Below are 72089 nucleotides of genomic sequence, written 5' to 3'. Positions count from 1 at the left end.
ATAGAAGGGCCATTTAAGGTGCTTTTTCTGTTGATCAAAATTTTCTAGGAGGAGGGATCTTTGCTGAAGTCATAGTTTGATTAGCTTAGATTTAAGGTCAACAGATGGCAAGGTTTTATTAGGAGAATCGGTGGTATGAATCTCTGCAAGGATAGAGTCAACACGCTGCTTCGTCGGCTTCTTTTTCCTAGCCCCCATCTGAATAAGGAGGCCTCGCATAAAAGCTTTATGTGTGGCCTAAAGACTGGTGAGTTCATCCCAGGAGTCCTTATTAGTTACAAAAAAGTTCTCAATGTTAGTACAAAGAGAGTCCACATATTGGGTGGATTGAAAAATGCAGGTGTTTAGGTGTCAAAGGTAGGCAGAAGTCCATGGTGGGCAGTCCTCTATGGTAATGCATACCGGAGAGTTGTCCGACCATGTTTTAGGAAGGATAGAGGACGATGATACTTTCTGGAGGGGCCATTGATCTGTGAGAAAAAGGTCAATCCTTGAGAAGGAGTTGTGACAGGGAGAAAAGAAAGTGTAGTCACGCTCCTCTATCTGTTGACATATCCACTAGGAATGAGCCGAGCACCCCCCGGTTCGGTTCGCACCAGAACCTGCACCAGAACCTGCGAACCGACTGAAAATTTGTGCAAACCTTAGAACCCTGTTAAAAGTCTATGGGACTGGAACTTTCGAAATCAAAAGTGCTAATTTTAAAGGCTAATATGCAAGTTATTGTCCTTAAAAGGGTTTGGGGACCTGGGGCCTCCCCCAGGGGACATGTAACAATGCAAAAAAAGTTTTAAGAACAGCCATTTTTTGGGAGCAGCGATTTTAATGATGCTTAAAGTGAAAAAAGTGAAATATTCCTTTAAATATCGTACCTGGGGGTTGTCTATAGTATGCCTGTAAAGTGGCACATGTTTCCTGTGCTTAGAACAGTTCCTGCACAAAATTACATTTTAAAGGAATAAAGGTCATTTAAAACTGCTTGCAGCTTTAATGTAATGTCTGGTCCCAGCAATATGGATGAAAATCAGTGAGACAAACGGCATGGGTACCCCCCACCCTCCCCAGTCCATTAGTCCATAACCAGGGCCTTTGGGTCTTGTTTGGATATTAAGGGGAACCCCACACCCAAATTAAAAAAATGAAAGGCGTGGGGCCCCCAGGCCCTATATACTCTGAACAGCAGTATACAGGTGGTGCAAACAAGACAGGGACTGTAGGTTTGTTGTTAAGTAGAATCTGTTCAAAAATGTACCAGTTCAAAATTACAAAGTGTAGCTCCAGTCAAAGAATCTATTTTTAAGCTTTTTGGAAAACATTGGATAGGGTTATCATCCCTGTAACATTTTTTATGCTGTCTGTGCACCTCTTCAGAATATTTCACCTCACTTTCTGTCCCAATGACAAATGTTTTTTGAAAATGTGGGGTTTTTAGTGAAACAAGGATGATAAAGCATCAGCGGAGGGGAGACACGTTTTTCCCATATCAACTCTTACAGGAGAGAATTTCGCTTCCTAGTGGTAGATTTCATTTCACTTCCTATTGTCTCCTCCTGTTTGCAAGTAGGAGACATTTGTAAGTTGGATATTTGATAGTAGGGACCTGCCCTATATGCTCTGCAGAAATTTAGGCCTAATGTGTTGGTGTTGCCACAATGCTGTAAGCCCTCACAGTTACTCTTGGTGCGCGCTGGAACGCCTTGCTGTGAACTATTATATCAGGAATTGTAATTACATGCACCTGTTGAACAGTAGTAGAAAAATTGGGCCTTTGGTGGTGGTGGTGCTGGTTCCGCAACACTGTAAGTCCTCACAGTCACTCTTGGTGGGCACTGGAACGGGCCCTGCTGTGAAATATTATATCAAGAATTGTAATTACATGCACCTGTTGAACAGGGGCAGAACAATTGGGCCTTTGGTGGTGGTGGTGGTGTTGCTACAACACTGTAAGCCCTCAGTTACTCTTGGTGGGCGCAGGAATGGGCCCTGCTGTGAAATATTAGATCAAGAATTGTAATTACATGTCCCTGTTAGACACTGGTGCCACATCACTGCAATTTTTATGCCCCTGTTCAAGGCCCAACACCTCACAGAAACTCTAGTTGGAGTGCAGGAATGAGCCCTGCTGCAAAATATTGCATCACAAATTGTAATTACATGCCCCTGTAAAACAGGGGCTGAAAAACTGGGCCTTAGCCACTGGTGGCGGTGCTCAGAACCAAATATGTTCTTACAAGCTATCAGCATGATCATTGAGGAGGAAGAGCATAGTCACTCAGCATAAAATGATAGTCACTCAGCATCAGCATAGGCAGTCTTGAAGGGATGTGATATTTTTAAAAAAATTATTCGGTTACATCAGCATCAGGTGATTGGTAGCTGGTGATGATCCAAGACTTATTCTTTTTTATGAAGGTCAGTCGATCACCTGAATCGGTGGACAGGCGCACCTTGTGATCGGTTACAAAGCCTCCAGCAGCACTGAATATGCATTCCGAAAGAACACTGGATGCAGGACAGGCCAGTAGCTCAATTGCATACTGGGCAAGCTCTGGCCAGTGATCCATCCTAAAGACCCAGTAACCTAGAGTATTTTCGGTGGGAAAGGTGTCCAAGTCTGATCTTGCCCCGAGGTATTCCTGCACATGTAAATCAGACGCTGGCGATGGTTGCTGGAACCAATCATACCTTGGGGCTGCGGACTAAAAAACTGTCTGAACACATCGGTCAGACGGCCACCTTCTCCACCGTGACTGACCGAAGCCTCAGCAACACGTTGTCCATTACCAGAAATTTGTAACCTCCCAGTCTCTGGGAACACGTTGCACAAACATTTCTGCAAGGTGTCCCGAAGATGTTTCATCCTCTGCTCCCTCTGTGACAGCAAGATAAGGTCTGCAACCTTACCCTTGTAACATGGCTCAAGGAGGGTTGCCAGCCAATAATGATTCCTCTCCTTGACCTGACGAATACAAAGATCCTTCTGCAGGCTTTGCAGGATCAGGTAGGCTATGCAGCGTAGGTTAACTGAGGCATTCGATCCGAACTCCTCTGGGTCACTAAGGATGACATGATCCGCAGCCACCTCCACCCAGCCACGTACAAGTCCACGGGTTTCTTGGGACTGTAAATGATCCCTACAAGACTGCTGCTGATGCTGAGTGCCAGGCTCTCCCTCCATGCTGACACAATCCTCCTCCCTCCTCCTCTCCCTCCTCGTCCTCTTCCTGTGTGATTGGCAGGGCAGCCGGAACACTGTCTCGATAAAGGGGGCCTTGAGAGGTAAGGAAGTCCTCCCCTTCCTGCCTCTGTTCTGCCTCAAGTGCCCTGTCCATTATTCCACGCAGCATGTGCTCCAACAGGTGGACAAGAGGGACAGTGTCACTAATGCATGCACTGTCACTGCTCACCATCCTCGTGGCCTCCTCAAATGGTGACAGGACAGTGCATGCATCCCTGATCATGGCCCACTGGCGTGGGTAAAAAACCAAGCTCCCTTGACCCTGTCCTGGGGCCATAGTCGCACAGGTACTCATTGATGGCCCTCTGCTGCGTATTCCACCTGGTGGGCATGTCACAGATTAGGCGGTTCTTGGGCAGGTTCAATTCCTTTTGGAGGTCAGCAAGCTGAGCACTGGCATTATATGACCAGCAGAAATGCACACAGACTTTCCTGGCCTGCCTCAGGACATCCTGTAAGCCCTGGTACCTGCCCAAGAACCGCTGCACCACAAAGTTAAGGATGTGAGCCAAACAGGGCACATGGGTCAGTTTTCCCTGTCGGAGGGCGGAGAGGAGGTTGGTGCCATTGTCCCAAACCACCATTCCTGGCTTAAGCTGGCATGGCATCAACCACCTCTCAGTCTGCCCCTGCAGAGCTGACAGAATCTTTGCCCCAGTGTGGCTCCTGTCCCCCAAGCACACCAGCGCAACCACCGCATGGCATCTGTTTGCCTACGTACTTGCGTAGCCCCTTGAATACCTACGAAGCACCGCTGGTTCCGAGGACAAAACACAGGAAGAGGCCATGGAGGAAGACGAAGAGGAGGGGGTGGAGGAGAGAGGTGTGTCAGAATCACCAGTAGTAGCATTTTGGAGGCGTGGTGGCAGAACAACCTCCAACACTACTGCACCTTGTCCTGCATCCTCCCCAGCTGCCAGAAGAGTCACCCAATGCACCATTAAAGATGGGTAACATCTTTGTCCATGCCTGCTGGTAATATGCACCTTACCGCTGACCGCCCTGTCCAGCGAGGTCAAGACATTGCCCCCTTCCATGAGTTTGTGGAAAGTGCAGTTCCTCAGTGGCAGGTTCCCAAATGCCACTTTTTCGCACGGAAGGTGATTCCGGCTCTCTACCGGCATGTGGAAGGCAGAGTCTACCAATTGAAAAGACAGCAGTTGAAGTGTTAGCAATTTAGCCAAGCTAGCATTCAACCGCTGGGCATGTGGATGGCTGAGAGTGAACTTCTTTTGGCGGTGCAGCAGCTGGGGCAGGGAAATTTGCCTGGTACAATTGGATGTCGGTGTACTGCTAGCAGATTGCACGCAAGTACTTGACACACGTAATTCTACACCTTCTTTCCTCTCAGTGCAGGTTTCAGAGAGGAAAGAAGGTATAGTGCGGTTGGAGATCCCAGTTGATGAGAAGCAAGGAGAGGTCCGCTTTGTTCTTTGGTGTGGGTCTTTTAGGTACGCTTGCCAACGGACTGCATGGCAGGTCGACATATGTCTGTTCAAGCATGTAGTGCCTAAGCGGCTGATTTTTTGGTGATGTGAGATACACTTGAGAAATATGTTGCAAATAACAGCGGTGCGATCTGATGCACTCGTCTCAAAAAAGGCCCACACCAAATAACTTTTGGAATATTGCGCAGAGGCAGCTCCCTGCACATGTAGAGCTCTGCAGTGTGATGCAGTCGGTGTGCTGCCCTTAAGCTTGCCCCTGGAAGGCATCCTGTCTCGTTGGAGACCTGGCTCCTCCTCCTCCTCTCTCCTATCAGGCCTCCGGGTGGAGTCCTCATCATCCCCTCAGTGATCTACCTTGATTTTGTTGTGTGGGTGCAGTGCACAATCTTTTTACCCTGCCCTGAGCCCAGTGTCAGAGAAAATATAACTTTAATCTGTCTGTTAGGTTGGCGTCGGCAGGCATTTTATGCAAGCTCAGGGCACCAGCACTGCATATCTTACTGTGAGATACACCCTTTAGATACTGTTGCTCTATTCTGCTATTCTAAAAACACCCATTTAGGGCAAAAAATATATTTTATTTATTATATTTTTATATATTTTTTTTGATATATTTTTGCATATCTGCACGTGTGAGATACACACTTTAGATACTGTTCTTCTATTCTGCTATTCAAAAAATTAAAATTTAGGGCAAACATTTTTTTTTTGAAGAGCATTTATTCCATATCTGTACATGTGAGATACACCCTTTAGATACAGTTGCTCTATTCTTCTATTCTAAAAACACCCATTTAGGGCAGATAAAAATATTTTACAGTGTTTCCTGCATATCTGTACACGTGAGATACACACTTTAGATACTGTTCTTCTATTGTGCTATTCAAAAAAATAATAATTTAGGGCAAAAAAATTTTTTTTTGAATAGCATTTTCTGCATATCTGTACATGTGAGATACACCCTTTAGACTGTTGCTCTATTCTGCTATTCTAAAAACACCCATTTTGTGCCCAAAAAAACATTTTACAGTGTTTCCTGCATATCTGTACATGTGAGATACACACTTTAGATACTGTTCTTCTATTGTGCTATTCAAAGCGACGCAAGTGATTTCATGCTGCAGTGTCTCCGCAACGACCGCCGAGTTGCCCACATTCTAACTGGTGCTAATTACTGGGTGGCCACGCTGCTGGATCCCCATTACAGCCTGGCACACATGAACGATTACATGCTGCAGTGTCTCCGCAACAACTGCCGAGTTGCCCACATTTGGTGCTTATTACTGGGTGGCCATGTTGCTGGATCCCTGTTACTAGGACAATGTACCATCCTTAATTCCCTCACTGGAGCGTGATTGTAAGATGCGCGAGTACAAGCACGAGCTGATAGACGTGCTGCTGGTGGCATTCCCACTTGACAGCGGGGGCAGGGTGGAAGCACAAGGCGAAGGCAGAGGAGGAGGAAGAGGTCGCAAACGCAGCCGGGGCACCGCCAGCACCTCAGAAGGCAGGGTTAGCATGGTCAAAATGTGTAAAAGCTTTGTCAGCATGCCACAACAGCCAGCACCACCAGCTGAGATGGAACGTCTTAGTAGGAGGCAGCATTTTACCAACATGGTTGAGCAGTATGTGTGCACACGCCTACACGTACTGAATGACGGGTCTGCCCCCTTCAACTTCTGGGTCTCCAAATTGGGCACATGGCCTGAGCTTGCCCTTTATGCCTTGGAGGTGCTGGCCTGCCCTGCACCCAGTGTATTATCTGAACTTGCATTTAGCATGGCAGGGTGCGTTATCAAAGACAAGCGCAGCCGCCTGTCCAAAACCAATGTGGACAAGCTCACGTTCATTAAAATGAACCAGGCATGGATCTCACAGGACTTGTCCGTATCTTGTGCAGAATAGACATGTATACCAGTGTTCTGCCAAAAACTTTAAAAAATCTCCGAAGATGAATGGCGTCTGTGCAGTGAGTGCAGGTTCAAGCCCCACCATCCAAGTGGACATACGGTAGCACATAGTAACAGGGCCCCTCATGGGCTCGCTTCGCTTGTCACGCTTCGGGCACGGCCTCGCTTCACTCGCCACGCTTCGGGCATGGCCTCGCTTCGCTCGCCGCGCTTCGGGCACGGCCTCGCTTCGCTCGCCGCGCTTCGGGCACGGCCTCGCTTCGCTCGGCTATTTTTTATTCTAACTCTAGGTCCACTTAGATGATGGGGCTTGAACCTGGACTCACGGCGCAGGCGCCGTTCGTCTTTGGAGATTTTCGCAAGGGCAGTAAAGGGGCGGACACTATCTGATAGGGGACAGAATTCGACACATCACCGGGGTGTACCCTAATTTAAAAAAAAATTCCACCTACACCGCCACATTCACCGCCATATCCACTGCCAACTGCCACCTTAACCTCCTACTCTATATGGACCTCTCCTCCTAGGACAAGATTATTATTTTTAATTTTTTTTATTTCAAAGTATTTTATTTTGTATAACAAGAATAATACATTTGAAAGTGACATTCGGAATTTTGATTCAGTCAAAACATAGAAAGGTTACAGGCAGCGCAACAAGATGAATCAAGTGTAACACGTCAGAGATATAAAATGTAAATTCATTTTAGACAGACATGGTAGTGTTAGAGTGACGGGTTGGTATTCCTGTTAATGGTCGGAGGAACTTAACCACCGACCCCTAGGAGTGAATGGAAGGAGAGGGACGGAAATGACCATGTGTTTTTTTCCCTAAGATAGGAATCCGTGACTAGGCATTAGTGTTTGTCATCTGAAAACAGGCCATATTTGTGAACCTGAGAGCCACATTGAACTCCTTGTATATTGAAGTCCCGGCGAATGGAGATGGCGAGTGTCTCAATTGCTATTGCAAAGATTAGCGGAGATAAGGACAGCAGTGTCTGGTGCCTTTGGCTATATGTATTGGTTTGGAGTAGTGGCCTTGAAGCCTAATATAGGCTTTATGATTTGAATAAAGAATAAAGAGCTTGGATCAGGCCCATAAACTTGTCACCAAAGCTACAACGTTCAAGGATTGTAAAGATGTATGGCCAGGAGACCGAATCGAAGGCCTTTTGAAGGTCCAGTGATAAAAGCATGCCTAATTGTTACGGACCTCCTGGCCAGTTTGTCTGGAGGATGGAGACTATGTCTATGGCTCTTCTGATCTGATCAGGGCCCTGTCTGCCTGGGGTGAACCCCACTTGATCCTTATGAACATATCGGTTAATGAAGGAAGATAGACAATTTGCAAGGAGTTTGGTAAGGATTTTTAAGTTGCTATTGATGAGGGAGATGGGTCTATAATTATTGACTTCTTCCGTTTTTTTATCCAGTTTCGTTATTACTGCAATGTAGGCTGTCTTTAGGTGAGGATCAAGTGGGGTTCCCTGTGTCTTTGTGTTAAAAAATGTTGTCAAATGTAGAGTCAGGGTGATGGTAAATGTCTTGTAATAGGGGTTAGGGAGACCAACGAGGCCTTGAGCAGAAACAGATTTGAGATTCTTAATGACTTCCTGTACCTCTTCTTCTGAGAAGGGGGCCTCCAGCATATTATTTTTTATTTTTATGTATTTTATGTTATTTTAAGTTATTTCCCTATCCATATTTGTTTGCAGAGCATTTGCTATGCTCTTAACAACATGTTGCTGCCATTTGCAGCCCTCTAGCCCTTTCCATTACTTTTTTAGAGACATTTTAGTCCTCAAAAGTTAGGGTCCCCATTTACTTCAATGGGGTTCGAGTTCGGGGCCAAGTTCGGGTCCCGAACTCAAACTTTTTTACGAAGTTCGGCCGAACCCATCGAACCCGAACATCCAGGTGTCTGCTCAACTCTACTAGCTACAAACCCCTACATTTATTGAGTTACAATATGTATTTGTAAATTTTAGTATATAAAATATTCCAGTAATATAGGATATGCCATCCTTTCCTCCTATTTCTTCTCTCTCCTTTCCCACTTTTTTATATTATTTTTTTATATCATATTTTTATATTATATTTTTACATATTTAAAAAAAAATTCAAATTTTTAAACTTTTTTAAATTAATTTTTGATCATATAGTTGCAGCTTACAATTGTGCATAATTTCAATTCTAATTAAAAATTTTAGTTCAATCAATTAAATATATATTTCTATCTCTAAGATACACCATTTCATACCAACTGTCCTGAATCATTATATGATAGGACATATACATTCTCAATTCCTCATGAACATATAGAGTGGGTCCATCTATTTCATTAGTTATAAATTATATATTGCATTTTTTCATTTTTTATTTTATGATATATGTCCTTTTTTCTGGGTCTGTTATAGTTTTCGAAATGTATTTAATATGACAATGCGTGGTATTAGGAATTAGAAATTAAGTTGCGTTTGTGTATATATATATATATATATATATATATATATATATATATATATATATATATATATATATATATATATATATATATATATATATATATATATTGTGACAGAGCGAGGCTCTGTCCCTATGAAATTAAAGGTAAAGGAGACACAGAGTTTGCATATCTGCGGACTGCAGGACTACAGAGTGTAGAGTTTAAATGGAGAAAACTGCTCTGTCAGTTTTCTCCAGGTTTTGCTAGCTCCAGATGGGATTCTGTAGTTTGGAGATCCCTGAGAGTTATGGGTGGGACGGGATCTCCAACCCTGTGTCCGGGTCTTGAGGCTAGCGAGCAGGGTGTGTGCCCAGCTGCACACAGCCCATATAACGAGGGGATTTGTGTAGCATGGTGGTGTGTGAGCAGCTTGCTGCTTGAAGCTGTGCATGTCCAAAGCTGTGTGAAGGACTTGAAGCTGTGTGCGTCCAAGGAGTCGTGTGCTGTGTGTCGAAGGGTTGGAAGCTGTGTGCGTCCAAGCAGTTTGTTGGACGGGGCAAGTACCTATAGCAGCAGTACTGCTGAAGAGTAGCCAGGTGGGCTAGCATTTTCGTTCTGATTTTGCTGTATTTAATTTAAGCTTGGACCCCTGCGTGGGATTACTGGATGGACTAATATTTTGTTTTCTTCTAATAAACGTGGGCTACCAGGCCCTTAACCATACACGCCTGACTGATGTGGACTAAAAAATGCATCTACCAATTGAGCTAATCACCCCAATGTCGCAAGTGGTACTCGAATGCGGGCATGTAGACGGTGGAATCCGGGTCCTTGCTCCATGGTGAGTCGCATCAGGAACTACTGCTAGCTGTGTGTGGCAGCCAGGCGAACAGCATTGCGTATACGTTTATTTGATGGACTGTGTTGCATGCGGGTTGTGTACCTGTGAAGGAAGAATCAAACATCAGATTTTTTTTTTTTTCTTTCTTTCTCTGCTGAGAACTGTTACAAGCTGCTGTGTGCATGTGATTGCAAGGATGGGACGGTCAAAGCAAAAAAAGGAAGCAATCCTTGCTAAAGCCAGGGAGCGGCTATTGTGGCTAGAGGGTATTTCACCACATGCCCCAGCCACACCAGAGAATTTGTCTGAGTCTGACATCGCTGTGATCTGGGGTAAATTGATCATGTCACCCCGAGTTAAAGGAGAAGTGAAAGAGGATGTTGTTCCTGGCAGCCTGAGCCCAAAGGTGCCACAGCATGACGCAAGGAGGCCTCTGCGCTGCATTAGTTGTAGTGAGTGGGGACATGCTGTTGCCCATTGCCCCTTGTCACAGGAATGTTTGTGGAATAACCAAGCTGGATGGGAGGTTGATGAATTCTGGAGCTCATCTACTAATGATTGTGATCAGCTGTGTCCTCAGAAGTGGTATCCAATGGCAACGAGTGAGAGCCAGTCATGGAGGAGATGCCAAGAAGTGAGCTCAGCATGGCCTGAGAAGATGTCTCCACCTTGTAGGACCAGTAAAAAGGGGCCAGTGACATGTGAGACAGCGAATGAATGGTTCAAGCGGAATCGCAAAGAGTCGGGTGCACTGCAAGGGGCTGAGATCTTGGCCTCTGACTATGTGCAACCCATGCTGCCTACAGAGGAGGTGGGAGACTTCCTTGTAAGATTTGAAAAAGTTGCTGTAAAGAGAAAATGGCCTAGGGACCGGTGGCCAAAACTGCTGCAAACCTTATTGCGGATAGAGTTCCGGTCGGTTTACCATTTGATGGATGGGGACCAGGATGACTACAGCCAGTTTAAAGAGGAAATCCTTCTTAGAGGAGAGTTCCATCGTATCACGGGCCGCCAGCAATGCTCCAGGACGGGAGAAGTGTCGCCGGAAGACCTAGGATTTGGAAATCCAGAGAAACGTAAAGTTTTCTGTCATCACCGCTTAGGCAAAGGGGTCAGTCCCGAAAGGAGAGTACATCAGCCTGAATCCTGCATGAGTTATAGCCAACCAGCTTTGGAGCGCAAGTCTGCAGTTACCCCTATCAACAAGGATCTTGTGTTACCTACAGGGGGCGTCAGTGGGTTCAGAAAGGCTGCAGTTTTGCTCCATAGCCACATGGGGGAGTCAGTCTATAGAGACACCACACCAGTGAGACAACGCACTCAAGTGAAGGCTATGACATCAGCTGCAGGAACTGGTAAGACTGTTTCAGTTTATGATGCTGAACCCAGTGAAGTGGGAGTATGTCCAGTGGGGAGATCCGCAGTACAAATGGACATAGACTTTCTGCATTGTGCTACCCAGAGCAGTGGGGAGGCGCAGCGTAAAGCCCAACTAGATGCAGGGCTAAAGACTGAAAAGGACATGGGGACTCTGCATATGCCTGCTATGATCCAGCAGATGGCTGGGAAAATTGAGCTAGGGGTGACCAAAACAGTGCTGGTACCATGTTCCCTAGTGACAGCTGCTGCAGGGTTGCCCAGGGAAACTTCCAAGGAGCTTGCAGTGTTGGAGCAGAGAGTTTCCCAGGTCAGCTATGGAGCTGCCCAAATAGGCAAAAGTGCCCCTTTACAGAGAGCGGGTGCTGTGAAGAGTTGCTCAGAGGTTATGGTGGCTCATAGACAACCCACAAAAGCAGTAGCTATGTCAACACATAATGAGAATATTGATGGTCATGCTGACAATAGTGTTGGCCAATGTGATGTGATTGGTGATTATAATGCTGAAAAATGGGTTTCCTGTAATGTTACGACTGAGTCACACAGTGAGAGAGTGTGGGCGCAGCCCCACAACCCTACGTGTAGCCCAGTAGGCAAGGGGTTAATTCAGCCTGCAAAAGTTGAGGGTACAAAGCTGAATGTGTCTGTAGTGCCACCAGAAAAAGGTGTTCAAAATGGTGTGCTGCACCAAGCTTTAGGTGAAGCATCACCCCAATGCAACGTTGATAAAAGTGTGGTGTTACAAAATGATGTATATAGAAGTGAGGAATGTGCAGTTAAAGCTAATGAATCCCAGGTTTCTGTGCGGCTTTCTACAGCAGGTGATGCAACGCTGTGGAACACCCATGGTGGAACCACAATGGACTGGGACAGCTGGGCCAAACAATTGCTAGCCATGCTGGGTAAGGCTAACTTAAGTAACAAGGGTGTGGACACAACTGCTATGCCAGACAGGGGGATCGCAGAGCCGCTGGTGGTTGAGGGCGTCCTGGTCCCTGCAAAGGTTGCTGCCCTCCCCTCTGAAGAAACAGTTCAGGGCACTGGCATCGCAGATGTGTTGTCCACAGCCCCACAGCTAAATGATATTGAGTATCAAAGTGATAGTGTGACTTGTAATGACCTGCAGAGGCTCACCAACACTGGTGCAGAAGGGATAGGTGTGAGACATGTGTCTGACAGCTCTCCAGGGGAGCAACAAGCTGTGATGATGGGTACCTCCAAGGAGGATGAGGTCTCTTCAAATGTCTCACCCTCGCAACCTGCAGTAGCTGAGCCCCTCCATGTCTTGGACAGGGTAGAAGACTCTAGAAAGTTCTGGTGTTTAGACATGGGATGTTTAGAGATGACCGAAACCTTACTGGAAATGCTAGAGTTGGTAAAAATGAACTCGCTGTATACTTGGGTATCTCCACCGCAGTTGGACCAGGTGGTGCTGCGTAGCACCAATGGGTGGAGCCAGGTGGTACAGGCAGTGCTGGGAAACCATGACCAACAGTGGAATTGGTGGGACCAATGGTTAACCATTTGGCACAGGATCTCCAGATTCTCTGTGAGCGTACTTCTAGTTATTGATTGGTATGGAAGGCACGCAAGAGAACTGCTTGAGATATCAGAGGTCTCTCCGTCTGGGGCGGTGACTAGAAAAATCTCTGCTGGTGTGGTCCGAGGTGCGGCGGAGCAGTGGTCAGTAGAGGGCGCAGATACTGCCTTACCCGCTAGGCCTCATGAGAAGGAAGGGCCCAGAATGGACTCAGCAGTAGCAGAGATGCTTTCTGTCACTGGCCCAGGGGTACAAGTTAAGGTGCCCGGAGACACTATGGGAGAAAGTGTTAATGTTGGTTGCCATAACAATGTAATGTGTACACCTGGAAAAAATGGTTTATGCTTGGGTCAGGGTAGTTTGTTAGAACAGGTACCCATGGAGTGTTTGACAATGGGTGAGGTGGAGCTGTGCTATGGTCCCGTCGGACGTAGTCCCTCCTCAGGTCTTCTTCTAACAAACACTGAATTGGAAAGCACTGATGATATGGAAAGCTGTGATCTGTTAAGAGTTCGTTCTGTAAACAATGATTTGGTTGCAGTGGGTACCAAGAAAAACTGTTTTGAACCTGAAATACCGATGGTGAAGGGTAAAATGGGTATTTGTAAGTTGAAAGGAGGGCTCAAGGAAGGCAGAGTTCCCCCAAGAAAAGTGAATAAGCCCAGGGACCCCAAAAGAAGAGGAAGGCTGAGTATAGGACAATATAGGAACCTGTTAAGATCCAGGGGGGAATGTTCCTGGAAGCGCACCCGGAAAAAGGGTTGGGCCTACGTGGCTGACAGCCAGCACAGAGGTGTCCCAACCATCATGATGGGTGCTGGTGTTCCTCCCTCCGGATCGAAACAAAGGGGGGGGGATATGTGACAGAGCGAGGCTCTGTCCCTATGAAATTAGAGGTAAAGGAGACACAGAGTTTGCATATCTGCGGACTGCAGGACTACAGAGTGTAGAGTTTAAATGGAGAAAACTGCTCTGTCAGTTTTCTCCAGGTTTTGCTAGCTCCAGATGGGATTCTGTAGTTTGGAGATCCCTGAGAGTTATGGGTGGGATGGGATCTCCAACCCTGTGTCCGGGTCTTGAGGCTAGCGAGCAGGGTGTGTGCCCAGCTGCACACAGCCCATATAACGAGGGGATTTGTGTAGGATGGTGGTGTGTGAGCAGCTTGCTGCTTGAAGCTGTGCATGTCCAAAGCTGTGTGAAGGACTTGAAGCTGTGTGCGTCCAAGGAGCCGTGTGCTGTGTGTCGAAGGGTTGGAAGCTGTGTGCGTCCAAGCAGTTTGTTGGACGGGGCAAGTACCTATAGCAGCAGTACTGCTGAAGAGTAGCCAGGTGGGCTAGCATTTTCGTTCTGATTTTGCTGTATTTAATTTAAGCTTGGACCCCTGCGTGTGATTACTGGATGGACTAATATTTTGTTTTCTTCTAATAAACGTGGGCTACCAGGCCCTTAACCATACACGCCTGACTGATGTGGACTTAAAAATGCATCTACCAATTGAGCTAATCACCCCAATGTCACAATATATATATATATATATATATATATATATATATATATACATACACATATACATACTTTTCATTGTATCCTTAATATGTACATAATGCATCGTGACCACAAAAATATCTATTAGATATAATTTATGTTACGGTAATGACCTTTGGATAGACCGATCAGTGTACGATTTAATTAAAGTATGTCCAAAGTGGGAACACATCAGTTTTTCCCAATTTATTATTATCATTAGAATAGCCATGCCTCTTTGGGTAATGCCTTCAAAATCTCATTAAATATGGCGCCAGGTCAAGCATATAGTTGTCACATACCTGAAGAGAGACTGAAATGATGAGGTCGGCCTCTCTTGTATCTCTAGTCCAGGTCCTGCTGAGGGTGAGACAGAAGGAGCCGAAGGACCAGAGACACACAAATTCCTGCAGATGAAGACCAGAAGACTTGCAGCAGGAAGTTAAAGCCGGTCACAGGACTGTAGTTGCAGAGCAGGACGCAGCTGGTCGCAGGACCGTGGTGGCAGACACTCGGATAGTAGCGCTGAGCCGAGCAGGGCACAGAAGCAGGGTTGTCAGGAAAGCCGGGTTCATCAATGGGCGGGCAGCAGGGTACAGGCACATCAGGCTGAAGCAGGTCAGGGAGGAAGCCAAAGTTGTCAACAGGCAGGCACCAAGGTACTTGAGCATCAGGCAGAGACAGGTCAAGTGGGGAGCCAGGATCAAGAGCTAGGATCAGCCAGGATCAGGAGCTAGGAGTCCAGAAGCAAGGTCAACAGGAGCCAGGATCAGCAATGGGATCAAACAGAACAGCGCAGGTTTCAAGGCCACAGGATAAAGCTGAAGATCAGCACAGACTGGTGGCTGGGACCCCTTTAAGTAGGCTGCCTGGCGCATAAGCGCGCACGGGTGTCAGCCGCGAGCGTGTGCATGTGCTCCAGCACATGTCCACACGCCAGCGCGTGCCTGTGTGCAAATGCACGCCGGACGGTTTCTTTTCATTTCCTTACAATAGTTCTTAATGGACTTTGTTCTGAATAATTTTACCAAAAATGGCCACTGTAGTTTTAGATACCATGGCCATCTTGGACTTCTCCGGTCTTCTATATCTTATCAAACATGAAAAAGAGTAAATGTATCGACACATCAAGTGGTATGGTGGATACAAAATTGATGAATAAGCGTGCCACGTCTTGAATTAAAGTCGTATACAAATGAAAAAAAGGAGGGGCTATGGACTTTCTAGGCACAATTACAAAATCTGTTGTTAAAAAGATATAATTTTATTTACAGATATAACAATAAATTCATAGACATTTTTAAAAAGTCATAAACAAATCACAAATTCATCACAGGGGATGTTACCGCTCTGTTGCCATAGCCATAATGTAGTTAATAGTAGGAAGAAAAAATTCTCTTGAATATTAAACAGTCCAGGAACTGGTATATGGGCAAAATTGGGGAACATCAAGGATGATTAAATGCTGGTGCTATGCTCATGCTTGACATGTTTCGTGTATCTTTACGCTTCTTCTGGAGCTAATCATGACTAGGTTTAGACAAAAACAACACATTTTTTTTTCTGTGAATATTTTTTACACCAAAAAAAGTATGTACTTAACTCTATCCTTTCCGCCTCCAGCCCACTATATATCGTCTTCATTTTTTCTATATTATGTTACGTGTGCCCCCATGGTGCCCCTTATGAGCTGTCTCCTTTTTGCGCCACTGCGTCATTCAGCTCAGACTGTCCAGATTGCATTTTAATGTTTTAAATATATAATATACCTTGTAATATCCTTTTGTGTAAAAAAAATTCGCAAAACATGTCGAGCATGAATATAGCGCCAGCATTCAATCATCCTTGATGTTCCGCAATTTTGCCCATATACTAGTTCCTGGACTGTTCAATATTCAAGAGAATTTTTTCTTCCTACTAATAACTACACTATGGCTATGGTATCAGAGCAGTAACATCCTCTGTGATGAATTTGTGATTGTTTATGACTTTTTAAAAATGTCTATGAATTTAATGTTATATTTGTAAATACAATCATATCTTTTTAACAACAGTTTTTGTAATTGTACCTAGAAAGTCCATAGCCCCTCCTTTTTTTCATCTTATCAAACATGGTGCTGTGGCAAACACATAGAACCTAACGGACTCCGATTTGATTAATCTTACCAAAAATTAACCAATATTACATATCATAGGACATTGCAGACAGAAGTCCAAAATGGCTATCAAAAACGGCCACCGTAATTACACAGGTCACGATGCACTATAAATAGGAGGTGAGGTAAGTACGGATGCACGCTCCAGATGACGTCAGAGTGACGAAGCGCATAGGGTGGCATCATCACTTCCGGTCATCGGCAATAGTGTCAGCAATACATGCTTTATTGTTTGTGCCTAAATGTGAGTAAATTTCCACATCGTTTTACTGAAATAAAAGGTTTAATAGTATTACATTATTTTTATACTTTATTTAATTAACTTCATTCATATTTTGCATCGGGATCTTATGTTCACTATTTGTATGCACATATTTGCACATGATTGTATATCAAGTTTACTTTTATATTTATATACCACTATTAGTTGTTATTTTGGTATAGAGGCCTGTGAGCATATTTAATTATAGTACTTCAATTTTGAATCACTGAATTTTATTATTATATCACCATTATTCAATTATTAGTCAAGTTAGCATTATATCTATTAATGAACAGCGCCACATCTACTTTCTTTTTTCTTACCATTTACCCTACCAAGGTGGGAGTAATTAGTAGCGGCAGCAGTTCCCTTTGATTATCATTTTTTACACACTTTACTTTTCACACACTTCAATTTTTCTCTGCTGGTAATATTTTTTAATATATATTTTTTTTTCCTTTGCGCGTAATCATATATATCTAACTTACATATAGCCCTTATACATAAGGAAATGAAGGATCCAAAATGATGTGCTTCATATAGGCCAATAGCATTATTGAATATGGATGCTGTGGTAAAGGGTGCATCCAATGCAATCATTAAAATGCAAAAAAGTGATTCATATAAATGATATGTATACATTCAAAATCATGTATAAACGTGTATTAGTGAGTGGCTTCAATTTAAACATGTGCACAAATGTCTCAGAAAAAAATAATTAATATATTTATGATTGCTCAAACATATCATGAAAAGTTCAAAACAGCTCCAAAATTCTTTCTAGATGATTCCACTCCAACACCATATGAGAAATTAAATCCAGTGTTCCAAATAATATCCGTGACTTTTCTCCCAAAGTGACAACAAATTGCGCTCACCAGATGGCCCTGGCCAGCAAGTGACCATAAGACGTACCTTCTCAAATCCTGGAAACCATTCAACAATCTTTTTTCAATCAATCGTTCACATGTATAGTGAATAGGGATGAGCCGAACACCCCCCCGGTTCGGTTTGTACCAGAACTTTCGAATGGACCCCAAATTCGTACGAACGTTAGAACCCGCTCCTCCACCGCTGCTCCCCATTGAAATCAATGGGGCAGCGCTGTAATGCCGCCGCAAAACGCAGCTATTGTTTTAACCCTTTCGCGATCGCTAGCGGGGGGTAAAAGTGCCCCGCTAGCCCCCGAAATGTGCCGCAAATCCGCCGCAAATCCGGCGGTAAAACGCCACTAAAAATAGCGGCGTTTTACCGCCGATGCAAATTGTGTGGTGTGAAAGCGGTCTAAAATCGCAAGCAGTTTTAAATGACATATCTGGTTCCTGCAATATGGTTGAAAATCATTGAGAAAAATGGCATGGGTAGCCCTCCCTGCCCATTACCAGCCCCTTTGGGTCTTGTACGCATATTAAGGGGAGCCCCGTACCCATATTAAAAAAAGAAATACGTGTGGCCCCCAGGCCCTATATACTCAGAACAGCAGTATACAGGCAGTGCAAACAAGACAGGGACTGTGTAGGTTTGTTGTGTTAAGTTGAATCTGTTTAAAAATGTACCAGTTGAAAATTACAAAGTGTAGCTCCAGTCAAAAAAACTATTTTTAAGCTTTTTGGAAAACATAGAAAAGGGTTATCACCCCTGTATAATTTGTTTTGCCGTCCATCTTTTTTCATCTCACTTGCTGTTGTCTCCTTCCATTTGCAAGTAGGAGATGTTTGTAAGTTGGATGTTTAACAGTAGGGGCCTGCCCTATATGCTCTGCAGAAATGGCGGAACAAGGTGTTGGTTTTGCCACAACATTGTAAGCCCTCAAAGTGACTCTTGGTGGGCGCTGGAGCGCCCTGCTGTGAACGATTATTTCAACTATTGTAATTACATGCCATTGTTAAACAGTGGTAGAAAAATTGACCTTTGGTGGTTGTGGTGCCGGTGCCACAACACTATAAGTCCTCACAGTTACTCTGGGTGGGCACAGGAACGGGCCCTCCTGTGAAATATTATATCAAGAATTGTAATTACATGTCCCTGTTAAACAGGGTCAGAAAAATTGGGCCTTAGGCACTGGTGCTGGTGCCACGACACTGCAACCTCTCCCATATACTCTAGTTTTAGTGCAGGAATTAGCCCTGCTGCAAAAATTGTAATTAAATGCCCCTATTAAACAGGGGCAGAAAAAATGGGCCTTAGGCACTGGTGCTGGTGCCACGACACTGCAACCTCTCCCATATACTCTAGTTTTAGTGCAGGAATTAGCCCTGCTGCAAAGCATTGCATCAAAAATTGTAATTAAACGCCTCTGTTAAACAGGGGCAGAAAAATTGAGCTGATGGCATCACCCAGAACCAGAAATTTTCTTCCAACATATCAGCGGAGGAGGAAGAGGATAGACAATCAACATAACAGGACAGTCACTCAGCATCAGCATAGGCAGTCTTGAAGGGATGTGATATTTCAAAAAAAATTTATTGGTTACATCAGCTTCAGGTGCTTGGTAGCTGTGGGTGATCCAAGACTGATTCATCTTGATGAAGGTCAGTCGATCAACTGATTCGGTGGACAGGCGCACCCTGTGATCGGTAACAAAGCCACCAGCAGCACTGAAGGTGCATTCCGAAAGAACGCTGGATGCAGGACAGGCCAGTAGCTCAATTGCATACTGTGAAAGCTCTGGCCAGTGATCCATCCTCAAGACCCAGTAAGCCAGAGGATTTTTAGTGGGAAAGGTGTCCAAGTCTGACCTTGCCCCTAGGTATTCCTGAACCATGTAAATCAGACGCTGGCGATGCTTGCTGGAACCGATCATACCTTGGGGCTGCGGACTAAAAAATTGTCTGAAAGCATCGGTCAGACGGCCACCTTCTCCACCGCTCCTTCTGACCGATGCCTCAGCAACACGTTGTCCAGGACCAGGAGTTTGTAACCTCCCGGTCTCTGGGAACGCGTTGCACAGACCTTTCTGCAAGGCCTCCTGGAGATGTCTCATCCTCTGCTCCCTCTGCGATGGCAAGATAAGGTCGGCAACCTTACCCTTGTACCGTGGATCAAGGAGAGTGGCCAGCCAGTATTGGTCCCTTTCCTTGATCTGAAGAATACGAGGATCCTTCCGCAGGCTTTGCAGGATCAGGGAGGCCATGCAGCGTAGGTTAGCTGAGGCATGATCCGCAGCTACCTCCTCCCAGCCACATACAAGTCCACGGGTTTCTTGGGACTGTAAATCATCCCTACAAGACTGCTGCTACTGCTGATGCTGAGTGCCAGCCTCCACCTCCATGCTGACACAGTCATCCTCCTCCTCGTCCTCATCCTCTTCCTGTGTGATGGGTGGAACAGCAGGAACACTGTCTGGATAAAGGGGGCCTTGAGAGGCAAGGAAGTCCTCCTTTTCCTGCCTCTGTTCTGCCTCAAGTGCCCTGTCCATTATTCCACACAGCGTATGCTCCAAGAGGTGGACAAGAGCTACAGTGTCACTGATGCATGTACTGTCACTGCTCACCATCCTTGTGGCCTACTCAAACGGTGACAGGACAGTGCATGCATCCCTGATCATGCCCCACTGGCGTGGTGAGAAAAAACCGAGCTCCCCTGACCCTGTCCTGGTGCCGTAGTCGCACAGGCACTCATTGATGGCCCTCTGCTGCATGTGCAGCTGCTGCAGCATGGCCAACGTTGAGTTCTACCTGGTGGGCATTTCACATATAAGGCGGTTCTTGGGCAGGTTCAACTCCTTTTGGAGCTCAGCCAGCCAAACACAGGCATTAAATGATCAGCGGAAATGCACACAGACTTTCCTGGCCTGCTTCAGGACATCCTGTAAGCCCGGGTACCTGCCCAAGAACCACTGCACCACCAGGTTAAGGACGTGAGCCCCACAGGGCACATGGGTCAGTTGTCCCTGTCGGAGGGCGGAGAGTGGGTTGGTGCCATTGTCGCAAACCACCATTCCTGGCTTAAGCTAGTGTGGCGTCAACCACCTCTCGGCCTGCCCCTGCAGTGTGGCTCCTGTCCCCCAAACAAACCAGCGCAAGCACGGCATGGCATCGTTTTGCCTGCGTACTTGCGTAGGCCCCTGGAATGCCTACAGAGCACCGCTGGTTCTGAGGACAGAGCATTGGAAGAGGCCATGGAGGAAGAAGAAGAGGAGGGGGTGGAGGAGAGAGGTGTGTCACAACCAATAGTAGCATTTTGGAGGCGTGGTGGCGGAACAACCTCCAACACTACTGCACCTTGTCCTGCATCCTTCCCAGCTGCCAGAAGAGTGACCCAATGAGCCGTGAAAGACAGGTAACGTCCCTGTCCATACCTGCTGGACCATGAGTCAGCGGTAATATGCACCTTACCGCTGACTGCCCTGTCCAGCGAGGCAAGGACATTGCCTTCCACATGCCGGTAGAGAGCCGGAATCGCCTTCCGTAAGAAAAAGTGGCGTTTGGGGACCTGCCACTGAGGAACCGCACATTGTACAAACTCACGGAAGGGGGCCGAGTCTACCAACTGAAAAGGCAGCAGTTGAAGTGCTAGCAATTTATCCAAGCTAGCATTCAACCGCTGGGCATGTGGATGGCTGGGAGTGAACTTCTTTCGCCGGTCCAGCAGCTGGGGCAGGGACATTTGCCTGCTATAATCGGACGTGGGTGTACTGCTAGCAGAGTGCCCGGAAGCACTTGGCTGTGACACACCTAATTCTAAACCTTCATTCCTCTCAGAGCAGGTTTCAGAGAGCACTGAAGGTCTAGTGGGGTTGGAGATCCCAGCTGATGAGGAGCAAGGAGAGGTCCGCTTTGTTCTTTGGTGTGGGTCTTTGAGGTACGCTTGCCAACGAGCTGGATGGCAGGTCAACATATGTCTGGTCAAGCATGTGGTGCCCAAGCGGCTGATGTTTTGGCCACGCGAGATACGCTTGAGACATATGTTGCAAATAGCAGCCGTGCGATCTGATGCACTAGTCTCAAAAAAGGCCCACACCAAAGAACTTTTAGAATAACGCGCAGAGGCAGCGCCCTGCACAGGCGGAGCTCTGCGGTGTGATTCAGTCGGTGTGCTGCCCCTAAGCTGGCCCCCGGAGGGCATCCTGCCTCGTTGGACATGTGCCTCCTCCTCCTTCTCCTCCTCCTCCTCTCTCCTACCAGGCACCCAGGTGGAGTCAGTGCCCTCATCATCCCCTCCCTCTTCATCGCTGGAGCAAACCTGGCAATATGCTGCAGCTTGTGGAACATGACTGCCAGATTGCTGTCCTTCTTGAGCATCCCCTATCTCTGCATTCACGCTACTGCCTTCCTCTAGCTGAGTATCATCATCAGAGCCTACAAAACACTGGGCATCCTCCTGGAGCATGTACCCAACACTGTGCTCAAAGAGTTCAGGAGACTCCTCAGGAGGACGTGGTGGGTCTAGGGAAGGAGTCACTGATGATGACATTGAGAGGAGGGAAGACGATGCGTTGGCAGCTGCTTTGCTAGTACCCTGAGCCTGGGTGAGAGAGGATGAGGAGGATGAAGAGGGCTTGGTCATCCACTCTACCAAGTCGTTGGCATGTTGCGGCTCAACATGTCCAGCTGCCGAAAAGAAGGACAAGCGTGTCCCATGGCCACGTGCTGATGATGACGATGCACCGCGTCCACGACCAGCACTGTTGTCTCTAGACACAGAGCCTGCTTGCCCTCTTTTATCGTCTCGCGCCTGTCTGCCTCTCCTTGCTGGCCTTCCAGACATGGTAATGGCCTGAAGGGAGTTGGGAAAACCAGCAATTGGGTAGTGTATATTGTGCTGGAGGCACACACAACTTCCACTAACTCCTGCAGATGGCAGATGGCTCAAATAGAGAAGAGCTATGTAGGTGGATATAGCGGTGTATACTGGGTTCAGAGCACGCAGACAGCATGCACAATCTCCTAACACTGACTGCAAGCTCTATTATAAAAGATAGATATATCGCTAGCTATATAGGTGAATATAGCGGTGTATACTGCAGTCAGTGCACGCAGACAACAACCACTACAGAAGAGCAAGAACGAAAAATCGGCCGATAACGTTCGGTGTATACTGTGTTGAAGGTACACAGAACACCCACTAACTGCTACAGATGCCAACACACTACACAAGGCCGCCACGCTGGTGGCCTTATATAGTGTGGGGCGTGTACTACACAGCCTGAGCTTTGATTGGCCACAGGCATCCTGCCTGTGGCCAATCATGGCTCTCCTCACTGCCGGCGCTGTGATTTGCCAAGCATGTGGGGTCACAGTGCATGCTTGGCCAATCATGAGCCAGAAATGCGCTGCACCATTGCAGTGCATTGTGGGGCATGAGCGCCACTCGAATTTGGTGCGAACGGCCCATAACGTTCGTAATTCGCCGAACGGGCGAACAGCGGATGTTCGAGTCGAACGTATGTTCGACTCGAACACGAAGCTCATCCCTAATAGTGAACTTGGTCTAATAAACCTGAGAAAAGCCAGATGAAATCCTTGTTATCCATACCCCGCTCCAATCTCCCGCATCTGAAAATCAAGCTCCGTCAGAAAGAGCCAGGCAACCCCCCAGCAAAAGTGATGTAGAGTGCATGGCAGACCTAGCTTCTATAAACTTTATCAGAATAATAAAAAAACAAAGGGAGACATCTAATGGACAGACTTGGCAGGCCTAAAGACTATACCATTCTTTTTTATAATTGTTTGATGGCTTCCCATACTCCTTTGGTTTTCCTCTTTTTATTACTTTAACCACTTCAGCCCCGGACCTTTTTGCTGGCCAAAGACCAGACCACTTTTTGCGATTCGGCACTGCGTTGCTTTAACTGACAATTGCGCGGGCATGCGACGTGGCTCCCAATCAAAATTGACGTCCGTTCTTTCCCACAAATAGAGCTATCTTTTGATGGTATTTGATCACCCCTGCGGTATTTATTTTTTGCGCTATAAACAAAAATAGAGCGACAATTTTGAAAAAAACGCATTATTTTTTACTTTGTTATAATAAATATCCCCCAAAAATATATATAAAAAAAAATTTTTCCTCAGTTTAGGCCGATACGTATTCTTCTACATATTTTTGGTAAAAAAAATCGCAATAATCGGTCCGTGGGACCCGTGGGACCCGCCATCATACCCACGGGGGTCCCGACCAGCACGCAAGCGCGCCGGTGGCAGCGCGCTCGCGATGGCAGGGCGGCATTAAAGATTGGATGTACCTATACTCCAATATGCCTGCCTGTTCCATTCTGCCGACGTACATCGGCATGCGCTGGTCGGGAACTGGTTAAATTTTCCTTATGTCCTCTTGTACCATATTCTTAAAAACAACAATGAATTCATGACTAGAGTTGAGCGGATACCTGGATGTTCGGGTTCGAAAGGTTCTGCCGAACTTCGAAAAAAAGTTTGAGTTCGGGACCCGAACTTGACCCGAACTTTACCCCGAACCCCATTGAAGTCAATGGGGACCCGAACTTTTGAGGACTAAAATGGCTCTAAAAAAGTAATGGAAGGGGCTAGAGGGCTGCAAATGGCAACAGAATGTTAAGAGCATGGCAAGTACTTTGCAAATAAATGTGGATAGGGAAATAACTTAAAATATCATAAAATACATAACAATAAAAAATAATAATCTTGACCTAGGAGTACGAGGTCCATATGGAGTAGGAGGTTGAGGTGGCAGTGGATGTGGCAGTGTAGGTGGAAGCGGCGGTGGAGGAGGACGAGGTAGTCAACACTGGTTTTTGTTTTAAATTTTTTTTTTAAATTAGGGTACACCCCAAAAGAGTGAGAAAGATCAAACATACAACAATGGCTGGATAAGGCCGGTATAAGTCTAGTCTGCAAAAGGTACGGACAAGTCCTGTGGGATCCATGCCTAGTTCATTTTAATGAATGGGAGCTTGTCCACATTGGCTCTGGACAGGCGGCTGCGCTTGTCTGTGATAACGTCCCCTGCCGTGCTAAATACACGTTCAGATAATACACTGGCTGCAGGGAAGGCCAGCACCTCCAAGGCGTAAAGGGCAAGCTCAGGCCATGTGCCCAATTTAGAGACCCAGAAGTTGAAGGGGGCAGACCCATCATTCAGTACGTGTAGGCGTGTGCACACATACTGCTCCACCATGTTGGTGAAATGCTGCCTCCTGCTAACACTTTGCATATCAGCTGGTAATGCTGGTTCTTGTGGCATGCTGACAAAGCTTTTCCACATTTCGGCCATGCTAACCCGGCCTTCTGAGGTGCTGGCGGTGCCCCGGCTGCGTTGGCGACCTCTTCCTCCTCCTCTGCCTTCACCTTGTGCTTCCATTGTGCCCCCACTGTCAAGTGGGAATGCCACCAACAGCTCGTCTACCAGCGTGCGCTTGTACTCGCGCATCTTACGATCACGCTCCAGTGAGGGAATTAAGGACGGTATGTTGTCCTTGTAACAGGGATCCAGCAACGTGGCCACCCAGTAATAAGCACCAAATGTGGGCAATTCGGCGGTTGTTGCGGAGACACTGCAGCATGTAATCGTTCATGTGTGCCAGGCTGCCCAGAGGGCAACAAAATGGGAGTTGTATCGTCTGTGTCCTCTGTATCCCCCAGCCAAGCACCAGTGATGGCCATGAGCTGGTCTGGGTGCCACCCTGCTGTGAACATGGTTCCTCCTCCTCCATCTCCTCCTTGTCACCCTCCACCTCATCATCCTCCAGAACTGTGCCCTTGCTGGACAATTGTGTACCTGCCGTTTGTTGGTGCAGGAACCCGCCCTCTTGTGAATGACTGCCCTGAAAGCCTTTGAAATTATCCTTCTTCCTCCTCCTCCTGTGCCACATCCTCTTCCATCATCGCCCGAAGCGTTTTTTCAAGGAGGCATAGAACTGGGATAGTAACGCTGAGAACGGCGTCATCGGCACTGGCCATGTTGGTGGAGTACTCAAAACAATGCAACAAGGCACACAGGTCTCGCATGGAGGCCCAGTTATTGGTGGTGAAGTGGTGCTGTTCCGCAGAGTGACTCAAGCGTGCATGCTGCAGCTGAAACTCCACTATGGATCTGTGCGACCACGGCCTCTTCCTCTGAACTACACAGGTCACCTGCATGACATTGATTCCATGTGGGGTCGAGGACCTCATCATCCTCCACATCATCTTCCACCTAGTCTTCACCCCTGCCCTCCTTGTCGGTCCGCACAATTGCGAAAGCAGCAGCAGTTGGCACCTGTGTTTCGTCATCATCTGAGATGTGCTGTGATGGTCCTCCCATGTACTCATCTTCAAACATAAGTGGTTGGGCATCAGTGCGCTCAATCCCTTCCACTTCTGGGGCAGGGCTAGGTGGATGGCCCTGGGAAACTCTGCTAACAGAGTTATCAAAAAGCAGAAGAGTGTCACGGTCGGGAGTGAGGCCGAAATGCTGAGAGGGCTCCCCTTGCGGCCGAGCGCAGCACAACCCTGAAGTTGACACAGGGATGCAGTGCCCACAGTAGCACAGGTTGCCAGGTAGCAGCAGCAGAGGTCAAGTACTGGGTAAGTAAGTCCGGGTGGCAACTGTGCAAGGAAATCCGAGAGTAGGCAGCGGAAGTCCAGAGAATGGTCAAATACAGGCCGGGATCAGGTGCAGAGAGCAGATCAGGAACGTCGGGTACAAGCCAGGAGTCAGAGCCAGGAGGATAACAGGAACAGGTCAAGCAAGCCGGGTCGGTACACTGGAGGTCGGATAACAGGAAGCACGGGTTCAGGTTCAGGTTCACGGGAAAGCTGACGATAATCCAGCAATGCAAGACTGTCAGGCGGTCGTTTAAATGGGCGAGATGACCGGGTCACGTCGTGAACGCGTCGGAGCGATCGTACGTCTACGTCGAGTACGTTGTGTATTCGTGGCATCCCCGCGTACGCAGGCCCGGTTAGACGTAGCGTCGGTCGTTCGTCTAGAAACTACTCTGCGTTTACGTAGGCGCTGACGCGCGCTAACACGAACGTACCTCGTGAGATTGCGGCTATTTCCCTGACAGTGCCTCCCCCCAAGGGGCAGCCTCCGGATGCCCAACTGAGCCCATTTCTCAGGATACCGGCTGCGGAACCTGTGTAAAAGTTTAGGAGCATGTACATGATTGGCAGGCTCCCACGAGTTCTCCTCAGCAGAATACCCCTTCCATTTAATTAAAAACTGGATGGTCCTACCTCTCCGACGACAGTCGAGAATGGATTCGACTTCATACTCGGTTTCTTCACCAACCTGAACTGGAGGCAGGGGCACTTCTTCTCTTCCTGAAAATGGACTAAAGGTAACAGGTTTAAGGAGGGAGACATGAAATATAGGATGAATTTTAAATGATTCAGGCAGAACAAGTTCAAAGGCTACGGGATTAATCTCCCGTTTGATCTCAAAAGGACCCAGAAATTTAGGTCCCAGCTTCCGGGAGGGACAAGGTAGTTTTAGGTTTGCTGCTGAAAGCCACACCTTATCCCCTGTCTTGAAGGTGGGATTGACTCTCTTCCTCCTATCATACTGCTTCTTGTATTCCTCCTGGGCCCTTCTCATGGTGTCTTGAAGTACTTGATAGTTGGAGTGAATGAAATTTACTCTGTCCTGGACTGCCGGGAACGATGATTCAGGAATGGTGTTAGGCAGGAATGAAGGGTGAAATCCATAGTTTGCCCAGAAGGGTGACTGGTTGGTGGAGGCGTGCACAGAATTATTGTAAGCAAATTCTGCACACGGTAACAAGGAAACCCAATCATCCTGGGAGAAAGAGCAGAAGCATCGCAGGTATTGTTCCAAAGTTTGATTGGTCCTTTCGGTTTGTCCATTACTCTGTGGATGATAGGCAGAAGACAAACATATTTTAATTGAGAGCAATTTACATAGTTCTTTCCAAAATTTGGAGGTGAATTGTACCCCTCTGTCTGATACAATGCTATCAGGTACCCCGTGTAACCGGACAATTTCTCTTATAAAAGTCTTTGCCGTATCTAGGGCAGAGGGGGTCCCTTTTAGCGGCAAGAAATGCGCCATCTTGGATAGGCGGTCTACGACCACCAAGATGGCCGTAAACCCTTCAGAGGGAGGTAGTTCCACGATAAAATCCATGGAAATTTCCTTCCATGGTTTCTCCGGAACTGGCAGTGGCCTTAACAGACCCCAGGGTCTGGTGTTAGATCCCTTGCTGCGCTGGCAGATGGTGCAGGAATCTACGTAAACCTTACAGTCCGCCCTTAAAGTAGGCCACCATAGGGACCGCCGTACAAGGTCCGTCGTCTTCCGTACTCCAAAGTGGCCTGCAAGTTGGTGGTCATGGAAGGTCTTCAACACTAGTAACCTGGCTTGCTGGGGAACAAAAATCTTGTCCTGGCGCCATAGAAGCCCTCCTTGGCTTCTCAGGGAGGAAACTTCGGTCTCCGTACACTGCCTGGTAGCCAGTTCGATAGAAGACCTTAGGTCTGGTTGTATTAACAGGAAATTTTGGGGAGACAAAATTGTACTGGGTGGGGCTCCTTCTGGGGTATCAGGAAACATCCTAGATAAAGCATCCGCTTTGCTGTTCTTAGATCCTGGGCGGTAGGTGATATGAAAATTGAATCTTGAAAAGAACAAAGCCCATCGGGCTTGTCGGGGTCTTAAACGTTTGGCCGTACGGAGATACTCCAAGTTTTTATGGTCCGTAAAAATTAGAATGGGATGAGCGGCACCTTCCAGGAGGTACCTCCATTCTTCCAGAGCGGTTTTGATCGCAAGAAGTTCCCGGTCCCCTACATCATAGTTCTTCTCTGGAGGACTCATTTTCCGGGAGAAAAAGGCTACAGGATGTAGTAAAGCTTTGGGACCTTGACGTTGGGATAGGATCGCCCCGGTGGCCACCTCCGAGGCATCAACTTCTAGCACAAAGGGCAAGGCGGGATCTGGATGCTGCAGGATGGGTGCAGAGGTAAAAAGGATCTTGAGCTGGTCAAAGGCGGACTGAGCTGTTGGGGACCAGTGGAACTTGGTGTGCTGGCGAGTGGTCAGGGTGATGGGGGCTACAATGGTGGAGAAACCCCGTATGAATCTTCGGTAGAAGTTTGCGAACCCGATGAACCTCTGTACACCCTTTTTGTCAGAAGGAGCGGGCCAATCCAGGATAGATCTCACCTTCTGCGGGTCCATGGCAATTCCACCTGTGGAAATAATGAGTCCCAGGAAATGGATAGATTCTTTCTCAAAGTCACACTTCTCAGCTTTGGCATATAACCCGTGAGTTCTAAGAATACATAGCACTTTCTTAACATGTACCCTGTGAAGTTCTAGTGAGGTTGAAAAAATCAGAATGTCGTCAAGGTAGGCGACAACAAAGTGGTCAAGATGCTCCCGAAAGATATCATTGATGAAATGCTGAAAGGTTGCCGGGGCATTACATAGTCCAAAGGGCATGACCAAATATTCAAAGTGACCAAATCTTGTTCTGAAGGCGGTCTTCCACTCGTCCCCTTCCCGGATACGGACAAGATTATAAGCCCCACGTAGGTCGAGTTTCGTAAAGATACGTGAGGTATGGAACCTCTGGAGGAGTTCAGGGATAAGCGGAAGAGGATAGCGGTTTTTGAGGGTAATATTGTTTAATTCCCGATAGTCCACACATGGTCTTAGGGTCTTATCTTTTTTCTCCACAAAGAAGATACCTGCTCCGGCAGGGGATGAAGAGGGACGAATGAATCCTTTGGCCAGGTTTTCGTCAATGTATTGTCTGAGAGCCTCCAGTTCAGTCTCCGAAAGGGGGAATATCCGACCAAAAGGGATGGAGGCCCCAGGTAATAATTCAATGGGGCAGTCATAGGGGCGGTGTGGAGGTAGGATATCGGCTTTCCTCTTGTCAAACACGTCTCTGAATTCCTGGTAGACTGTTGGTATGTGAGGAGCCGGACTGGGTACAGGTTGGACAGTCAGACAACTGGGCAGGTTGCGGGGGACGGAATCTAGGCAGTGCTGCTGGCAATAGGCAGATGAGAAGGAAACCACCCTTGAGGGCCAATCGATCTGGGGGTTGTGAGCCTGTAACCAAGGGATCCCTAGGATAACGGGGAACATCGGGGAGCTCAGTACGTCAAATTTAAGGAATTCCTGGTGACCCGAATCGGTGAGCGTCAGGATGGGACTAGTTTCTTTGGTGACATGACCAGAACTAGGCAAGGAGCCATCGGCCAAATGGACGGTCAGTCTCTGTTCCTTGAGGTTCAATGGGAGAGCCAGACTCTGAGCCAAGGTTAAGTCCATGAAGCAACTACAGGCTCCAGAATCGATAATTGCTTGTAGAGGGACTCTGCTGCCTGCCACCATCAATGTGACTGGAAGAGTGATGTGAGCAGAAGCTGACTTTGCTATTTGAAGATGAGATGGGGTGCCTGGGACTGGTTTACTCGGCCTTGTGGGGCAGTTGTTAATGAAATGTCCCGACTTCCCACAGTAAAAACAAAGGTGTGCCTGACGGCGAAGAAGTCTCTCTTCGTAGGTTAAAGCGGGACGGGGAATGCCCCTCAGAACGGGGCCTACTGCTGGGTGAGCTGAAGGTGGGGCCTGGATGGAGCAAGTAGTCCGAGTGCGTTCAGCCTGACGTTCCCGTAAACGCCTGTCGAGCTGGATGGCGAGTAAGATGAGGTCCTCAAGAGTAGTGGGGATCTCCAACCTGGCCAACTCGTCCTTAAGGGCTTCGGACAACCCCATACGATACTGATGTTTCAGTGCTGCTTCGTTCCAGCCGGAGTCAGAACTCCAGGTTCGGAACTCTACCGAATAGTCCTCTGCAGGTCGCTCACCCTGGCGAAGGGCGTACAAAGTTGCTTCGGCTGTAGCTGTCCGGAAAGGATCATCGTACAAGCGAGCCATGGCTTCAAAGAACAGATCCAAAGTCTCTACATAAGGGCTGCATTGCTCCAACAGGCCATGGGCCCACGTCTGGGGATCGTTCCTCAGTAATGAAATGGTGAACCCCACCTTGGTTGCTTCTGAAGAAAAGGTCTGAGGTTGCAGGGAGAAATAGAGGAAACATGAGTTCTTGAAGGATCTGAATTTCCTTTGGTCCCCCAAGAAGCGTTCCGGGGCTGGGACTCGTGGTTCTGGGGCAGCTGAGATAGTAGAAACTTGACCAGAGAAGGTGGGTGGTTCTAGCGGGTGTTGCAGGCGTTCCTTCAGACAATGATATCTCTCTCGGAGCTCCTGAATAGCTGGAGTAAGGGCTGAAAGTTCTTGTAAAACGGCCTCCAACGGGGAGTCGCCTCTGTCGACCTCTGACATGGCTGGATTATACTGTCACGGTCGGGAGTGAGGCCGAAATGCTGAGAGGGCTCCCCTTGCGGCCAAGCGCAGCACAACCCTGAAGTTGACACAGGGATGCAGTGCCCACAGTAGCACAGATTGCCAGGTAGCAGCAGCAGAGGTCAAGTACTGGGTAAGTAAGTCCGGGTGGCAACTGTGCAAGGAAATCCGAGAGTAGGCAGCGGAAGTCCAGAGAATGGTCAAATACAGGCCGGGATCAGGTGCAGAGAGCAGATCAGGAACGTCGGGTACAAGCCAGGAGTCAGAGCCAGGAGGATAACAGGAACAGGTCAAGCAAGCCGGGTCGGTACACTGGAGGTCGGATAACAGGAAGCACGGGTTCAGGTTCAGGTTCACGGGAGAGCTGACGATAATCCAGCAATGCAAGACTGTCAGGCGGTCGTTTAAATGGGCGAGATGACCGGGTCACGTCGTGAACGCGTCGGAGCGATCGTACGTCTACGTCGAGTACGTTGTGTATTCATGGCATCCCCGCGTACGCATGCCCGGTTAGACGTAGCGTCGGTCGTTCGTCTAGAAACTACTCTGCGTTTACGTAGGCGCTGACGCGCGCTAACACGAACGTACCTCGTGAGATTGCGGCTATTTCCCTGACAAAGAGACTGCTGCATGATTTGGGGCTCAGACTGCTTGGATGATTTGCAAGGGGGTGATGTGAAAGACTGATGGACATCGGCTGCAGGTGCCAACTCTGAACTTTCAGCAGGAGACTGGGTGGGAGACAATGTGAAGGTATTGGAGGCACTGTCAGTAATCCAATCTACTATCGCCTGTACTTGTCCTGGCCTCAACATTTGTAGAGCCGCATTAGGCCCGACCAAATACCGATGTGGACTCTGTCACCTACTCGCACCTGAGGAAGGTGTTTCACTTGTGCGTGTAGATGGCACAGATCGACCAACGTATTGCATAGAGAAGCTCCGCAATACCTAATGGAGAAAATAAATCATTACACACCAAACCGCAGTCTTCGATCAGCCAACAAAAACCTCCTCCTCGTGCCCAAAGCCCGGTATAAATCCAAGGGGGATCGGAGATTCGCTGTCCAAGGGCCTCGGCTATGGAATGCTCTACCAATCAACATCCGCCTGGAAGAAAATCACCTGGCTTTTAGGAAAAAACTCAAGACCTTCCTCTTTTAGCAGATGATCAAAGCTCGCCACAGCGCCTAGAGGCGATTCAGTTCGCATTGTGCGCTATATAAGTATTTCATTCATTCATTCATTCAACGTCCTTTCCCTGCAACAGGAGCTCCACCAGCAGCACCACGACCGGGGCCACGTCCCTTATTTGACGTTCTCCTCATATTTCTCAAATTTAGGATATTGCCCTAAATGGGTGTTCTTTGAATAGTAGAATAGAACAACAGTATCTAAAGGGTGTATCTCACATGTACAGATATGCAGGAAACGCTGCAAATTTTTTTGCCCTAGATGTGTTTTTTTTTAATACCAGAATAGAGCAACAGTATCTAAAGGGTGTACCTCACACGTACAGATACAGACTAGGCCACAATTTAAGATTTTTCACTAGTGATGGACGAACTTCCGACGGGACGTACCGCGAACGCGGCCGATAGTTCGCGAACCGTAACGTTCGCGGCGGGCCCCATTGACTTCAATGGGAGGCAAACTTTGCAAACCTACAGGTCAAATTTGCAGCCACAAAATAATTACTAGCTGTGCAAACAAGGTCCCACCGCATGGCCAATGACATAACACATGTATGAGGTGAATCTGTGATCGACAACTACAAGCATTCTTTTTTTATATGTGAAATTGTGACAATTCAGGACTGTGGAGCACATGAAGGCAATGGAGGAGAGGGAAGGTCAGGGTAGGCAAAGAAGAGGGTGCAGGAGATGATCACCAGCAGCGTGATAGAGAGCACTGGCATCAGCAGCGTGACATACAGCAATGACACCTGCACCGTGATAGAGTGATCTGACACCAGCACCGTGATAGAGAGCACTGACATCAGCAGCGTGACATAAAGCACTGACACCAGCACCGTGATATACAGCACTGACACCAGCACCGTGATATACAGCACTGACACCAGCACCGTAATAGAGAGCACTGACATCAGCAGCGTGACATAAAGCACACACACCAGCACCATGATATACAGCACTGACACCAGCAACGTGATATACAGCACTGACACCTGCACCGTAAGCAGCGCCAGGAGGAAGTCAGCACAGCACAGGGATGGTGGGAGCCCCTCATAATGAGCATAGCACAGGGATGGTGGGGGCCCCTCAAAATATGTACAGCAGATGTACAGCCCCAGGAGGAAGTCAGCACAGGGATGGCGGGAGCCCCTCATAATAAGCAGCCCCAGGAGGATGTCAGCATAGCACAGGGATGGTGGGAGCCCCTCATAATGAGCATAGCACAGGGATGTTGGGAGCCCCTTATAATATGCACAGCAGAGGTACAGCCCCAGGAGGAGGTCAGCACAGCACAGGGATGGTGGGAGCCCCTCATAATAAGCAGCCCCAGGAGTATGACAGCATAGCACAGGGATGGTGGGAGCCCCTCATAATAAGCAGCCTCAGGAGGAAGTCAGCACAGCACAGGGATGGTGGGAGCCCCTCATAATGAGCATAGCACAGGGATGGTGGGAGCCCCTCATAATATGCACATCAGAGGTACAGCCCCAGGAGGAGGTCAGCACAGCACAGGGATGGTGGGAGCCCCTCATAATAAGCAGCCCCAGGAGGATGTCAGCATAGCACAGGGATGGTGGGAGCCCCTCATAATAAGCAGCCCCAGGAGGATGTCAGCATAGCACAGGGATGGTGGGAGCCCCTCATAATAAGCAGCCCCAGGAGGATGTCGGCATAGCACAGGGATGGTGGGAGCCCCTCATAATGAGCATAGCACAGGGATGGTGGGAGCACCTCAAAATATGCACAGCAGAGGTACAGCCCCAGGAGGAAGTCAGCACAGCACAGGGATGGTGGGAGCCCCTCATAATATGCACAGCAGAGGTACAGCCCCAGGAGGATGTCAGCACAGCACAGGGATGGTGGGAGCCCCTCATAATAAGCAGCTCCAGGAGGATGTCAGCACAGCACAGGGATGGTGGGAGCCCCTCATAATAAGCAGCCCCAGTAGAAATATGACACCGCTCAACCTCTTCCAACAGGAGGGTACGGGCATATAGTGCGGTGTGCCCTTTTTGGACAAGGAAGTGAGCCAAATGAAGAAAGAAGGTCTGTGTGCTCGATTAAAAAAATTGTTTATAGACATATACATGGTCTACTGGTCACATGTGTTGAATTCCTCCGAGATCCATGCCTCATTCATTTTTTAGAAATGTGAGGTAGTTAACACTGTCGTGAGCTAGGCGAGTGCGCTTATCGGTCACGATCCCCCCTGCTGTGCTGAACGTCCTTTCGGACAGGACACTGGACGAGGGGCAAGCCAACAGTTCGATTGCAAATTGGGCAAGCTCTGGCCAGAGGTCAAGCCTGCCCACTCAGTAGTCCAGGGGTTCATCACTCCTCAGAGCGTCCACATCGGCCGTTAACCCGATGTAGTCGGACACCTGACGGTCTAGGTGTTCCCTGATGCTGGATCCAGATGACACCTGTCGATGGGTCGGCTGAAAGAATGACCTCATATCCGAAGTCACCAACACATCTTCATCCCGGCCTCTTCTTGCAGGCGCTGTTGGATTGGTACCCGCAACTCCTTCTCTGGGAGTGGGAATTGCTCCTCTGCCAGCGCACGCAAAAGCAGAATGCAGCATTTCTCGAAGCAAGGCCTGGAAGTGCTACATTCTGACAGCCCTATGTGACGGGGGTAACATTTCCGCCATTTTGTGTTTGTAGCGGGGGTCTAAGTACGTTGCCACCCAGTACTGGTCCTTGACCCCTATGCTTTTTATACGGGCGTCCCTATTAAAACACTGGAGCATGAAGGCCTCCATTTGCATTAAACTGGAAGCGATGTGGTGGCCTGGCTCCTGCTCATCATCCAGGATAATGTCGTCCTCTTCATTCTCCTCTCCCCATCCACGCACAACAACAGGGATCCCAGAAAGGTTTAAAGCATGCTCTTCTTGCTCCTCCTCATCCGCCCCGGCACCATCCTCCTCTGACTCCTCTTCAGACTCCTGTTGTTCACTTGTCTCAGATAGAGTAGCCCCCCCTCGGAATTCATCCAGCATTGCGACTTCCTCATCTTCCCGCTCCTGCTCCTCTACAGCTTGATCAATGACAGGACGCAATGCACGCTCCATAAAGAAGGCATAAGGTACCATGTCACTGATGGCGCCATGGCTGCGACTGACCAGTTTGGTGATCTCCTCAAATGGCCGCAGAAGTCTGCATGCGTCGCGCATGAGCAGCCACTGACGCGGTGAAAAAAAACCCAGCTCCCCAGAACCTGTTCTGCCGCAGAGTTCATACAGGTAGACGTTAACTGTATGTTTCTGCTGGAGCAGCCTATCAAGCATATAGAAGGTTGAGTTCCATCGCGTCGGGCAATCGCAAATAAGACGTCTGACCGGCAGATTGTGTCACCGCTGAATGTCAGCAAGGTGAGCCATGGCCGTGTAAGATTTTCTGAAATGGGCCGAAATTTTCCTTGCCTGTCCTTGATGTCCTGGACCCCAGGGTATTTGACAACGAATCGCTGCACGACCAAGTTTAAGACGTGTGCCATGCATGGCGCGTGCGTAATTTTGCCCTGTTTCAATGCGCTAAGCAGATTGGAACCGTTGTCTCTCACCACTTTACCAACTGTCAAATTGAGCGGTGTCAGCCACTGATCTGCCTGTGAACGCAAAGCTGAAAGGAGTGCTGGGCCAGTGTGGCTCTTGGCTTCCAGGCACAACAGACACAGCACGGCATGGCAACGTCTCACCTGGCATGTCGAATAGGTTCTGGGGAGCTTGGGCAGCGCAGCGGGAGAGACGCTAGCAGCAGAAAAGGAGGAGTCAGCCGAGGAGGAGAGGGGGGAGGTTGGAGTAGGAGGAGGAGGAGAAGAAGAGCCAGGCCTGCATGCAATCCGTGGCGGTAAAACCAAATCTACACGGGTGCCACGGGTTGCATGCTTGACGGCCGTCAGAAGGTTCACCCAGTGGGCAGTAAAAGTGATATACCTTCCCTACCCGTGTTTGCTAGACCACGTGTCTGTGGTCAGATGTATCTTGGCACCGACACTGTGTGCCAGAGATACATTCACTTGCCGCTGAACATGGCCATATAGCTCTGGGATGCCCTTCTCTAAGAAATACTTCCTTCCTGAGACCTTCCATTGTGGTGTTCCAATGGCCACAAATTTTTGAAAAGGCCTCCGAGTCCACCAGTTTATATGGCAGTAGTTGGCGGGTTATCAGTTCTGACAAGCCAGCCATCAACCGTTGGGCAAGAGGGTTATCCGGCCTTATCATTTTTTTACGCTCGAACATTAGGCCCACGGAAGCCTGCCTTTTTGCAGAAAAACGTGAGCTTGGCGTGATGGAAGGTGGAGTGGAGGACAATTGTGAGGAGAGAGGAGAAGGAGAAGTAGAAGACGAGGCTGGACGGTGAGAGCCTGGAGTGTGACTTTGTGTGTTCCGTTGCTCCCACTGGGCTCGGTGATGGCTGCTCATGTGCCTTCTTAAGGCGGTCGTCCCTAGGTGAGTGTTGGGCTTACCGCGACTAATGCGTTGACTGCAAAGATTGCAGATGGCAAAGCTATTGTCAGCAGCGGACACGTTAAAAAAAGCCCACACTGCGGAGCCATGTGCCGACGTCCTGGGAGCGCCAGATGTGACCGTACATGGTCAATGACTCGCTCCTGATACATTAGCAGTCTGCTTTGTCCCTCCTGTGCAATGTAAGTTATTCCTGCTTCTCCTCCCTATCTGCTGGTCCATATCTCCCTCTGAACTCCCCTCCTTTTCCTCTCTTGTGGGCACCCACGTGACATCACTAGACACGTCATCATCGATGTCACCTTCCCCACCGCTATACGAAGAGATCTCGGAGTAGGCAGCAACACCGGGACCAACCTCCTCCTTGGGCTGATCTGGGTACTGTCGTCAGACTGCTGAGTGGCGGTTGTTGCTACCTCCTCTTCCTGATCCAATGCCAAGAGTGGCTGCGCATCAGAAATGTCAGCAGCAGTCAGCAGTAGTGCACCTCAACCCTATATATTTTGGACCTATACCAGTCCTTAAGGAATAGCAGACTGTACCTCACTCAACCCTATGTACTGTAGTACACTATACCTTACCAGTCCTTATAAGGACCTTTGTGGAACTAGTAGGTTGTGAATGATTAGCAGACTGTACCTCAGTCCCTATACTGATAAAGGACTACTGCAGCAGAAGGGCAGCAGTCAGCAGTAGTGCACCTCAACCCTATATATTGTGGACCTATACCAGTCCTTAAGGAATAGCAAACTGTACCTCACTCAACCCTATGTATTGTAGTACACTATATCTTACCAGTCCTTATAAGGACCTTTGTGGAACTAGTAGGTTGTGAATGATTAGCAGACTGTGCCTCAGTCCCTATACTGATAAAGGGCTACTGCAGCAGAAGGGCAGCAGTCAAGTATAATATTCTTTCTATATTTGGAAGAAAGAATATTATACGTGTACAAGCCTATTACCATGCCAGTCCTGAAAAGAACCTTTGTGGACCTAATAGTAACAGCTACTGATTAAACTGACTGTCCCTCACTGCCACACACAGCTTCCTGCCTGTCCCTATTTAAACTGACAAAACACAGGCTGCTGGAACAATAACTTGAATAGCACTCAAAACTATATCCTGTACTACTTTACCATACCAGTCCTGAAAAGGACTTTTGTGGACCTAATAGTAACAGCTAATAATTAAACTGACTGTCCCTGCTGCACACAGCGTCCTGTCCCTCTCTCTACACTGACAAAAGACAGGCTGCTGCAACAATCACTAGCACAGCAGTGCCTCAAACCTATATCCTGAACTACACCTAACACCTATACCATACCATTCCTGAAAAGAACTTTTGTGGACCTAATAGCTAGCGATTTGGGTCACTGCAGTCTCTCCCTGCTCCACACAGCAACCTCTCCCTATAGTGACAATAGTGACAAATGAAAGAATGTAAAATGGCTGCCGGATCAGGTCTATTTATAAGTTAGGGGGAATGTCCAAGTGTCCATGTGCTGTAATGTCTCAATTGGCTGTCCTATACCCCATGATGGATGTGTCATCATAGGTCAAAGTTCTTTTACACAGTAAACACGGAAGTCCGCCGGGCAAACGGCGGCAATAGTCCGCCGATTGGGCGGACCGCGAACAGCCGAAATTTCCCCGCAAAACGACTGGCGGGCAAACCGTTCGGCCATCCCTATTTTTCACCTAAATGTGATTTTTTGAATAGCAAAATAGAGCAACAGTATCTAAAGTGTGTATCTCAAACATACAGATATGCAGGAAACGCTGCAAATTTTTTTGCCCTAGATGTGTTTTTTTTGAATACCAGAATAGAGCAACAGTATCTAAAGGGTGTATCTCACAGTAACATATGCAGTGCTGGTGCACTGAGCTTGCATAAAATGCCTATGGACGCCAACCTAACAGACGGATAAAAGTTATCTTTTCTCTGACACTGGGCTCAGGGCAAGGTAAAAAGATTGTGCACTGCACCCACACAAGAAAATCAAGGTAGATCGCTGAGTAATTTGAGTTCTGAATCCTATCTAATTCTCTCCCTCAAAGCAGCAGCAGCAGCAACCTTTCCCTACACTACCTAAAGCAGAGTGACGTGCTGTGCTATGTACCTCTAGCTTATATAGAGGTTGAGTCACATGCTGCACTGGCCAATCACAGCCATGCCATTAGTAGGCATGGCTGTGATGGCTTCTAAGGGCACACGAGTTAAACGAACACCAAACTCAAACTTACAGTAAATTGTTTTGGTTGGGGTCCGGGTACCAAAAACCCAAAAGTCCAGTACGAACCCGAACTTTACAGTTCGGGTTTGCTCAACCCTATTTATGACTATAAAGCTTGGGGTTGAAAGTGGACTTGTTTTTAATCCACTGTGTTCAAACATAGTTCGTTCAACCTGGACTTCCTTTGGTTTTGCCTCCAAGAAAACAAAATGTATGTTTAGCTTTCTGGGAAAAAAAATTCTGCATTAATCATTGTATCAAATGTATTCAAAAACTTGGCTAGTGCAAAACTTGGACCCTCATGGAGAATAGTCAAATCATCCCCTGTGAACAACTCCTCTGCCAAATTAAATATGCTTGATTCTAACTGTCTCTTTTTCTTTGTTTATCTGCTTCCTCTGCAGCATCTTTTTCTGTTCCTGTGTCCTGTTTTTGGGATAAGTCACCTTGAACGGTTCCCTCCAATCCCTCCATTTCCCCAAATGCTGACAATATTGGTTTTCATATCCTTGTGGTGGAGGTTTAGGATACCATCTCCCTCTATTTCATCCCCTGAATGTTCTATCCCTATAGGGTCTCCTGTGTGGGGTGCCATTGTATCTGTAATAGGTGGGAGGAGGTGGTTTTCTATAGGCAGGACTATCTCTATAATGATCGCCATCATCCCCAGAGTAGACATAATTGCCACCCTGTCCACTCAGTGGATAGTTGCCCTACCCTCCCTGTTGACCCTATGCCCCTGGTGAATTGTCCATTAATGGAAAAAATCTGTTATCTGTTGGAATCGCATACTGCGGTGGACCTGAATTTGGATTTTTGTTGCCTCCCCTATGGGCCCGGCTTTTCCAGGGGTGTCTGGTCTGGGAACCTGTAAATTGTTTTGCTTGCAGCAAATTTGGTGGCAGCCTGCACATTCATTGATATTTTAAATTTATTATATTAACACTTTGATATTTTGCGCACATTTTGTGATAATAGGTATGGATATTTTTTACTTTTTTCAACAACAGACATTTAAATATAGAAGATATTTTTCAGGTACAAAATTAAAATTATGTTAACTTAGGCTGGATTCACACCTATGCATTTTTAGTGCTTTTCGCATTTTGCAGATTTGCACAACAGAACGTGTTCCATAGGAAACCATGGTAAATGGACTGTAGTACAAATCTGCAAAATGCAAAAAGCACTAAAAATGCATAGGTGTGAATCCAGCCTTAGACCAGGTTTTCAGTCAATTAAAGTATGACATGGAGAAACAAATCAGCTCCCGGTGGGATATTATCACACTTGAATTTTATATAAAGGAAAATATCACCCCAAGAAGTTTTAGATGGGATATAGGCCCTAATGATGGTTTGGAAGATTCCAAATTGATGCAGGAATAGAGTTATTTTTTTAATAAATGTGAGAAACGTCTCATGGAGATCATTGTCTGCAAGAGGAAGTTCACTAATTTTATATATTTTTTTTTTATCTGTTGCAACTTATATTAATAAAAGTTATGTGAAAGCTCCTGCGAGAGTGGATAAAGTTGAAGATTGAAAGTACATGTTGTAATATATATTTTTTCATTGGAAGATTAATGAAGAGATTAAAAAAAAAAAATGCTAATACCTTTATTCAAATTTATCTAGAATTGTATTAATACTTCTATTGAAATAGAGCAGTTGGATTATGATCATGCGAGTTCTTGGCACTGAATTGAAATGTAAATAAAAGAACAAAAACATTTGTGTCAGTGTAATGTTAGCAATACAGTGTGATAATAGCACGTAGGGCTTTTTAGGTTATCTTCTCATATATGTATGCTGTATGTGGCCAATAGAAATAAAATGCATTGCAGTCCTGGATGTGCATGTTGACATCACATGCTTATTAAAGTGAGGGGAGACTATCCTCATTATGATTTTTTTTTCATTAGTTTAGTTCTAATCATTTAGAATCATTATATGTTTACATTATTATTAAACTTTCTACGTGTATTTGTTTGTCAATTCCAATCAACGGTATATCTCATGAGAACGACTAATTAATGGCAGTGATATTTCCTTCAAATTGATTACATTTCATAACCTCCTTGAATTAATAAATAGAAAATGTGAATTGTACATTGTAAGCATATACTAATTAGAGATGAATAATAAAAAAATGTTGTGAGATTTGCTAAACTCACAAAGATGCATCTGTTATGGTTATACTTTCATTTTTATATACAGTAATAAAATGTGCAACATATAATTTTCCACCTCTGTTTAAAAAAATTGTCAGCAAGGAGGCAGCAGGAGTTGTCCTGATACCACACATGTCTTGATATGTTGATGTGTTTAACATCATTGTGCATGTCCAGGCAACATGAGATGGGTTACTATTTAATACTTTAAGAATTACTATTTGTCGCATGAAACACAAAGGTAAGGGATTTGGCCTCTATGTTTTATAACGCTCACATCAAAATACCCAAAGTTTTCTTTTGTCACATTTTCTATGCACTTCCTCTGATGAAATCTATATTAGTAATACTGTTTTAAAAATATTTTTTCTATGTACAATTTGTAATCTTCTCTGACTCTATCGGCTAACCCACATTATCTACAAAAACATTAATATGAAAGTGAACAAGCATGTAAAAATGTGAAATTACAATAATAATACAAAATATGTGCAAACTGTAAATGCTTTATTACTTCTTTTTAACCACTTCAGAGGATTTGGCTGCTGAATAACCAGCCAATTTTTTGCGATTCAGCACTGCGTCGCTTTAACTGATATTTGCGCAGTCATGCAACGCTGCACCCAAACAAAATTGACGTAATTTTTTTCCCCACAAATAGAGCTTTCTTTTGGTGGTATTTGATTGCCTATGCGGTATTTATTTTTTTGTGCTATAAACAAAAAATCTATATTTTTTACTTTTTTAATACATATCCCCCAAAAATATATTAAAAAAAAAAATTCCACAGTTTAGGCCCATATGTATTCTTCTACATATTTTTGGTAAAAAAATGCAATAAGCAGATATTGATTGGTTTGCGCAGAATTTATAGTGTCTACAAAATAAGGGATAGTGCTATAAAAATGCATTGATTACTGTGTACATGACAATGGCAGTTAAGGGGGTTAACCACTAGGGGGCGGTGAAGGGGTTAAGTGTGCCCTAGGGAGTGATTCTAACTGTGAGGGGGCTGGACTTCAACACAAAGGACAGTGATCACTGCTCTCAATGACAAAGAGCTGTGATCACTGTCCTGTCACTAGGCAGAATGGGGAAATGCTTTGTTTACGAAAGCATCTCCCTGTTCTTCCTCTCCGTGACACGATTGAGGAGACCCGGTGGACATCGAGTCCGCAGGACCCATGGTCACGGAGATAACGGCAGGCCCGCGAGACTGCTTCTTAAAGGGGATGTACCCGTATGCCTCTTTTGCCCACCAGTGCCATTTTGCCAACGTGCATCGGCATGCGCTGGTCGGCAAGTGGTTAAGGAAACAAGTTATTGTGATTATATTATCTTAGCGGTATACATAATAATTATCAAAAGAAGATGCGGGGGACTTCCAAGATGGGCGCGTAAGCCGGGAGCTCCGCACTGTCCGAGCCAGCAAGCAGCCCTAGCCTCGGATCAAGGCCAGCAGGACACCCGGAGATAGAGGGAACCAACCGGGGAGCATCCACACAGCCCCCCTATGCCAGGTAGCTGGGGCCTGGTACCGCAATTTACAGCCGAGTGAACCCAGGCCGAGTCCAAGATGTCGACTGCGTCTCAGCCAAGAGACACACACACAGCGTGACAAGCTGATTGCAGGCAAGTCATTGCCCCAACCACCTTAGCCTACACACCCCAGGCAAACCCCAGCATCTTCCACAGTGTGACCCCATCACCAGCATCTACTGAATCACTCTTAGCCCTTGTACACACGGTCAGAGAATCCGTCGGAATGTGTCCTATCGGACCGTGTCGTCGGATAATCCGACTGTGTGTGGTATGCATCGGACTGATTCCGTCGGACCCAATTTTCCAACATGTTGGAAATATTTCCCGACCAACTGGGCCGATCGGACATACTCCGATCATGTGTAGAGAATTTTGATCGGACCAAGTGCCACGCATGCTCAGATCAAATTCCTACATCAAAGCTATTGGCTACTAGCCTGAATGTAGTCCCATCGTAACGAAATTATGTCATCACGTTCTGAAAGATCTGATTTTTCCCCAACTTTGTCCGACCGTGTGTATGCAACAGTTTCGGACAAGATCCGACGGACAAAATCCGACGGGCAAAATCCGATGGATTTAGTTGTGGAAATCTCCGACCGTGTGTACAGGGGCTTAGAGCGGTCGATGGATAAATACATGCTTTCCCCCCTGTGCAATACCCCTGTGCTTTAGGCTGCCATGGCCTTTCCAGGGAGCCCAGGCCCTGACATACCACAGAATACAGGAGACTTTTTCCTCAAACTGTCTGAATTACTAGAAAGGGGATTATCTCACACTGCCAACAAAATCACAAGCGACATTCATTCTGATTTCCAAAATGTAGGTTCCAGGATGGAAGCCATTGAACATAAACTCGACATTACAGTGTCCAGGGCTAACCAGAATACTGATCACATCCATGTTGTCCAAGAGCAATTAGAAGTAACTCTAAACAGGATTGACGACCGCGAAAATCATTAGAGAAGAGAAAATTTCAGGGTCAGAGATATCCCAGAATCTAACACAGATATTCCCAAAGTGATCCAAGAGCTCATAAAAACTCTAGTTCCTGCCATAAACCCGAATAAACTGGAATTAGAGAGAACACACAGGTCACTAGGGCCCCCCAGAAAAGATGGGTCACCAAGAGATGTAATAGTGAAACCACACTACTACAGCGTGAAGGAGGAAATCATGAAAATCTAACAACAACAATCCCGCATATCCTTCATGGACCAGGACATACAGATTTTTGCGGACATCTCTCCCATGACTATCCAGAGGCGCAGAGCCCTCAAACCCCTGCTGCAGATTCTTCCACTTAAGGCAATAAAATACTGGTGGGCCTTCCCCTTTCGCCCTGAAATTCACACACAAAGGCAAGACCTTCTCATTTGCTACCTTCCCTGAGGGTGAACAAATACTTCTCTACCTTAAGCTTATCTCACAAGACCCCGCAATGGACACTTTAAACCTGCAAGCAGGATCCTCCAAACGGCCAACACCCACCAGCTCCATCTCCCCCGCATGGAAAACAAGTAAAAGCAAAAGGGTGAAGGAACCCACACTTACTTGAAGTTGCTCAATGCACTGTTTTTTTTTGTGGTAACCTACCCAGGGAGTCAACCTAGGTGTCCCCCCCCCCCCCCTGAATGGGGAACCCTTCTAGATTTTACCACCGCTCTGTTTCCAGGTGCACGATTTTTCTTCACCTGGAAGCAGCAGCGGACTTCTACTTAACAAGGTCTTGGTTCAAGAGGATTCTTCCCTATTTCGCAAACTTTCCGAGAGGGAAAACACTTCAGAGTTCAAAGATACCAGACTGGCTATTATACAACTGACCTCAAGAAACAGAACCCAGATTCGCTGGCTCAGAAAGGAGAAGAACCCAGATGGTTTCCTTCCTGTATACGAGAAGACTCTAGGCCCTACTTTCTATTGTGTTTGCTAAATGCAAAGCTATCAATAACACTTTTTTAACTCCCCTTCCTACTCCCTTACCCCTACCCTCTTCCCCTCCCCCTACCTCTCCCCAATAAGATTCCAAGGACTAAGTTCTCAATGTCCTGCTGGCTATGATTCAATATTTTTACAATGTTACAGTTTTCCTAATATTTAGTTGTATGTCTTCAGTAGTTTTTGTTTAATCCAGGGTTAGCTCTGGCTGGGGCAGCAGCCATGTTCCCCCCATTCATCTCTCGATCATGGGATTACCATCTTCGGGGATGGACCAGTAGTCCCTTTTGTGGACTACCATTTCTTATTGAATAGTATTGAGGGGGAGAAAGTTTCCTTCTCCCCCCCTCACCGCAGGCCTCAGTCAGGCCCCTTTGTTTTCTTCTTCTCCCTACTTTCTTCCCTCCTCCCTAACCTCTTCTCTCCAGTTGCCTTTTTTTCAGTTGCAGCATCTACATGCCATCACTCCAGGTCCTGGGTCCAGATCCATTACTAACTCCAGAACATCTCATCAGATTCCAGGAGGGGTAAGTGAAGTTGATATAGATATGTTTCCTCCCTCCAATAACCATGCCTAGTAAAAATACGCTCCTCCAGACAATTAAAATAGGGTCCCACAATGTACAATGTCTTAACTCAGCAATAAAGAGAAGAAAAGTCATTCAGTCATATCAATCTCAAAAAATTGCAGTTGTTTTATTACAGGAAACACATTTTCCAATATGATACACCCTTACTTTTATCCACGCCCACTATCCCCAATTTTTCTTAGCAAACGCAGAGGACAAGACCAAAGGGGTAGCGATCCTCTTCGCAAAAACTTCTAAGTTAAAAGCCACACAGGTCCACAGGGATAATGCGGGAAGATTCATATTGGTAAAAGGTACAATAGATGGCCACCTGTACTCATTTATATCTTACTACACCCCAAACAAAGGCCAAGGGAAATTTGTTGTATCCTTGTTCCAAACCTTGGGGCCTCTATTAGAAGGAACAGTGATATTTGGAGAAGACTCCAATATCGCTTTCAACCAGAGCCTCAATAAATGTAAACCACCTACAGTACAACTCACCTGCCCCACAAGAATTAGCTCCAAAATAGTGAAACTAATTTACCAACAGGGTCTTACTGATATCTGGTGAGAACTCAACCCGATGAATAGGGACTACACACATTTCTCATATCCCCACCAATCTTATTCTAGAATTGACCAAATTTTTATTTCCTCATGCCATATACCAGCTGTAACTAAAGCCTACATTAAAGAAACAGCCCTTTTGAACCATTCTATGGTCATAATCACAATACAAGAACATCTAGCCAGACCCCCCTACCACATTGGAGATTGAAAGAAACCCTACTTAATGACCCCATCCAAGTCACAATTCTTGGGAAAGCACTGAAGGAATATTTCCTACTAAACGATGTAGAGGGAATCTCGGCTGAGACATTATGGGCGGCCCACAAAGCTACTATCTGTGGGAAGCTAATCCAAATTACTTCTCAAATAAAGAAAGAAAAAGCCTTGGATATACTGAAACTAGAGAGAGAATTCTCTGCTCTATCCAAACAACACAAAAAAGACCCGACAGAGGTGCAAATTGCTCAACTAGATGCTGCCCGTTTAGCTCTAAACCTGGCATTCACTGTCAATGCCGAGAGTTCCTTGCGTTGGACTGGAGCGAGATTCTACCAACATTCAGATAAAATGAGTACTATGTTAGTATCTGGACTTTCCGCCAAAATCCACACCTTTACACTCCCCAAAATAAGACAACCTGATGGCACCTCGACCCAAAATACCCAACATATACTCCAAAATTTCCGGGAATTTTACTCCAATATTTACCTAAAGGGTAAGACAGCAGACAAATCAACTATAAACGCCTTGTAGATCTTATGGATGCCCCCTTTTCTTACTTTCAAAACATTTTTATTTTCATAACAAAAGGAAGATGACACAGGCCAGCATGGTCAACAGATGACTAAATACAGCACGTATACAAAGCAGAGTAAAACAATTTCTCAATACAACTTTATTAACAATTGTGCTGAATCCACCCACCTAAGGCTACAGGAGTAACACTAAAACTGCCTTAGCTAGTGCTCATTCAAGGGAGCTTCTGCCGAGATACCGGGTCAAGGCAACTCTGAGGTAACAAAAAAAATAGACAAGAAAACAAATTAAAACCAAAAAAGGGTTTTCCGAGAATCTATAAGAGCACTAGTTAAGGTAGAAGCGAGATTCCGTAGTGCCTGCTGTAAATCACTGTCGGCGGGGCAAAGGAAGAGCCGCGGTGGCCCCTGAGTCACTCAGCACCCCTTACGGGATCAAGCTGTGCCGAGTGAGGGACTCGACCAGGGAACTCCCCTGCTCCCGAGAGACCACCCCTCCCGCCCCTATTATCGCCCTTAGGCTCCCTCCTGTCATATCCGCTTCCACTTATGTGTAACTTGAGGTCAACTGTCAGCCACCTGGGCCATGAATGAAAGGAAAGAAGAGATAGGAAAGAAGAAGGGGTAGAGAGAGTGGGAGAGGGAAGGGTGAGGGACCCAGTAGAGTCAAACCAAAAGGAAATAGGACCGTGCTATCTGCCCGATAACCATCGTTCTTGACCAAACTGCAAGTGCTGGATGCCCCCTTTTCAACAGAAGTCCTAAAGGTGATAAAAAATCTGAAAGGAGGCTTGGCTCTGTTGTGATTAAAATGGTATTTCTATATACCTGACAAAGACCAGCTAGGTATAATTACGGCAATTACCACACTCACAAAACCGCTCAGCACTGCAGTACTGAGGCGACAGCTTTGTTCTGAACACAAGAAGAAATGAATCAAAGTTGATGTTCAAAGCTTATCTGGTTTAATTGTGGGTGGGTCTACAACTTATATACGCTATTATTAGCCAATCATTGCATAGAACATGGGTGTGGTTAATACAGAGGAGTACATTACATATCATTAATTATGCCATCTGCTTTCATGACTCATAGTCATGAGTCCTGCTTCCCCATGTCCCTATGTCATATCTGGGGTGGCCCAGACATATTGAGACACAATTTCTTTATTCAGACAGTACAGAATAAAACTGCTTATGCAAGCTATATTTTCTTATATGTATGCTTTATAGGAAACTGCTACAGTCTGTAAATACCGAACTTTAAACTAACTAGCAGATTAACCCAAGTTAATCTTATATGATAAAGATGGAGTCACTCCGGTTCAGCCATACCACAACAGGCTCCTGGTCCTGACGGATTCCCCAATCTCTATTACAAAACCTTTGCCGACACACTATCCCCTCACCTTACTACATTTTTCAACTCTAAAAGAAACGGAGATCCCATAGACACCCACCTCAACACGGCTTTTATCTTGGTAATTCCCAAACCAGACAAAGACCCTGAAAGAGTAGAAAATTATAGACCCATATCCCTCATTAATAATGACCTAAAAATACACAAAAAATGACTGGCAAACAGAATGAATTCATTCATTAACCAATATGTACACAAAGATCAAGTAGGATTTATACCAGGAAGGTAGGGCCCGGATCAGGTAAGGAGAGCAATAGACCTCACCTCTATACTTCAATCACGTTGGGAAGGGGGAACCCCCCAGGAAGGTCTCCTGTTGTCATTGGACCTGCAGAAGGCCTTTGACTCCCTCTCCTGGCCCTACCTGTTCTCTGCCCTAAAACACTGGGGATTCGGGGAACATTTTATGGGGACACTGAGATCCCTTTTCTCTGGTCTGGAAGCTAGGGTCAGAGTACAGGGATATTATTCCTCACCCATTAAAATCGCTAGGGGGACCAGGCAAGGCTGCCCCCTGTCCCCTATAATCTTCTCCCTGGCGATCAAAACTCTATTGTTTCATTGAATTCGGCACTAGTGGACCAGCTGAAACTCTAATTTAAATTCGAGTGGGGCGATTCTTCGATTTGCTACCGAGGGATAAATCGCATCCCCAAGATAGATTTATTTGGGGGAAAAAAGGATACAGACTAGCCAGACACACTCTCTATGGCCCAAAAACAAGAGGTGGACTAGGTCTTCCTGACCTCTTTAAATATTACCAAGCTGCCAGATTAGCCCAACTCTCAACAGTATATTTCAGACATGAGGAACTGGACTGGATTAACATAAAGAGACAAACGGTTCCTACATAGACTTTAGACTACTTACTTTGGGGCCCCAGTAAATCCAGGCCCCCAATTCTATCACCTACTCTCTCCATCTCCATTAAACTTTGGGACGACATAATACACCTCCCATCACTGACATCCACGACATGCCCACTGGCTCACATATTTCATAACCTCCTATTCAGACCTGGTATGGACATCAAATCATTCCAATGGTGGTTGGATAAGGGAATGTATTGTATTGGACACTTCTTCTCCGCTTCGGGCCCAATCTCGTTGAAACACTGCATTCAAAAACGGGAGCTGCCCGATTTAAAAAAATTTAGATTCCACCAAATTTCCCATTTCCTGCACTCCATATGGAAAAACAAACCTACTTCTCTGGAGTTTGCACAATATGAGCGCTGGTGTGGACAGGCATTGGAGCATAGAGGAGGTATATCTATAATATACACTTCACTTTCAGAACCTACCTCCAAATTACCATACATGGAAGCATGGGAAAGAGATCTGCAGGAAACCTGGGACCTGAAAGAATGGCATACGATGGGAACGAGAGCGTATAAAGGTATATTGAATATCGCCTTGATAGAAGCAAGCCTGAAAGTGTTAACTAGATGGTACTTAGTACCCACTAGATGATCAAAAATGTTTCCCTCTACCTCACCGTTATGTTTTGGAGAATGCCAAGCTCAAGGTTTTGTGTTCCACATTTGGTGGGAATGTCAGAGAATCAGAGGATTTTGGAACAAAATGTTTAATCTCATCAGGAGAGTCACAGGCCTCACTATGCCTAAATCCCCCCAAATAGCGTTACTGAATGTTCACATTCCCAAGATCTCCAGAAACTCTCACAAACTGATATCTTTTATGCTTTTGGGAGCTAAAATTGTAATAGTAAAGGCCTGGCCACGTCCAACAATATCCCTCTTGGCTGCCAAGAGGAAGATCTCGTGGATAATGTCACAGGAAAAGATGGTCAGCATGATTATGGACACCTCTAAAAGATCTGAAGCAATTTGAGAACCCTGGGCTAGGCACATGGGGATCTCTCTCATCCCTGGAGTTAGGGCATAATAGAATAACTTTCCTATTCAAAGCAATAAGGCAACCTCCTTCTATACCCTCTTCTCTCTTCACCCTTTCTCTTTTCTCCTTTTCTACAATCAAGTACATTTTAATTTTAAGATGGCAGGTTTACCTATTCCAGTAAAGGTTCAACTGGGGCTTATGTTTACATAATTGTCTCACTTGCAGGAATTAGTTAACTTTATCTTCAACCCTGCAGAGCACTTCTTTCTCCCTTTGACCTCCAAGTAGAACTTCAAAGCTTGCTCACCTTGGGGAGCCCACACCTTCAGGGGAACTACTGCTTTCCTCTGGAGATGAGAACTCTCCCAATTTTGTAAGAGCACTCAGGCTAAAGCTAGACTCTCTCAGTACCTGACACAGTCTGAACCCGGTAGGGGTGTTAGGACCGAAGCTTGACAAAAGTGAACTTACCTGTTGTATCTCAGGATAGCTAATACTCAGGCTGAGTTAGTAATCTTGTTACTTTCAATTGTTGATCGATGCTCTATTTCACGGTTGTATATTTTTGTTATTCATATGATATGCCCTAGAGTGAAATGGTGACAATAAGTTCTATTGTACTGCTTTTCAATAAAATAATTTAAAAACTCAAAATAAATAAATAAATAATTATCAAAAGATAATGGAGAAAACATACAAAACAGAAATTCAAGAGATAAAAGTAATTACCTGCATCATTTCCTTTTCCAGATTTTTCATTCTTATATCCATATGTTCTATTTTTTCCTGTGTCTCTAGAGTAAAGAAAAAAATGCAGGAGCAAGAAAATGAGCTAAAGCAAGCAGTAAATATCATGGATGAGCAGGAAAATAGGAGCAGAAGGAATAATATAAGAATAAGAGGATTAAAGGAAAGTGTGGCTACAGAAGAATTACCAGAAGTAATACAGAAGATAATCAAATATATAATACAGGATCCATCTAAAACAGAAATAATAATTGACAGAGTACACAGAGCTATGGGGCCAAGAAAAGCAGATTTAAGCAAGCCCAGAGATGTAATTTGTAAACTTCACTATGTCTGCAGTCCGGAAAAATAACCATATAGAGTATGAAGGGTCAAGATTAGGATTTTTTCAAGATCTGACCAAGCTTACGTTGGACAGAAGAAGAGCACTAAAGCCCCTAGTGGAACAATTAATAAAGAAGAATATACAATATAGATGGAAATTACCTTTCCAACTACAGGTTCAGTATGAAGGTCAAACTGTAATTTTTAGGGACTTGGATGATCTAGCGGACTTTCAGAAGACCCTGCAGCTTTCAGAAGTAAAAATACTGGATTGGCCTAAAGAACTTAAGAGAAATGATAAAAAATCTTAAAGAAATGAAGAGAATAGACTGAAGAGTGGGGGATAGTGGGGTAGTAGGGAGGGGTGGGGGGTGGTAATGGTGGGAGATGGGTGGGGAAAGGGAGAGAAGGGGAGAAAAGGTAAAAGAGGAGGTAAAATATTGTAACACATCACAAGATGAATCATGTGAAACATGTCATACAACTAATATTCAAACTCAAAGGAAAAATTATTTTAAAATAAAGGAATTTAAAAATCTACTGAAAAAAATATCAATTAATTGATATATTGAGGGCTCAGCATCAAACGGAACAAAATTATACATACTATTCTAATATTCACAATTCTTATCACAGACTAAATTACTTCTTTGTGAATCAGCCTGGTCTGATGATGAAACCAAAAACAGAGATTGGGGGGTTTTTATGGTCGGACCATGCCCCAATATTTGTAGAACTTAAAATAAATGAAATAAAGGAATGGAGTATGGAGGTTAAATGATAATCTAATCAAAGATAAAAAATGTGAAATGGAGATTCAATAAACCATAAAGGAGTTCCTAATAATCCATGAAGGAGATGAAACCTCACCCCCAATTCAATGGGAATCACTAAAATGTGTTCTGAGGGGAATATTCATCAAGCACAGATCAAGAATAAAGAAAGAAAAGGCACAAAGACAATTTCAACTGGAATTAGAGATTGAAAAACTAGTAAGGATACATAAGCAGAGTATGAACTCAGCTGATAGAATATTAAAAGGAGAAACAAATGGAGATGCAATTGGTGCTTGATGAAGAATCCCTTTGGATAAGAGACAAAATTAGAGCACAGTGGTATAAATTTGGAAATAAATCCGGAAAAATATTAGCTAGAGCATTAAAAAAACAGCTGCCTCTGAGTCATATAGAAAAAATATTAAAATCAAATGGGGAAATGACATATGACCCAGCAGAAATATCATAAACTTTTCATACTTATTATTCTAAATTATACAATATAAAAGAGCAGCAGGAATATAGGGAAAAAGGGAGAAGAAATATGAAAATATGTAAAGAAAACGGCCATACCCAAATTCCCAAAAGAAAATGTAGAGGATTTGGAGGAAGAAATTTCAATGCAAGAGATACAACAAGCAATTACTGAGTTAGCTCTAGGGAAAAGTCCAGGCCCAGATGGGTATACCACTAGATTTTATAAAACATTTAACAACTTAATTATACCTATACTTAAAAAAAAACATATAATTCTATATCGGAAATGAAGCCATTTGCTTTACAAAACACAGAGGCCCATATTGTATTAATACCAAAACCTGAAAAAGATCACTCATTATGTAAGAACTATAGACCTATATCTCTGACAAATATAGATATAACAATATATTCAAAAATGATATCTAAACGAATAACAGCAATTATATCAGAACATATAAACCTGGAACAGACAGGATTTATGAAAGGGAGAGAAACAAAGGATAATATCATTAAAACATGTACGCTGATGAAATACGATCAGTGAACTGCCGTCCTAGCATGCCTACTGGCTATAGATGCTGAGAAGGCATCTGATAGGGTAGGATGGCAGTTCTTAGAGGAAGTATTAAAGCAAACAGGAATGGGGCCAAAAATGTTAGGACGGATTGTCACACTATATAAAAATTCAAGAGCTAAAGTGAGAACAAATGGAATATTATCAGAGTATATAAAAATCTAAAATGGAACTCGACAAGGTTGCCCCTTATCCCCATTACTATATGTATTAGTAATGGAACATCTTATGGAAGCTATAAGAGAAAATAAGGATATTAAAGAGATAGAGGTTAAAGGTAAGGAATATAAAATGGCTGCATATGCATACGATCTTTTACTATATGTAACTAATCCTATAATAACAATACCAAATTGAATAAAAGAATTGGATAGATTTGGGGAACTGAGTAACTTTAACCACTTCGGACCCAGGCCAATTCTGACATTTCTCTCCTACATGTAAAATTCCTAATTTTTTTGCTAGAAAATTACATAGAACCCCCAAACATTATATATGTTTTTTTAGCGAAGACACTAGAGAATACAATGGCGGTCATTGCAACTTTTTACCTTGCACGGTATTTGCGCAGCAATTTTTCGAACGCGTTTTTTTCTGAAAAAAACTGTTTTATGCTTAAAAAAAAAACAGTAAAGTTAGCCCAACTTTTTTGCATAATGTGAAAGAAGAGGATACACAGAGTAAATAGATACCCAACATGTCACGCTTCAAAATTGCACGCGCTCGTGGAATGGCGCCAAACTTTGTTATTTAAAAATCCCCATAGGCAACGCTTTCAATTTTTTTACTGGTTACATATTTTGGGTTACAGAGGAGGTCTAGGACTATAATTATTGCTCTCGCTCTAACGTTCGCGTCGATACCTCACATGTGTGGTTTGAACACCGTTTTCATATGTGGGCGGGACTTACGTATGCGTTCACTTCTGTGTGCGAGCTCACGGGGACAGGGGACAATCAAGCGGTGGAACAGCCACTGTGATCGTTCTTATGGTGTAGGGAATCGCCGGCTGAAAACGGAAATATCTGAATGATGTCTGTGCCCTCAGGCATCATTTAGATATAACCACCGAAACCCCATGACGTCAATAGACGTAGTGCGGGTCTCAAGTGGTTAAAGTAAATTATGATAAATCTGAGCTGATGAGCATTACGCTAGAAGAAAATATACAAAAAACTCATTTAAATGGAAACAATATGCGCTTAAATACTTGGGAATTTATATTCCAAAAGATTTAAAACATTTACAAGATATGAATCACAATGTGGCAGTATATAAGATAAAAATCATCTTAGAAAAATATGATAAAATAACATATTCATGGTTAGGAAAAATAAATATTGTAAAGATGGAGATACTACCAATTATGTTGTACATTTTTCAAAACAGTACCTATTATACCATCAAATAAGCTCATGAGGGAACTGAGAGGAATAGTGGAAAGTTTTATATGGTCACATAAGGTTCCTAGAGTAGGTAGAGAAATATTAATCAGAACAAAAAAAATTGAGGATTAGCATTACCTGATTTTTTTTAAATACCAACAAGCAGCCTCACTAATGAGAATAATAGATTGGCAGCATAATGTGAAAAATAAACAATGGGTTAAGTTAGAAGAAGATATGATAGGGGCGAAATTAAAATATCTACTGTGGATAAAACCTAATTTAAGACCAAAAGAGAAGGAGTTACCTATCTTTGTAAAAACCACATTAAAAACCTGAGATTGTATAATAAAAAAAGGAAACCTATCTTCTATGATAGGACCTATGACTCCACTATTTGCTAATCCCGATTTTGAGCCAGCCTTGAAAGTCACAAAATACTTAAAATGGAATATGACTGAGCATGAACGGTTAATACAAATTTTGGTTGATGGGAAAGTGCCAATGTTCCAGGAATTGGGACATGAGTGTAAAAATAAATGGCTTCAATATTGCCAGCTGAGAACATTTATTGACCCAATTGTGACGATAATTAATAGGCAAATAACCAAATTTTAACAAATAGTAATACATAAAGATAAAGCGAATAAAAAAATATCCAACATTTATAATTTATTACTCCCTTCTGGAGATATTAAGGAAATAATAGGAGTAAAAAAATGGGAGGGAGAAACAGTTAAAATACTGCTGGAGAAAGAATGGGAAGAAATATTCGGTAGAATACATAAATTATCGATAGCAACCAAATATCAAGAAAATAATTATAAGATTGCAATAAGATGGTATAGGAGTCCAGTGGTAATAAATATAATAAATAAAGGGAACTCTGAAAATTGCTGGAGATATAAGGTAGAAAGGGGAACCATAGAACATATATGGTATAGCTGTAGTAAGATAAGAGGATTCTGGGATAAGATAATGGAAATATACCAGAAGGTGACAAGAATAGGGTTAAAACCAGATGTAAATATTGTGTTATTCTCCCGACACCAAAAACATTAAAACAGAAGGAGATTGAGTTTTTGCGTCATATGACTACAGTAGCAAAGGTAGTAATAGTAGGTAAATGGAAAATAAATGGTCCAACAGTAATGGAATGGGTGTGTGAGATGAGTGAAGTATACTATATGGAGAAAAAAATAAGAGAAGAAGGTTATGTAGAAAATCAGATTTAAATTTTTTGGAAAAGATGAGAGGAGTTCTGCACCTCAGGGAAATTGAAAGAATATATTTAAAGGGGAGGAGAAGGGGGAGGGAGGGGAGTGTTTAGATTTTCTTTTCTTTTTTTTTTAGGTGATTGTTGGATAAATGTTAATATGTTGTGAGACTTACCCATTGGATAAATGTTAATGTAATGTATGTTTTAAAATATAAATAAAAATAAATTTGAAACAAAAGATAATGTTATAGTAGATTGAATGAAAAGATACACAGTAATTTTGAAATATCTACAGCAAAAAAGTATAGTATCATAACAATATTAGATAGTTTAGGTGTCATGTAACAAGCCTACAATGTTTCTATTGGTCACTGGGGTAATTTAAGTCATGCACCCCCTAGAACTTTCATATGACCAAGAAACTAAAGCCGCGTACACACGGGCGGACTGTCTGGCCAACTTAGTCTGCCGAAACACATTTCAGCGCACAGTCCACTCGTGTGTGGGCTTCAGCGGACTTTTTCAGCGTGCAGTCTGGCGGACTAAGTATTTCGGAATTTCCGTAATACTGTCCGTCGGACTCGCATTCCGTGTATGCCAGTCCGCCGTACTTTTGAAATGAGCGGACTTTTCCCGCCCAGAAAAGTCCGCTCATTTCGAGCGGGTATCCAGGTAGGCGGGGCCCATGAAGGAGACGTTGCTGGCCCCACCGCCTGGTATGGACTTAAAGGGGAACCCAACGCCGAAAAAAATCGGCGTGGGGGTCCCCCCCAAGTCCACAACAGACCCTTATCCGAGCACGCTACCCGGCCGGCCAGGAAAGGGGGGCGAGCGAGCGCCCCCCCTCCTGAGCCGTACCAGGCCGCGTGCCCTCAACATGGGGGGTGCCTTGGGGAAGGGGGAGCCGCGCGGCCCCCCCACCCCAAAGCACCTTGTCCCCATGTTGATGAGGACAAGGGCCTCTTCCTGACAACCCTGGCCGTTGGTTGTCGGGGTCTGCAGGCGGGGGGCTTATCGGAACCCGGGAGCCCCCTTTAATAAGGGGGCCCCCGGATACCGGCCCCCCACCCTATGTGAATGAGTATGAGGTACAATGTACCCCTACCCATTCACCTGTAAAATAAAAGTACAAAAAAAACACAACACACGAGATAAAATACTTTATTGCACAGCTCCGGGGGTCTTCCGTCTTACCTGTAGGTCAAAGTGGTTTGTAAGGGTTTAAAACCACTTTAATGTCTAAACTGCTGGCAACAAAAGTGAGTACACTTCCAAATGAAAATGTCCAAACCAGGCCCAAAGTGTCAATATTTTGTGTGGCCACCATTATTGTATAGCACTGCCTTAACCCTCTTGGGCATGGAGTTCATCAGAGATTCATGGGTTGTCACTGGTGTCCTCTTCCACTCCTCCATGACAACATCAAGGATCTGGTGGATGTTAGAGAGCTTGCACTCCTCCACCTTCCCTTTGAGGATGCCCCACAGATGCGCAATAAGGTTTAGGTCTGGAGACATGGTTGGCCAGTCCATTACCTTTACCCTCAGCTTCTTTAGCAAGGCAGTGGTCATCTTGGAGGTGTGTTTTGGGTCGTTATCATGTTGGAATAATGCCCTATGGCCCAGTCTCTGAAGGGAGAGGATTATGCTCTGCTTCAGTATGTCACAGTACATGTTGACATTCATGGTTTCCTCAATGAACTGTAGCTCCCCAGTGCTGGCAGCACTCATGTAGCCTCAGACCATGACACTCCCACCACTATGCTTGACTGTAGGCAAGACACACTTGTCTTTTTACTCCTCACCTGGTTGACGTTGATGCAGTGTGCGGTGTATGGTGTAAGCACTGACAGGCTGACCCCCCCCCCCCCCCCCCACACCCCTTCAACCTCTGCAGAAATGCTGCCAGCACTCATACATCTATTTCCTAAAGGAAACCTCTGGATATGATGCTGAGCACATGCACTCAACTTCTTTGGTCAACCATGGAGAGGCCTGTTCTGAGTGGAACCTGTCCTGTTAAACTGCTGTGTAGTCTTGGCCACCATGCTGCAGCTCAGTTTCAGGGTCTTGGCAATCTTCTTATAGCCTAGAACATCTTTATGTAGAGCAACAATTCTTTTTTTCAGATCCTCTGAGAGTTTTTTGCCCTGAGGTGCCTTGTTGAACTTCCAGGGACCAGTATGAGAGAGTGAGAGCGATAACACCAAATTTAACACACCTACTCCCCATTCACACCTGAGACCTTATAATACTAATGTGTCACATGACACCAAGGAGGGAAAATGGCTAATTGGGCCCAATTTGGACATTTTTTCTTAGGGGTGTACTCACTTTTGTTGCCAGCATTTTAGACATTATTAGCTGTGTGTTTATGTTATGTTATTTTGAGGGGACAGCAAATCTACGCTGTTATACAATCTGTACACTCACTACATTGTAGCAAAGTGTCATTTCTTCAGTGTTGTCACATGAAAAGATATAGTAAAATATTGACAAAAATGTGAGGGGTGTACTCACTTTTGTGAGATAATGTATACATTTATGGATTGGCACATAGAGATTAGTGAAATGGGAATGGGATGGTAAAATAAGTTGTTTATTAATATAATTATGTATATATACTGTATTTTTTTCTTTTACCTGTTTTAAGCTACGCTTTAGTGCGTCAATAACCTGTACAGGTACCATTTACTATGTGTATAATCATGCATCAATTGTCTCAAGTATCTGCATAATATGTAAAAACTCCTTGTTGGAGTATCAATGAATGTGTATTATTCGGTTCCAATGAATTGTAAAAACTATTGATATACAGCATAATGCAATGAATTTAAAAAAAGGTGTTTTACTTAATTATTTTCTTTACTTCCCTGTGCTTCATGCAAAGACCCACCCCTTGCTCCCTTTTTTAATACATATACTGTATGTTTTTATACTTGGTATATTGTAATAAGAAAATTATTTTAAATCTATTTTTTTTAATGAATATTTCACAGAACATAAGTGAAAAAACATGTAGAAAAATAGTCACACAGACAAGCACTTCTTCAGCTTATTACACAGTCTTGAGGATTATTCAATAACAAAGTCTGTATACAATAGACATGTAAACCAAGGTAAAAAATATGACATATAAAGTATATCTTGTTAGATCAAGAGTGAGGAACACCACTCCCCTGCCCAATCACCCCAACTGGGAATACACTGCGCTCAGGAGGAGAGCAGCGACCCCCAGCCCTCTTTTGGGGGTTGTTGTATTGTTTTTATTGTTAGATAAGGTCTAGTGTTAGACTAAGTAGTATATGAAAAATAAATTTGTGTTGGAAAAAGAAAAAAGTAAGAACTATAAAATATAAAAGTATAAAATAATATAAAATAAAATTAGGAAAAAAAGAAAAACACAGTCAGATAGTTACTTCCCTTTGGTAGTACGTATGTTTTATAAGTGATACATTTAGGTCTTATGTTTCATTGTGTACCAATCAACCCATTTTCCCCATATTTTTGGTGCTTTACTGTAATTGTTTTGGGTTGATGCATATAACATCTCGTACGCTGCATGAGTGTTAGTCGTATTTATTACTTCATGTAGAGACAGGGTTTGCTGATCTCTCCAATGGCACATTATCATTAATTGTGCACTCAGAAGAATGTGCACAGCTATGGTCCTTTATTCTGGTGGAATTAACTCTGTGTCTAAGGATAAAATTCCATTTCCCGGTGACATGGGTACTTTAATATAAAATTCTTGTGAAATGACTCCATATACTCCTTTCCAAAAGGAGATTATAGTAGGGCAAGACCAAAGTATATGGTACAATGTTCCCACAGCACCACAGTTCCTCCAGCAGGTATTGGAACTTTGTGGTGAGAATTTAGCTATTCTATGGGGTGTCAGATACCATCTGAAGAGAATTTCCTGCGATAATTCCCATAAGTTTACACTCTTTGTTGCAGCGTACGTGATGTGAAGTGGCTTTCGCCATTGTTCCAGAGAGTAAGCCCTTGTATAGGGATGAGCTTCGAGTTCGAGTCGAACTCATGTTCGACTCGAACATTGCCTGTGCGCCTGTTCAGCGAACAGTGAACAATTTGGGCTGTTCGCAGCAAATTCGAAAAGCCGGAACACCCTATACAAGTCTATGGGAGAAATCTAAAGTGCTCATTTTAAAGGGTAATATGCAAGTTACTGTCCTAAAAACAGTTTTGGGACCTGGGTCCTGCCCCAGGGGACATGGATCAATGCAAAAAAAAGTTTTAAAAACGGCCGTTTTTTCAGGAGCAGTGATTTTAATAATGATTAAAGTGAAACAATAAAAGTGTAATATTCCTTTAAATGTCGTAGCTGGGGGGTATCTATAGTATGCCTGTGAAGGGGCGCATGTTTCTGGTGCTTAGAACTGTCCCTGCACAAAGTGTCATTTGTGCAGGAAAAAAAGTATTTTAAAATCACTTGCGGCTAAATTGTCGGCAATTGTCGGCGGGGCCACCGCCCTCCTAATATAAGAAACGTCAGCACTGGGATCTCTGCAGTGTCTCCGGAGTGGAGACAGAAGACATATGTATGGACAGAGCTGGACTGAGAGATCCCCCGTCGCTGGATATGATCATCCATCGCTGGACCCCGGAGACCTGTCGCTGGATAGCAAGAGTGGATTAGCACCGTTGGAATCTTTTTTTTTTTTTTTTTTAATAAAGGAATTTTTCAAAAGTGTGTTTGTCTTATTTAACCATTTTTACACTTTCTTTGTGAAATGGTAGGGGTACTTTTGTACTCCCTTACCATTTCAAACAGGGGGGGGCGGGATATGGGGGTCCCCTTGTTAAAGGGGGCTTCCAGATTCTGATAAGCCCCCCGCCCGCAGACCCTCACAACCACCGGCTAGGGTTGTGAGGATGAGGCCCTTGTCCTCATCAACATGGGGACAAGGTGCTTTGAGGGGTCACAGACCCCCAAAGCATCCTCCCAATGTTGAGGGTATATGGCCTGGTACGGTTCAGGAGGGAGGGGGGCCGCTCTCTCGTCCCCCCTCTTTTCCTGCGGCCTACCAGGTTGCGTGCTCGGATAAAGGGTCTGGTATGGATTTTTAGGGGGACCCCCACGTCAATTTTTTTTAAAAATTTGATGCGGGGTTCCCCTTAATATCCATATCAGACCTGAAGGGTCTGGTATGGATATTTAGGGGGACCCCCACATCAATTTTTTTTTAAATTTGACACGGGGTTCCCCTTAATATCCATGTCAGACCTGAAGGGCCTGGTAATTGAATTTAGGGGAACCCCCACGCTTTTTTTTTTTTTTTATCAATGAATGAATGAATTGTCGGCTAATACAGAGAACACTCATTGAGTGTTCTCTGTATTACGGGGAGCCGACAATTTAGCCGCAAGTGATTTTAAAAGACTTTTTTTCCTGCACAAATGACACTTTGTGCAGGGACAGTTCTAAGCACCAGAAACATGCGCCCCTTCACAGGCATACTATAGATACCCACCAGCTACGAAATTTAAAGGAATATTACACTTTTATTGTTTCACTTTAATCATTATTAAAATCACTGCTCCTGAAAAAACTGCAGTTTTTAAAACTTTTTTTTGCATTGATCCATGTCCCCTGGGGCAGGACCCAGGTCCCCAAACTTTTTAGGACAGTAACTTGCATATTACCCTTTAAAAAGAGCACTTTAGATTGTGAACGTTCGAGTCCCATAGACTTTAATAGGGTTCTAAAGTTCACACGAAGTTTAGGTCTGTTCGCAGGTTCTGGTGCAAACCGAACAGGGGGGTGTTTGGCTCATCCCTACCCTTGTACACATGGTCGGGCCTTCTGATGGAAAATGTCCGATCAGACCGTGTTGCCGGATAATCTGACCGTGTGTGGGCTCCATCGGACTGTTTCCGTCGGAATATCCGACCAACCAAGTTAGAGAGCTGTATATAAAATTTTCCGACAACATGATCTGATGTGCGTCAGTTCCGATCGTGTGTAGCCTGGTCCGATGGACAAGGTGCCACGCATGCTCAGAAAAAATTCTGAGATGGAAGCGCTCGGTCAGATAAAACTATCGCTCGTAATTGATTAGCACATTCGTCACGCTGCAATGTTAAAAATTCTTTAATGCTGCGCATTCTCTTTTTCTTTAGAATGCTACAAGAAATAAGTTGTTTTGCTGCTCATATTCACACACACCTCTCCAAAACGTATTTCTTTATTCTTTTTCCTCATTTCATGAATACAATATTTTAATTCGTCACATCTCCCCAATCATTTTTTTTTTGGTTTTAAACTTTGTGGTTATTTTTTTTTAATCAACATCTCCTTTTTTGACAGTTTGCTCATCTTCAGAATTTTTTGGTGTGTTTTGTGTGTCAACTTACCACAACACCATTATTATCTTTTTATTTTATTGTTTTCTTTTTTAATCTAGAGGAGGTTGTTTGGTGTTGGTGCCCCTTGTTATTAATTTGACTTTGTAGTTTTGAAATGTACCCGCCTACTCACAAATAAACTGTCCTTTTTGAAGTAAAACACATAGGCAAGTATTTCTTGAACAAAAAATTATTACCTTTATTTAGGTGTCAAACAAATAAACAGGAAGGCAACACTGGAGAAACTGGTCAATTTGGCTAAGCCTTTGGCACCCAGGGCAGACATGAAATAATTTGAAAATTGGTGGCCTGAGGAGTACATATCTCAGGGAGAGCAGTCTGGTGCAGAAGTCCAAGAGATCAGGAAGAGCAGATGCCATCTATGTCCCCAGGCTGTGGTCCTACAAGAGGCTGCATCTTCTGTCAGACCAGACTGAACCCAGACCATCACTCTCTGGTCTTCCTTGGGCACTTCCCTCCAGGCTTCCTTTGAGGCTGTGGCTCTGCTCTTGTAAATGTGGCAGGAGGAGGAGGGCGATTGTCGACCTCCCAGCTGCCACTTGCCACAGCCTTCTCCTGGCTGAGGTCTTCCTGTGTATGAAAATGGGACATAGTTTTAGTTTTTTGGTCATCAGTCACACAATTTTGTTCTCATGACTGTTGCAAATTGAATGTTACCAAATAGAACAGACTAACAGTCTGAGCCCAGCATTTTTCATTCTTGTCCCAATCATTTTTGGTCACTACTGTATATTCATATGTAAACCACTTTGTTAAATCACAACTTACTGATCAATAATAACATCTAGTTAACATCATTAAATGTACGACAAGAAATATGTTCAACAATGCTATACCTGTCTCAAGCTGGGCCCCTCCACATGTTGCTGCCTGGAAGGCCCAGGTTGGACATTGGAAGCCTCAGCTTTGGGTAAAGGAAGCCTTGAAGGAAGACAGTAGAGTGGTGGCGTGGGTTCCCCCTGGTCTGCCAGAAAATGCAGCCTCTCGTAGTACACCATCCTGGGGACATATATGGCATCTGGCTCTCCTAATCTCAGGGAAAAACTGTACCCTACTGACAGCCACGTTTTTCAAAGATACTGATCGTAACGCATTTATCCCACGTGACAGTTGCCACCATAAAGCGTGGCTACAGTCCGTTCGGAAGAGCCAGTTCATCAGAATGAGGCGTAACTGCTCCCGGGAGGATGATTTTGATGCGCAGGCCGGGGTTCTTGTAGAGAGATTACTGGCTAAAGGTTATGATGAACAAGATTTTAAAGAAAAATTGAGAGAAGTACGAGAGATTGACCGTAGCCTCTTACTCAAAGAGAGAACAGAGGTGGAGGGGAATAATATTAACAGCAATTTTCAATGCCCATTTGTTACTAGATTCTCTCAACAACACTTTTCGGTCAAAAAGATTATGCGTAAACACTGGCACATAATCAAAAATGACCAAATGCTGGGTTCATTCCTCCCGGAGAAGCCACAGGTGGTGTTTAGGGGTGTACCATCTATTAGACAAAAAATCGCACCCAATGTGTGCGACCCCCCGACAATTACACCTATGTTTTTTCAGAATCCGATAGGGTTTTTTAAATGTAATAAGTGTTGTGTATGTTCCATTAATAATATAAAGATAAAGAAAACAACAGAATTTTGTTCAGGAAACACTAAACAGATCTTCCCCATTAAATCATTTATAACCTGTTCCACAGAGGGAGTGGTATATCTCCTAACTTGCCCCTGTGGGCTCCACTATGTGGGTCGTACATTACGCCCTCTCCAGGTGAGGTTAGGGGAGCATTTGGGTAACATTAGAAGGGGATTCAAAGGACACCCGGTTTCGAAACATTACTTGGAAGTACATGATCATGACCTTCGGGGAACATCCCTCTTGGGAATCGATAAATTACAGTTACCCTGGAGAGGAGGCCCTAAAAAGAGGGCAATTTCAAAACTCGAAATGAGTTGGATATATAAAATCAAGAGCCTTAAACCTTTTGGACTCAACGTAGATATAGAAATTAATGCTTTTATAGATAACGCGTGAGGGGTTATGAATTACATTTGATATATAATATAAATATGTCTGTTTGGGGGAACGTTTTATTTATTTATTTTTGTTTGTTTATTTTTGTCCCTTTTTTTCATATGCTTTTTGTGTCTCCTCTTATTATTTTTTTGAACTAAATGAGGACAGACCACTTCCTTCTATTTATATTCTTAAAAAATGGTTTCCTAATGGGAATTGGACACCGTGGGCCATTCGAACGAGAGTAGTCACACACTTTTCGATATGTGCTTTCCACTCAGAGGTGTGCAGTTCAGATATAGGTTCAATCCATAAGAAAATAGAGCTCGAGCTTGGGCGTTGTTTCAGACCCGTCCCGCGTTTGGTCTCCATGGAAATGGCGACCTGGGCGGGACCAATGGTTTGTGAGACGAGGGATTCGGTTCATTTCCATAACCTTCGAAAAAATGGTAACCGTTCGGAAGTGAGGCTTGGTTTGGCCGGAATGCCGACCCTCACCTCTTTCGAACATAATCGAGGCTTGGTTTAGTCGTAACGCTTTGTTTGAGACCTGGACCGCGTATGGTCTCCATGAAAATGGCGACCTGGGCGGGACCAATGATTTGTGAGACGAGGGATTCGGTTAATTTCTATAACCTTTGAAAAAATGGTAGCCGTTCGGAAGTGAGGCTTGGTTCGGCCGGAATGCCGACCCTCACCTCTTTCGAACGCAATCGAGGCTTGGTTTAGTCGTAACGCTATTTAAACGTGATGGATCAGCATATCACCTGTGCCCCAGGAGGATGTAAGTTTTTACGAAACATGTCGGGCTGTTTGTGCTGATACCACCACGCTTAGAATATTCCCTAGCACGGGTGTATATTTGTTCTTATTTTTAACCGTTTTTTATGCATATTTTTATTTTTACTTGTTAGAATCAGACCGATTCGGTCATACCTTTGGTCTACTGTATATTAAAAAGTTTTTCTAGAATCGGACCTATTCGGTCATATTTTTGGTCTGCTGTATGTTAGAAAAAGTTCTTTTAATAAATTGCCGACTGCCTAACGGTACGTTCACGATCGGAGTCCTTCTTTGTTTTCCCCTTCCCTTTACTCGTGGGCGAGAGGCCCGAGTATCTTGTGTTTTACTACAGGTTTGCGTATTGAAAAACCTTGACATCGGACGATTCGCTGGGGAGCTATAAACAAACTCCAGACGTACAGAGAGATTGGATAGCCACTATCTACGGTGTTCGAGAAGGGAAGGAGGACGTACGGAATTGTTGTAATCTAGGCTGGTTACTTCCGTATGATCCGCATCTATCCATGCGTCTAGTAGCACACCGGAATGGATTACACGCAAAAAAACCCTGCAGAGGGCTGTCTGCTCGCGCTAACGACTCCATTGACTGGGAGTCCACCCATTGTGGTAAGAGTCAAACTTTTTTCAGCTCTGGATTTGTAAGAAGATTACACTGAATTCGTAAAAAGGATCGATTTCCCTATTCATTGGTTTTTCTTGGAAACAGAGAGCCCCTTATTACAAAAGACTCCTTCTTTCTTGATTGAACTTTACACAGGATGTTTTTTGATTTGTAATCTCATCGATTTGTATTCGATTTCTCACTTTCATCTTTCATGTAATTTTAGCGCAACTTTATATATACAATTTTTTCTGAGTTTTTCCATATCTTGATATTAGATGGTTTTTAGTTGCAGCTTTTAGGTTTACCCCAAGTGCGATATTTTTGTTTTTTTGTTTTTTATACCAAATAGAACAGACTAACAGTCTGAGCCCAGCATTTTTCATTCTTGTCCCAATCATTTTTGGTCACTACTGTATATTCATATGTAAACCACTTTGTTAAATCACAACTTACTGATCAATAATAACATCTAGTTAACATCATTAAATGTACGACAAGAAATATGTTCAACAATGCTATACCTGTCTCAAGCTGGGCCCCTCCACATGTTGCTGCCTGGAAGGCCCAGGTTGGACATTGGAAGCCTCAGCTGGGGGTAAAGGAAGCCTTGAAGGAAGACAGTAGAGTGGTGGCGTGGGTTCCCCCTGGTCTGCCAGAAAATGCAGCCTCTCGTAGTACACCATCCTGGGGACATATATGGCATCTGGCTCTCCTAATCTCAGGGAATCCTGGAACTTCTTGCGCTCCCTGAAATATATACTCCTCAGGGCACCAATTTTGGCCTTCACATAGGTCATGTCTGCCATGGGGACCATGATCTTCACCAAACCAAGCAGTTTCTCCAGCGCTGCCTTCCTCTTTCTTAGATCCTTATAAAAAGGGTTGTTCATCTGCCACAGCCAGGGCAGCTCCCTGAGCAGATCAATGAATAGCGCCATAAAATGTGATTCTTTGAAGGGATCCATCTTGTCTGCAAGACATAACACAACACAAACCCTAATAATAATGTCAGGCTAAACTCTCCTAATCTTGTCCCAACATAGGCCTATATAGAAGCAGTATAGACTAGTGATGTACCAAGTTAAAATTGTACCTTCGTGTGAATGATCGGCTCCTCACTACACATGCGTGTTGCGTTTTATATACAGTGTGCATGCGTGAAACTCTGCCTGCCCCTGATGTTCTTTCTAGACTATTCCCCGCCCCTTCTCTTTTGGTGCAGTGGGGAGAGCACATGGCGGAGACACAGCAGGTGCACACTAATAATTCCACTAACAAGGAGGAGGACGAGGAAAGCCCAGAGCCTGAAACGTCCCGATCACAGAGGAGAAGATTTAAGGCCTCAAATATGTGTTTTGGAGAGATGGTGGACATATTGAAGAGGAACGACTATGATGGGAAGTATGGACCTTACCCAAATCCAAATGTCAGAAAGGCCAAGATCATGACTAAAGTTGTGAAGAGTCTTCAGAAGAATTTTAGGGTACAACGATCCAAGGATCAACTGAGGAACTGCTGGTCAGACCTGAAACTGAGGGAGCACGATCAGTACAGAAGGATCAAGCGAGTTCTTCAAAAAAGTAAGTAGTTTTCGTGTGTTCATATTATTATTATTGCTTGAATACTGCTCCATGTGCTTTGATTTAATGTTGTACAGTTTAAAATGGCCACTTTTGACCTCATGTTCATGGGTTCAATCGTTCGTAATAAACATCATTCGTTAGCCCACTCCAAAAACGAACTTGCACTTGACTACATTTGTTCACTCAACAGGTAAGTATTCCAGCTTTAGAAAGTGTCAAAAATAATGTTTTCACCTTTGAACTCTGCCAAAAAACAATTGTACGACACTTCCAAGCAATGTTTCATATTCCTATTTCTGCCCTCAAATATCTGTATGCTAAGTATTCCTTTTTTAAATTCTCATAGGGGAGAGAAGACTCGGGACGTCTGAGGACACCAGGGACCCCACATCTCCCAAAGAAGTGGAAATACCAAAAGCACAAGCAGAGGAGGAGGAGGAAGGAGAGATTGTTGAAATTGGCGAAATTGGCACTCCAACAGGTGAGTGTCAGAGACCACAGCTTCAGTTAAGCTAATCAATGTATGCCTGCACATTTATAATATATGGTGTGATTTTTATGCCTGCATATTTATAATACATGGTGTTTTTTTTTTGGTTTCTTTTTAGGTGATGTGGATGTTGTGGAAGAAGAATCCCATTTTACCAGTGAAAGTGCCCAGATCCTCATTGGGGAGATAATGGGGTGCAATCGCGATTTAGAGAATATCCAGAAAAAACATCAATGATGTTCAACAATAAATGAAGAACATCATTGATGTTTTAGGGAGAATCTGAAACACCCAAAAATAGCTAGCATCCATTTTTAATTTAAAAAAACACTTTTATATTTTTAGAAAAGCCACATTTGGAAGATGCACACAGTCTGTCAACATGTGCTATCTCCCATCATGGGGGTGCAACCCCTTCCTTGCTACTAAAGTGGCTGAGATGAAGGGGTTTCACCCCCAAATCACGTACATTGAAACCCCATAATGGGATATAGCACATGTTGACATTAGGCATGGGATCAGGAACAAACTGGCCACTTTATGATTCTCAGTTTGTGTGCATCTTCAAAATTTGGCTTTTCCAGGGGTGACACCCCATCTGATGAAGGCAATATCAGCACAGTTTGTACATACTCATGTCTGATATTTCTTCACTTTTCAAAGTTGAACTTTGTACGTTCCTGTGTTCTGTATGATTATGATTCTGTTATGCTTTGATACATGCCTGTTTACGCAAAAATGCCAAGTTATAAAAATGTTATCCAAAATAATGTTTTATATACACCAAATATGTTGGTTTGTTGTAAAACTCTTTTCTAAACGCAGATGTGAATGTGCTTTGAGTAAAAAGTTAAATTATCAACAATGTGTGGCTTCCTTTTTCAATGTGCAAAAGCAGTATTTGTAGAAAAGTTGTTGTTTTCTGTGGCAATGGGTGTTATTTACTAAAGGCAAATCCACTTTGCACTCCAAGTGCAGTTTCAGGTGCACTTTTGCAGTGCATTTTGCAGTGCACTTGTAGTGCATAGTGGATTTGCCTTTAGTAAATAACACCCACAGTGATGCTTAAATTTCCCCAATCACGAAATTTTCATGACCCCACATATTTCTGCCATGGTGCTGAAAATGAACAATATTTTTGTCAGTAATGCACTACATACATTATCAACAAGAACAAGGTGTGTGTGTAGCAGACCCACAACATAATAAGATTATCTGAAGAAGCGACTGTCACCTCATCTCGCTCTGAACTTGGGTTTGTACTGTTGTAGAAAAAGGCCCAAAAAAACACCAAAAAAACCTAGGAGACACCTAAAACAAAGCCAAGCAGTAAATGAAAACAAAGATTATTGGAGTTTCAAAGAAAAATGTATTAAAAAAATATCTCTCAGACATTGTCTGGCATATCAATGGCCCCCCTACCCACAAAGTACTCCACATATCTTGATCTGACCTTGCGGGCACTTTGGGGGAGAAAGCCAAGACGAGCAGCTTCAAAGGCCGTGAGGTTCACATTTTCTGGCAAGTCTGCATCAGGGCCAACTGAGGCCACATAGTTTGCTGAATGTTTTTTCAAAAAATTGTGCAGAACGCAGCAGGCAAGCACAATATGATTTTGTTTATATTCCACCATGTGTATTGGAGTCAAAAATAGGCAGAACCGGCTGGTCATTATCCCAAAAGTGTTCTCCACTACTCTTCTGGCTCTGGCCAGCCATACATTAAATATCCTCTGATCCGGGGTGAGGGTCCTCATCAGGAAAGGTTGCATCAGATGATTTGCCAGAGCAAACGCCTGATCCACAACGAAAACAAAGGGGAGTCCTTCCATGTTCTCCTATGGAGGTGGCAAGCCCAGACTGCCACTCTAGAGATGCCAGTAGAACTCCGTCCGCGTGAACACTCCACCATCCGACATACGGCCATTTTTCCCCACGTCCACATACAGGAAGTCATATGTCACTGACACCACCGCCAACATCACAATACTATTCTACTCCTTGTAATTATAATAATAGGACCCCGAGTTGGGGGGAGGGATGATCCGGACGTGTTTCCCATCAATTGCACCTCCACAATTGGGAAAGTCCCAACGGCTGGCAAAGTGGGAGGCCACAGTCTGCTATTCCTGTGGCGTTGAAGGAAACTGGGGAGTCAAACAAGAAAAAAAATTGTCATTTTGCACATCAACATTGCAAGTAGATTAGGCACAAACATTTTTGGCCAAGATCATTATAACATTTTGGGAAATTAGTATTTAAAAGTATAAGGTCCCCTTATCAGATTCATCACCCCCCCCCCCCCCCCCATCTGATGTTTTGGACAGGTAACCCTCACCACTTCATTGAGAGCTGAATGCAGAAATACTGTGTGTGTTACACTATTGGCAGCCCCCTGGACAGGCAAGAAGTGTCATAATACAAAAAAAGGAAACACATTTTGACATTCTACTATTACCTATCAAGATAATAATAGGAGAAAAAAAAAAACTTTAAACAGTAGCATTTGAAAGTATTGAGGCAGGCCCTTGCACTACATGCTTTGGTGAATTCATCCATAAATCGGACCAGAAAAAAGGTAGGTATAGTGTGTATTGGGTTTGGCAATGTCAGCTGATAGAGGATTGCTATCAGCTGAACTAGCAGTTGGGGGGAGGGGGGGTTTCTAATGAGTTTGGCCCAACCAAAAAAAAAAAAATCTGGCACTGTGCATGAATTTAAGCACACACATCACATTTGTACTCATTTTAGGGAGTGTTTAGGGGAAAGCATTACTATGGAGCTAACAAAATACATTGCTAAGTGACTAGGCTATAGGTTTATGACCCCAGAAGAGCATGCTGGGGAAATTAATGAAGGCAAATATGCATGAAGGACAAAAAAGGAACTTGAAAGCTTCCAGCATGCATGAGGACAAAGGGGCTCAGCATATAAATTAGAGCATATTGCAATCATGGTAATTAGGGAATGAGGAAAGAAATCCAATACATTAGCAAACATTAAATACATAGAATGTGATGTTAAAGGAGAAAACTTACCTTCAAATAGTCATTCTGCAGGACAGGTCTCTGGAATAGTGATTCCCAGAGCCTGGGGGAGATGCCTGTCGATAACTTGAGGTCCTGAAGACTTCTCCCTGTCGCCAAGTAGCGCAACGTGGCAATGAGCCTCTGCTCCGGAGCGATGGCTTGCCACATGCAGGTATTCTGCCTGTTGATATAAGGGGACAGCAAAGCCAGCAGATGGTGAAAAACGAGGTCCGTCATCCGGAGATAATTCCTGAAATCATCAGTTATTATTCTCCCGGATCTCACGAAGCAAAGGCATGTGCGAGAACTGGTCACACTGGAGAAACCAATTCTTGGTCCACAAACTCCTCCTCGCCCTGTTCATGGACTGGGCTTGTGCCAAAGCTAAAAGCCCAATACCAAGCCCCTGCACAGCACGAACTCTACGACGAGTAAGTACACAAAACATGGCTTGAAAATGGTCGGCTGGTTAGAACGGACAAGAGAAGGCACCGATAAACAGCAAGGCCTGAAAGAACGAACTGAAAACCAGAAACCAACAGACAATAAGCAATGAAAATCAAAGCATACTATACCAAGATATAGTCCATAATGACCAACAAATGCTAACTGACTACACGCACTGATATAAGCAGATTACGCACTGATAACGCACCGACAAGCACAAACTGAAGAGCAGTAATGATCTGAAGCACAAATCTGAAAAGCGCAAATTGTCTCTAACCAAACTTCTACTAACACAAATAAACACGAGTTTAGCAGAAGGAGCCCAAATGGTGTCGGACATGGTGCTGAACTTCCCTTTTCTAGTCCGCACATCACCGCGTTCTTGGCAACCGGAAATTCCGACAACTTAGTCCGACCACGTGTATGCAACTCCACTTCCGGACCACGTCCAGACTAAATCCGTCGGAATTTATCCGACAAATTTTGTTGTCGGAATGTCCGACCGTGTGTACAAGGGCTTAGAGTGATCAGTTTGGCATATAGTTTCAGGTTGTTATTAAGTAATGATATCGGCCTGAAATTCTGTGGAAGAGATGGTTCCTTTCCTGGTTTCGGCAGGGTGATTACAAGTGCTTTCAACATTTCTGATGGGAAGGAGAAAGAGGCAGCTGCAGTGTTGAAAATATTGGTTAGGTGGGGTGTGAGGATGTACTTGAATGTTTTGTAGTATTCTCCTATATATCCATCAGGACCTGGGGACTTATTTAGTGGTAGCGTATCTATAGCATGAGACACTTCCTGGTTTGTGAAGGGAGAATTAAGGTGCTGTAGTTGTGTTGGGGTTAATTGGGGAAGAGACACTTTCTTCAGAAAGCCGTGTATAGCCTTGGGGGTTGGTTAAATGTTATTTGGATCATCTGGCAAGTTGTACAGAGATCCATAATAAAGGCTAAATGTGTCGGCAATTTTTTGTGGGTGTTGATGTTTATCTTTAGTGATTGGGTGTTGGATGTATAGTATCTTGGTTTTGTACCTGTAGCCCCGTAAGCGTTGTGCAAGGAGTTCCCCGCCCTGTTTCCATTTACATAATAGTTCATATTTAGACCATCTAGTAGACTTTTCAAAATTTCCTAATAACAGCAATAGAATATCATAACAGTGTTGAGATAATTGTTTATACATTTTGGGTGTTGGATTTTGTTTATTACTGATTTTTAATTTGTGGATTTGGTTTGTGAGATCCTGTATTTGCTGTTGGGGCTGCCCCTTCCTCCTTGCCCCCATTTTAATAAAGCTACCCCTCATGAATGCCTTATGGGCATTCCACGATGTAAACTTATCATCCACAGAATTCACATTATCGCTAAAATATTGCATTAAATGTTGTTCCAATATAGTTTTAGTAGGTTTTTCCTGTAAAAGAAGTGGGTTAGCTCTCCAGATGGGAACAGGGTTTGAGGAAAATGAGTCACTGATTGTCAGCACTACAGAC

The sequence above is a fragment of the Lithobates pipiens genome, unplaced genomic scaffold, assembly GCF_037356315.1.
Source record: "Lithobates pipiens isolate NorthernLeopardFrog02 unplaced genomic scaffold, aLitPip1_a1.2 Scaffold_18, whole genome shotgun sequence".
NCBI lineage: Eukaryota > Metazoa > Chordata > Amphibia > Anura > Ranidae > Lithobates > Lithobates pipiens.
The sequence above is the reverse complement of the archived record's forward strand: the minus strand, read 5'-3'. Positions refer to the sequence as shown.